Consider the following 61,828-nt stretch of genomic DNA (forward strand, 5'->3'; position numbering starts at 1 on the left):
AACTTCGCCCGCTTGCACCTCCTAACCCTGCTACGCGCTCACGCCAACCTAACTTCGCCGCGCACCTCTAACCCCTAACACCAACTACGCCCGCGCACCTCTGCCCTAACCCTGCCTTTACGCCGCTCACCTCTAACCCTAACTTCGCCACTCACCTCTAACCCTAACCCTACTTCTGCCGCGCACCTCTAACCTAACCTAACTACATGCTCTTCTTTACGCCCTTTATCTGCTTCCTTACAACTTTACGCCGCGCACACTCCTAGCCTATTTCGCCGCTCACCTCTAACCCTAACCTAACTACATAGTTTCTGCCTCTACTTCTTCGCCGCTCTCTAACCTAACCTATTTACGCCGCGCACACTCTAACCTAACCTAACCGCCGCTCACCTCTAACCTAACCTAACTACGCCGCGCTTTTATCTAACCCTAACTAACCTATTACGCCGCGCCTCTGGCCTAACTACGCCGCTCTTTCTTCTTCTTTCGCCGCTCACCTCTAACTAACTACGCCGCTCACCTCTAACCTAACTACGCCGCTCACCTCTAACCTAACTACGCCGCTCACCTCTAACCTAACCTAACTACGCCGCGCACCTCTAACCTAACCTAACTACGCCGCTCATCTCTAACCTAACCTAACTACGCCGCGCACCTCTAACCTAACTACGCCGCGCACTTCTAACCTAACCTGTTATTAAACTCGCTATACGACACAGTGGCGTATTTAGAGCGGTTATGAACACAGACATACGTATATTTAACGCTGGTGTGTGTAATAATAATAATAATAATAATAATAATTAACGGTTTATTGAAAGAGCATGGCAGCCGGAAGGCTGAAAATATACAATTACATAATTGGGGAATGGGTCTCTTGATTTACAAATGATGTACAAGTAACATAAGTGATACAAATATGACGTATAATAATTAGGTGTTGCTAATTTTTACAATGGTTAGGACTGGGCTGTTCTTGTAGCAATCAGTTCGTACTCGTTTGGGCTGGATGCGGTTGGGCAGGTGTGTGGCCAGGACAGTAGCTTGGGGCAATGCAGGTGTGCTCCATCCTTATTCCAGAGCCCAGTATCTAGAGTCCAGAGTCCTTATTCCAGAGTCCAGAGTCCTTATTCCAGAGCCCAGTATCTAGAGTCCAGAGTCCTTATTCCAGAGTCCTTATTCCAGAGTCCTTATTCCAGAGTCCAATATTTAGAGTCTATAGTCCTTATTCCAGAGTCCAGAGTCCTTATTCCAGAGTCCAGTATTTAGAGTCCAGAGTCCTTATCGTAGAGTCTAACTAGATTCCATAGTCTTGAGTCCTGAATCCTAAGTCTCGCTGGAGTCTAGAATCAATAGTACAGTAACAGTCCAGAGTCCAACTAGAGTTCAGAGTCTAACGTCCAGTATTCAGAGTCCAGCTTAGAGTCCATAGCCAGAGTCCAGGTTGTTACAGAGAAATAACTGATCATAAGTTACCTAAAATATTAAGGAAAGATTACAATTATTTTATTACACATACACGCACACGCACACACACACACGCACACACGCACACACGCACACACACACACACACACACACACCTACCTCGTCATAAACAATAAACAAAAGTACATAACTTGAGTGTTTTGTGTTTTTTTTTCCATATTAACGTCGCTGTTTACAAACTTTTACAATTACCCGTAAAAAAAAATACCTTGTTTCTCGTTCGTTCGTAAATAATGTGTGTGTGTGTGTGTGTGTGTGTGTGTGTGTGTGTGTGTGTACTTGTTAAAACATACAGGTACAGGTGAATCAATACATATATGGTACATTTCAGTAAACACAACACACCTTAACACGAAACTTCCTCCTAACACGACCAACACACACACGCGAGAGAGAGAGAGAGAGAGAGAGAGAGAGAGAGATAAAGATAAAACTGTCTTCGCATGTTTGAGTGGACGTGCGTGCATACTCTTGTGATTATCTTGTTTACAACTAATTCCCGGCTTTATTGTCCTCACTACAACTAATTCCCGGCTGTATTATCCTCACTACAGCTAATTCTTCACCTAATTCCCGGCATTATTATCCTAACTACAGATAATTCTTCACCTAATTCCCGGCTTTATTGTCCTAACTACACCTAATTCTTGTCCTAATTCCTATCTACAATTTCACTCTCACATATACCTGTACGTACACTGCTGGTCACCCCAAACAGTGCATTAAAAAAAAAAAACCTTCCTAGCTTAGTTTTCTCTTTTTTTTTTCTACGGTCTATGTTAGTATTTACACCAATAAGCGAGGGCAGCTGCTTCTAATATGTGTGTATGTACCTAGTATATTTATCCAAGTAATATTATATTGGGATATATTGTTTACATTATTAGTGTGCGTGTTAGAGGTTAGATTAAATTAATTTCACTTTGTTTTTTTTTCGACGATTCATTAAAATAATCATAATATTCTTGTACTTTCAGTTTTCTTCTTTAAAAATCGATGGTAAACTTATCTATTTATCTCTCAAATGTCCTGTGAGTTCTTAGTAAACTTGAAGGATTAATATATTTTTTGTTTCTTTCTAAACTTTTATTAATGTCGACTAGTTTTCATATATATTTTTTCGCAAGGTATAATTACTGTCTAGTGAGTGAGGAACCCATTGGTCAGCTCACAAGAGTTAGTTAAGGCGAAAAGTATTGATTTAACATAATTTCATGTGATGTGTTGCTAAATTACAGAGTGTTTTTGTGCGAATATTATTTCTTTTTGGTCCTGCAGCTGCTGTTTTCACACGGTGTTTATATATGGTGTGTTGATTACTTTTTCACCACTCCCTGTGTTTTTCTTCACCCCACTCCCTGTGTTGTCTTTACCATTCCCTGTGTTATCTTCATCGCACTCCGTGTCTTCTTCACCACTCCCTGTGTCATATTCACCACTCCCTGTGTTACATTCACCACTCCTTGTGTCACTTTCACCACTCCCTGTGTCATATTCACCACTCCCTGTGTTAAATTCACCACTCCCTCTGTCACATTCACCACTCCCTGTGTTACTTTCACCATTCCGTTTCACCTTCACCACTCCCTGTGTCACCTTCACCACTCCAGTCACCATCACCACTAAACTCACCTTCAATAACAACACTCATTTTCATGCATCACTCGAGACAATGTTTAGTGAGAATTACACAGGAAGAAAAAACTTATTCTTTCCACCAACTAAATTCCTATAATATTTCAGAGGCTTATAAATCATGGGTTAATTTACCCCGACACAGTGTGAAGCCAACACACACACACACACACACACACACACACACACTGCAGGTAAATAACATAAGACCTTACCTGTACACCTTTACTGAGAATTAATTATAATCAATCTAAATGCTTCTGAATGTATAGATAGATAGATAGATAGATAGATAGAAAAGCAAATTTACAATAGGTTCAGCATGTATATAGGTGACACAGGTATACAAACACTGTACCTGGACAACACAGGTATACAAACACTGTACCTAGACAACACAGGTATACAAACACTGTACCTGGACAACACAGGTATACAAACACTGTACCTAGACAACACAGGTATACAAACACTGTACCTAGACAACACAGGTATACAAACACTGTACCTACACAACACAGGTATACAAACAATGTACCTAGACAACACAGGTATACAAACACTGTACCTAGACAACACAGGTATACAAACAATGTACCTAGACAACACAGGTATACAAACAATGTACCTAGACAACACAGGTATACAAACACTGTACCTAGACAACACAGGTATACAAACACTGTACCTAGACAACACAGGTATACAAACACTGTACCTACACAACACAGGTACCTAGACAACACAGGTATACAAACACTGCACCTAGACAACACAGGTATACAAACACTGTACCTAGACAACACAGGTATACAAACAATGTACCTAGACAACACAGGTATACAAACACTGTACCTAGACAACACAGGTATACAAACACTGTACCTAGACAACACAGATATACAAACAATGTACCTAGACAACACAGGTATACAAACACTGTACCTAGACAACACAGGTATATAAACACTGTACCTCGACAACACAGGTATATAAACACTGTACCTAGACAACACAGGTATACAAACACTGTACCTAGACAACACAGGTATATAAACACTGTACCTAGACAACACAGGTATATTATTCTTGTCAATTATCTCCGAAAAACATGAAGACGAGTTAACAAGTTTTATTTTTATCTCGATGAAAGAAAATACTGAGCCGTGAACTTAGTAAAGGTGACGATGATTAAATAGGTGACCTTTTTCATCTCCTGCTTGTCAAATATCAGTCCCAGTTAATGCTCTGTCTTCCAGTTAATAATTGTTTAACTGTGTGGTACTGTATTGTGTTAATGGTAACCAAGTGTGTCGTTTTGTGTAGGTGACGTCACTTTGTCTATACCCACACATGTGACGTCACTTTGTCTATACCCATACATGTGACGTCACTTTGTCTATACCCACACATGTGACGTCACGTTGTCTATACCCACACATGTGACGTCACTTTGTCTATACCCATACATGTGACGTCACTTTGTCTATACCCATTACCCATACATGTGACGTCACTTTGTCTATACCCATACATGTGACGTCACTTTGTCTATACCCATACATGTGACGTCACTTTGTCTATACCCATACATGTGACGTCACGTTGTCTATACCCACAAACGTGACGTCATTTTGCCTTTACCCACACATGCAGAGGATTGGTGACATGATACTCTACATCACCTCACCATCACCCCTCATCATCTCTCACCACACCTCACCATCACCCCATACCATACATTACCAACATCCCTCACCACACAACATCCCTCACCACACCTCATCCCTCACCACACAACATCCCTCACCACACCTCATCCCCAAAACCACCCACAACCCACCCACGCCCCCACAACCCACCCACACACCTCCACAACCCACCCACACACCTCCACAAATCTAACCACACACCTCCACAACCCACCCACACACCCGCCAACCCACCCACACACCTCCACACCCATCCACGCCCCACAACCCATCCACGCCCCACAACCCACCCACGCCCCTCACAACCCACCTTCACCCCCCACAACCCATCCACGCCTCTACAACCCATCCACGCCCCCCACAACCCATCCACGCCCCCACAACCCATCCACACGCCCCCACAACCCACCCACGCCCCCACAACCCACCTTCACCCCCAAAACCCACCCCCACAACCCACCTATACGCCCTCGCTGTGACTGTCCATAGTGAAATATTAGTTAAGAAGCGAACACACATTCAGATTTCATACCTCAACTGTGTGTATTGTGTTGGTAACGTGGAAACATCATTACCCGCTCTGACACTCACCGAGGGTTCTTATCGATGTTTAAATTACGCTCCTCTTCCTGTGGCTTCTAGGCCAATTTGTGCCGTCAGGGGGCGTCGCGGTAGAGTCGAAAATCTTAATGTAGTGTTTGGCAACGTGAGCTTTAAGTCTGCCTGGCTGCCGGGGTAAAAATGGGTGATCCAGCCCACAAATTACACGATCCATGCTTCCCTCGCAGTGTCTGTATAGATTTAGTCTACTAGATCACACCGTGTCATGTTCTCTACCTCCAACAGAAGGCTATCTATAACGCCACCCGGGGAGCAATAACCACCTCTGTGTCACGAGTAAATAAGGGTTTGATTTTCCCGTGGACAGTCTGCAGGGAAGATAATTTGACACGAAAATTGGCGTGGCACTCGGTAATCACGCAATTCTACTGTCAGCTGTTCACTTCTCACGAGGCGTCGATGGGCGAGAGCCATCCAGCAAGCGACTTCGATTCCAGGTAATGTGCGGGAAATGACATATTACCTGAGTGTATAATGTGGTGCACCTGTGAGCCAACCATTACCTGGGCCACCCTGATGGTCGTATTGCTCATCCTCGAGTTGTAGTGACGGTGAAGTAGTAGTGAGTGAGCGGTGCTTATTGGAGAGTCGTCAGTGTTACCGCCCGACGACTCCGCCATTATGTTATGATAAATTGGAGTTGTTTTTCTTTTGTCACTCGTAGAAATTTCTCCTGTATTTTTTGTTCCCCTTTGCTTAGTGGTCTCGCCTTGTCCCTGTGCTCCCAAGATACTGTACGAGTTTATCCCGTGTTAATCTAAAGTTATCTTCTCGTCTCCACAGAGCGAGTGAAAAATATTTTATTTTATCCAGAGGAAATACACATTAGCCGTGAGTCATCAGCAAGGTACTGACGGTGCAGCCCTTCAGTCACCAGCAGTTATATTACGTTAGAATAAATTAAATTAGGTTACGTTACATTAGGTTAGGTTTCGTTTGATTAGCTTTAAGGTGTTTCATCATCAGAGGAAATAAGCTGACGTTTGTAATGTTAATGAGACGTGTTTATTCCACTGATATGACCAAAGTGCTTTATTTTGTCCTAAGAGTAGTGTTGTTGACAGTGCTGCCCTCACCCGACTACCTCCTGTGGCTTCCTCGTGTTTACTGCGCCTAATAAAACATAATTGTGCTCCGACGTTTACAGTATATATGTGTCTACCTGTCTGTAATTTAATTTGCTGTTTATTAACGTTAAAGACAGCACTTTTATTCCCCGCCATACTAAACACTGGAATCAACTAAAGAATGGCCATAGAAAAATGTGAAAGGTATTTTGTTTTTATTTTCCATTTTTAATTCCATTTGGGACGCAATACTCATCTGAGGCCTCCATTACTAAATACCAAAGGTTCCAATAATTCAAACAAAGACCCTTATTTAACCACTAACACTAAAATATTTCATAAACATTGCAATTATTACTTAAAATCGAGAATAATTTACTCAAAATGCAAGTTAATTTATCCGAGATCACCAAAATTCATTGAGTGACATAATAGAAAACGGAAATATTTATGGGGTAACTTCTCAAATATCAGCATAAATTAATAAACCACGCCTCCCTCTCCCTACCGTGTTTTCCTTTTATTATCACATTTATCTTCAATTTCTTTAGGATTCTTTCTTTCTTTATCATTTTATACTATCGTTCACATAGTTCTTTATCTCACTACTTTTCTACTTTATCTTCATACCCAAGTACTGTTTCTTTTCTTGTCTGGTTCCCCTTCTGTGCTTATCGTTATTTTTCCCTCTTTCTTTGTCTATATTTTTTAGTCTTTTTCCATATATGTATACCTGCACTGTCTACGTCCTCACTGTCTATACACTTTCTGAATTAATGTATGTTTGTATATCTGTCTATCTGTCTATCTGTCTATCTGTCTATCTGTGTGTCTCTGTCTGTCTGTTTTCGTCCCTCCTTCACTCACATCCTCCTTTATCCTTATTCTCCTTTACCAACACACCACAGTTTATTCATTCCTAATCCTCCAACCAACGATTATCACTATACGCAGCACCTACAGTACATGCGTATATGTGCATTACGCATGACCTCAGGTGGTAAAGAAGGGACTGGCCACACTTGACTATCTCTCTCTCTCAGACTTCAGTTTTAGCCAGGGCACAGTACCTTCCTGCTGGTGTTAGGTTCATTCCACTAGTCTTCGTCAGGAGGAGTCACTACACCTCCAGCTCAGACAGACACTCATAAGAATTTCATGAGAGTAATCAGCGTTACGAGCGAGTGTTGAGAGTGTAGGAGTGATGGTGGTAGAGGGAGGGAGTGGTGGTAGGGAGAGAGTGGTGGTGGTGTAGGAGTGATGGTGGTAGAGGGAGGGAGTGGTGGTAGGGAGGGAGTGGTGGTGGTGTAGGAGTAATGGTGGTAGAGTGAGGGAGTGGTGGTAGGGAGGGAGGGAGTGGTGGTGGTGTAGGAGTAATGGTGGTAGAGTGAGGGAGTGGTGGTAGGGAGGGAGGGAGTGGTGGTGGTGGTGGTGGTGGTGACCGACCGCCTAAGCGACTAACGAGCTGATCAGTGGTGAAGAGGATAAAGTAAAGTAATGAGAACAGTGATAGTGCAGGAGGTGATGGTGAGGATGGTCGCAGCTATGGGTCAGGGTAGTGGGTCTGTTTGCCCGTCACCACAATAACTCTAGCGTGGGTTAACGGAATTACATCATTCTTGGCAGGTTTGACCACATCACAATATAAACTTTTACTGCAGCTCCTCCCATCAACATTGACCACCTACCACTGTGTTAACGCTTCGTGCAGTACAGTAATAATAAATTGAATTTTTTTTTTTTTTGGTGTTTAAATAAAATATGAAAAAGTCTCTAGGAATAACTACATTAATTTACAGACAATAGTTACAGATTTCGGGCAAGATTTACATCCACTCGAATGTTATTTAATTTCAGATTTATTTTTCACTTTAGTTGGCATCCTGTCGCAGCTCCTCCCCCCCCTTCCGGTTAAGATGTACTACAGATGACGGTATGTTGTCTTTTAATTAAACTGATGTACTACAGTATGTAAATAACTCTCTTTCACCGGCTTAAGGCTGAAACATTAAGGTAGACGAGTGTGTGAGGTGACGTGAGCAGCTACCCGCACACTTCCACCACAAATCAGGGAGCCTTACAGGACCACTTGTCTGGGTGAATTATGTAGCGTGACTTCTTCCCGTCTTCCTTGCGATCATAACCAATTTTCTCGATAACAGTTTTCACGAAGCTCATGAAATATGAACAACATGGCGGCCCCTACGGCATTGGCCAGTACTCCACCCCTCACCCAGCCCTCCACCCCTCATCCAGCCCTCCACCTCTCATCCAGCCTTCTACCCCTCATCCATTCCCACCTCTCATCCAGCCCTCCACCCGCCATCCAGCCCTCCACCCCTCATCCAGCCCTCCACCCGCCATCCAGCCCTCCACCCCCATCCAGCCCTCCACCATCCAGCCCTCCACCCCTCATCCAGCCCCTCCACCCGCCATCCAGCCCTCCACCCTCATCCAGCCCTCCACCCGCCATCCAGCCCACCCCTCACCCAGCCCTCCACCCCTCATCCAGCCCTCCACCTCTCATCCAGCCTTCTACCCCTCATCCATTCCCACCTCTCATCCAGCCCTCCACCCGCCATCCAGCCCTCCACCCCTCATCCAGCCCTCCACCCCTCATCCAGCCCTCCGGATGTTTCTTACAGGGGTGTGGATAAGGCGAAGAACTACAGGCACTATGATACTAATACTCCAGGTTAACTTACCTGAACAGAAGTTAACCGAATTCGTCACAACATTGAGTTAAGAGGAGTAATTAGTTTTGTTATATTAAGAACATTCTCATCAAAAAGAACAATGGCGTTAATACATCACTGTGTTATACACGCTATCACTACAGGTGTGTTATAAGAACGCCTCGTTGTTATCCCCTCCAAGACGGTAAAATTAATAAATGACTAAATAACGAAAGGAAGAAAGAAACGAATGAATAAATATTAATAAAAAGAAAAGCCTGGAAAAAAGTCTGTAATCTCTAATGGCCGATAACGTAATTTTCAAATAACTGGATTTTTATTCATCCAGATGAGAAATTGTTCCTACAAGTCCTGCCAGCCGCGCTGAGACGAACACTGGTTGGCGGTCTCTGTCTTCATACTTTTACTTTACTTTTATCCTCTTCGCCACTGATCGGCTCGTTAGCAGCTTGGGTGGTCGGTCACGTCTGTGTTTGTCCGTAAAGTTGATTATCGTGTAATTACGTTATTAATACCTTAACCTGTTTGTGTAAATCCCTAACCGGCGGCTCAGGCTTCCCAACGCCGACCCAATATGCGTCAAAATAGAACTCAAGAAACAATGAACGTCCACTGATGATGGTTGCCGTCCCTACAGCTAACATACACTCTTGATGGCCGCCGTGTAAGGGTTTAAGTAAGCTGAAGTAGTCACAAAGCTTTTAAAAGCATAAATCTTTTGAGCGATGTAAGATGTCCAGCGCCCAGCCTCCGTCTCTCTCACACCCCGCCACTACCGCCCCTCACCGCGTTCTCTCCGTCTCTCCCCGCTGTCGTCTTCCCCGAGGGTCCACAACCATTTACAGTGTGTCTTCAATAACTAATTTGTGAGGTGTAATAAAGTGAGAGAAAATGTAGTGTTTTTAAGAGAGATTAATTGTAGGAAGACAATTGTAAGAAGCGCTATGAGTAACTCCGCGCGTGTTCCATCTCACAGGCAGGAAAATAACGAAATATTTTGTTTTCCTTTTAATCGATTTTACTCTTTTTAAATTAAAATTTCTTTAAAACTCACCCGATTAATTTAAAAGTGATAAAACTAAAAAAAAAAAATACTACCGTTATCCATCACCTACGCGACAATTGACTGTTAGTGACCACACGTGACAAGTCCTCAGTAACACTTAACTCTCGTATAACACATCAAGCCCCGATAAACCGGCGGCCTCTGCTAAGCTAATATATACAGTGACGTCATCAGCCTCTCAGGTATGTCAGATACTTTAAGCAACAGTTTCTATTTTCTCATCAAATTTAAAGATGAAATAAAGAACAGTTATGCTAGATCAGGCATTAAGATATATCCTAAACCTCACACTAGAGAAATATACTTATAATCTGGTTGAAGTTTGTCCCATAGTGGCCACTAAGGCGAGTGTGGGTACAGCACATTGAATTCTAAGCCTTCGGTACACAAGGAGACAGCATGGCCGGCACTGCACTCGACCGCATTCACCTCTTGTAGTTCTAGATCCAAACTTAGGTACCCATTTACAGCTGGGTAAACTAGGAGCACCCGGGAATCGAATCACCAATCCCTGGTCGAGCGCTGGATCCGCTAGACCGCCGCGCTCACATAATGGTGATTCTTGATCAAATCACACAGGAAAAAGGGAACAATGGAGCACCTTAGCTTTCGTCTTTATTCAAGACATCTTCAGCGGCAAGGCAACTGAAGTTGCCTCTGAAGATGTCTTGAATAAAGACGAAAGCTAAGGTGCTCCATTGTTTCATTTTTCCTGTGAGATTTTATCAAGATTTATCTTATCCATGTTTTCATTGTGGATCTACATGAAATATTGGTGATGTAAATAAGACGAGGATAATGTTGTCTGGATGACGACAAGAAGCTCCCAATGTTCCTGGAATACACCCGACCTAATAATAATTAATAATAATAATAATAATAATAATAATAATAATAATAATAATAATAATAATAATAATAATAGAGGAGATATTATAATACTAATAATAAAAATATATAAAATAATAATATATTTGCCAACTAGATATAATCCTGACAGCTCTGTCCCCTTGTTCCACCTTAATACAACCCATGTATTACTGCTTCCCTCCCTTACCATATTTATGTATAACAACACCACTGTAAATTATGTATATACTTATAGTATAAATGTTAACAAATAATAATAATAAATATCGCAGTGATAACCGTGGTAACATTCTGACATGTTGTTATTACCACCAAGCTATGTGTACTATTCCAGATGATGCTACATGTTAGTTAATACTTCCCGAGATAAATGTACAGCAGATATCAGGTGCCTACAAGAGAGCTCAGGCTCTCAACTGGCTCAGCCATGTTAATATTATGATTTTGATCGACTCTGTATCTGTGTTCTTCTGGCTAAATAAAGTGTTTCAATATCAATAAGAATATAATCTACCAAAATATGAATCTAGGAACACACACACACACACACACAACACACACACACACACACACACACACACACACACAACACACACACAACACCTGGAGCGTCTCCCTGACCTTTATTTTTATCGATGTTACATTAGTTTTCTTCTTCTGGCCAAGACGACCCGTAAAAATATTTTTTCTCGGGAACTTCTGTCACGAGATGTGGGGAGTGAGAGGGAGGAGGGGGGAGGGGGAGGGAGAGGGGAGGAGGTGAGGAGACGGAGGATGGGGGGAGGAGAGGGAGGAGGTGGGGAGGAGAGGGAGGAGGTGGGGAGGAGGAGATTGGGAGGATGTGGGGAGGAGAGGGAGGGGGTGGGGAGAGAGGGAGGAGGTGGGGAGGGAGGAGGGAGGAGGTGGGGAGGAGAGGGAGGAGGTGGGGAGGAGAGGGAGGAGTGGGGAGTGAGAGGGAGGAGGTGGGTAGTGAGAGACGGAGGATGGGGAGGAGAGGGAGGAGGTGGGGTAGTGAGAGACGGAGGATGTGGGTAGGAGAGACGGAGGAGGTGGGGAGGAGAGGGGAGGAGGTGGGGGAGGAGAGGGAGGGAGGTGGGTAGGGAGAGACGGGAGGATGGGGAGGAGAGGGGGAGGGGGGTGGGGAGGAGGGAGGAGGGTGGTGGGGAGGAGAGGGAGGAGGTGGGGAGGAGAGGGGAGGAGGTGGGGAGGAGAGAGGAGGAGGGGAGGAGGAGGAGGTGGGGAGGAGAGGGAGGAGGTGGAGGGAGGAGGGGGAGGGGAGGAGGTGGGGAGGAGAGGGAGGAGGGGGGAGGGAGGGGGGAGGTGGGGAGGAGGGGAGGAGGTGGGGAGGAGGAGGGGGGAGGTGGGGAGGAGAGGGAGGAGGGGAGTGAGAGGGAGGAGGTGGGGAGGAGAGACGGAGGAGGGGGTAGAGAGGGGATGGGTGTGTGTGTGGTAGAGGGAGGGGGGAGGGTAGAGGAGGGTAGAGGAGGTGGGAGGGGTGAGGGAGTGGAGTGAGGGGAGGGTGGGAGGGGTAGAGGAGTGGGAGGGTAGAGGGAGTGTGGGGAGGGTAGAGGGAGTGTGTTGAGGGTAGAGGCAGTGTGGGGAGGGTAGAGGCAGTGTGTGGGAGGGTAGAGGGAGTGTGGGAGGGGAGGGAGGTGTGGTGGGTAGAGGGAGGGGGAGGGTAGAGGGAGGTGGGAGGGTGTTGAGGGGTGTAGGGAGGTGGTGTGTGTGGTGAGGGAGAGGGGGTGTGGAGGGTAGAGGATTGTGTGGAGGTAGAGGGAGGGGGAGAGGTAGAGGGAGTGTGTGGAGGGAGTAGAGGGAGTGTGTGGGAGGGTAGAGGCAGGGAGGGTAGAGGCAGTGTGTGGAGGGTAGAGGGAGGTGTGTGGAGGGTAGAGGGAGTGTGTGGAGGGTAGAGGGAGTGTGTGGAGGGTAGAGGGAGTGTGTGAGAGGGAAAGATTGGCTATGAGAGGACAGTATTATCTTGGCTGGGCGGAGGTGTGTGTAGGAGCTTAACATGGTGGACAAGTTTCTCGAGTCTCCTCTAATATTGAACTCCACCTGCCATCACGGGGTCTCAGTGGCCCGTATAGGAGCCAAGATCACTGTGGGCGGTGTGTTAGCTTACCTTAGTTACCACACACATACATACACACGCTGTCTCGGCTTTGTTATTACATTATACTTGGTTTGTTACAGTAACCAATACTTGATAGATCACACAACAGTATTTAACAGTTAACAAGTCGCACAAACAGTACTTAACAACCCACACAACAGTTTACACAAGTCACACAACAGTAAATAACAGTTATTACTTCTCTCAACATAAAAAAAAAACGGACACAAGACAGTGTTATAGCTTGGTGAGGCGCCGAGGTGTCGCTCTCCCGGCGTGCAATATCAAGGCTGGTGGTGGTGGGTCGTGTACCGCGGTTATCATTTCAGCGACAGCAAGGGTCCTCGCACCTCATGATAAATATCCGGGTTGGTCACCCCCCTTCCGTACCTCCCTCAAGGTTGGTGATAAATTTCTGACGGGGCTGGGGTGAGGTGGGATACGGGGTGGAGCACTGAGGGGTGGGGTGGGGTAGGGGGTGGAGCACTGCGGGGCGGGGAGGGGTTTGGAGTCGGGTTTGGATTCTGAACACAGGAAGGGAGACCAGCAGGAACGGGGTGCTGCTTGTCTTCCTGGAGACCTCGACATGGTAGGTGAGAAATAATCATTTTAAGGGGGGATATATTTTTGGAAAATGGGGGGGAGGGGTAATGATGCGTGTGTCGGTGAAATATTGGTGGAGAGTAAGTAAGACTTGCTCTCGGGGATTCCTTCGTCAGAGAACAGGAGGTGAGGGGTGGGGGTAAAGGGTTAATTAGGCTGCGAGTATACGAGCTAGGGTAACCGGTGTGAATGAGAGAGAATTCCGGTATGTTGTCACTGCCACTGAAGATCATCTGTTAAGTTTCCTCTAAAAGAAAATGTGAGACACTCATAGTCTTGTTTGTTCATTAGAGCGGCCGGCCACATAGAGACGGGGCCAAGTTAATGTTGAAATAATGGTCTATTAATACGGCGACATTATGTGCATCGTATTATACAGTATTTAGTGAGATAAATTACCTGGAGCTGTGTTTGTTCTTGTGTTATATATCAAAGTTCTGCTATAGATCAAGAGGCAGTGGTTCATATTGCAAGGCTGTGGTCAATGTTTCCTCCTCCGTTGTGTTCAGGCAGACCTCACCAGCTGCTGGGAATTATTGACACTTTCTTTTTTCTGCTCAACACAGAACATTTCTTAATGCATTTTAAGAAGTTTATGCCCGTAGTTACTTAGTTATTGTGTTCATTACTTTACACATTAGTATTGGAGTATAATATAGTCATGCTTAGCTGTCCTCTACGTCAAGACAACACGGAGTAATGAGAAGCAGCAGCCATTGTTGTGTTGTAACCTAATGAAAATCAGTTTATGTATGGTAAACCTGTGATGTTGTTTCATGAAAGACGTTAATTATGACAACATAGGTCGGTAATGATGATGCTAATGATAGTTTGTATACATGATCGTTCCTATACTGTATATCAAATTTGATTATTGAGATATGTTGAAATTATCGCTGGGATTTCGTATTATAAGTAAAATGCATGACATATACTTCACGATTTAATATAAAGATTTTTGTTTCCTTCACAAGGTTAGGGACACATGTGTATCAACGCAGTGTTCAACAGGCACCCACTCATTTACTCACACACACACACACACACACACACCGGCACGCAATTATATCGAAAGCCACTCATTAGCGTACACTCACGCATATTTACACATACAAACACACTCACGCGCACGCATTTCACACTGATGGCTACTCGCACACGGCGGCCAACACGGACGCGCGCGCAGCCTGACTCTAAGGTGGCCAGGTTAAAAAGCGACACAACAGGATAATGTGTGTGTGATCTGGTATTCAGGGAGGAGACCTGAGACAAGAGCAGACCTGGCCTGCCAGTCCCAGTCCTACTTAACCTTAACATAAGTCACACTCCCCCCCACACACACACACACCACCAGGCGCCACACATTACCTCCCCCACACACACACCACCAGGCGCCACACATTACCTCCCACACACACACACACCAGGCACCACACATTACCTCCCCCCCACACACACACATTTACCTCCCCCACACACACACACACCACCAGGCACCACACATTACCTCCCCCACACACACACACCACCAGGCACCACACATTACCTCCCCACACACACACCACCCACCCTCCCCACACACAGGGCGCCACACACCTCCCCACACACACACCACCAGGCGCCACATTACCTCCCACACACACACACACACCAGGAGCCACATTACCTCCCCACACACACACCACCAGGCACCACACACCTCCCACACACACACACCAGGCGCCACATTACCTCCCCCACACACACACACACCAGGCGCCACACATTACCTCCCACACACACACACACACCAGGAGCCACACATTACCTCCCCACACACACACCACCAGGCGCCACACATTACCTCCCACACACACCACCAGGCACCACACATTACCTCCCACACACACACACCAGGCGCCACACACACTCCCACACACACACACACACCACTAGGCACCACACACCTCCCACACACACACACCACCAGGCGCCACACACACCCCCACACACACACACACCACCAGGAGCCACACATTACCTCCCACACACACACCACCAGGCGCCACACATTACCTCCCCACACACACCAACAGGCACCACATATTACCTCCCCCACACACACACCACCAGGCACCACACATTACCCCACACACAATACCTCCCCCCCCACACATCAAAAACAATATATTGATGTTTAGTGAAATATTGGTTTCCTCAAGCTAAGTCAGAGTTTTATCTTGTAATAAGGCTCGGATATTATAGTATGATTCTCTCTCACAGTTGATGCATATAACAGACACATTTTAAACTACACGTCATTGGTTTCATTCACGATTCTTCTTCAACATTTATAGAAATATAGTAAAAGTGTTATTGATGTTAGTGTCACATAAGGTCAGTTCTTCTTCAGCAAAATGACGGAGATAATAATAGTTCTAGCCCCAAGAATCGGTTTCCCATTTGCCCCAAACTTCCATCAGTGCCTTAAATTGAATCCCCAGACCATCCTAATTGTATAAAAACTCACATTAACGCGACCTGGAAAAAGAAATGGCGGGAAGATATTTGGCGCGAAAGTTAGTATCTCCCACTTATATTGCGGACCCCTGGGGAAGGAAAATGTCTGCAAATTTTATGAGCTGTGAGGATAAGGGAGTCGATCTTCGCTCTCCTCTATCGCCCTAGCCTCACCCGTGTCGGATATTTTCAGAGATTATTTTACCATTTTATTCTAGACCTTTTTTTTCCTGGAATTCTTAGAGAGTAGACAATACTTTCCAAGAGATTTAGGAGAATGAAAAGAAAAGGGACTAAGAATGTAAAAATATAAAGCCTTAAGTCGCCACCTCCTGTCAGCCTAGCACTAAACATCGACGACTTTCTACCTTCCACATTTCCAGACGTTCACAGTAACTGAGAGGACACAACTGACCGGCTTAGTTCATATTTTATTTATCATGTGACCACTATAACAGCTTACTAGCCGTTCTGGACAGCTTACTAGCCGTTCAGGACAGCTTACTAGCCGTTCAGGTAGTCGGTCTGTTCTTTGATACTTTATTTAACTTTCATTGTACCTGGAGAAATGTTTGTTTACCGATCTACTTATTCATCTCACTATCTACCTTTTTATCTGTCTATCTATTTATCTTTCTATCAAGTACAGTTAAGAGATAAGATTCTCATAAGACTATGATTATTATTTTTGGCCTCACTAGGAAAACGATATATAGATATTTTCCACCGCATAAGACACCTTGTATACCTCGCTATCACCTACCATCACCACCATCATCAACACCATCACCACCATCAACACCATCAACACCATAAACACCATCAACACCACCACCATCAACACCACCACCATCAACACCACCACCATCAACACCACCACCATCAACACCACCACCACCATCAACACCACCACCATCAACACCACCACCACCATCAACACCACCACCACCATCAACAACACCACCATCAACACCACCATCACCACAACAGAACAGTGTGTGGTAGAACCAGCGTAAGTGTAATATGTTATATACTTACGAGCGTTTGTGTTCGTGTGTATTTTCGCCTCTATGTATATATGTATGTATTTATGTATATATGTACTGTATGTATGTATGTGTTTTCGTGTGATTGTCATTATATGCATATTTATTTGTGTGACTGTGTGTATTTGTGTGCGTGTTTGCGTTTGTATGTGTTTATGTGTGTTTGTGCTTATGTGTGTGTATCTGTGTGTGTGAGCGTGCTCGCTGGGCACAAGTGACTTGTATCATTCATAGAATGTATAATTACCTTCTGCAGTAATAATTAGTCTAATTTATGTAGTACATATTTAAGTAGGTAATAATGAATACATACCGGTATAACACACACACACACACACACACACACACATATATATATATATATATATATATATATATATATATATATATATATATATATATATATATATATATATATATATATATAACTCTCTTTGTAGAATACATGAACTCCTGACATGGCAGTATTCGCTTCACTTTAGAACAATAGAGCGAAGACCGGTTACTGTATCTCTTTTAAATATTCACATTGAAAAGCCAGGCAATGCCTTTTGCACCTCGGTATAAGAAGAAGACAAACAGGATGATTCACCTGTGTACAGTACAAGGGGGACTTATTCTCCACCAGACTTTGTCAAGCTTCATCTTGCACTACACTGCTTTAACATGAAACAGATCATAATGGCTTCCCTCTAAACTAGTGTATAATATACTGTAAAAGGTATTTTTACAGAGTTCTTATACTATGCCTTCACGTGTAGATATTAACCTTAATATATATGAAAGTGGGCACTAACTCTCGACAGCGCACCTCCATGAAACACTAAAAGTTAAACCTACCCAAATTCTGGATCAGGGTGGTAATATCGACAATATTTACCTAGATTTTGCCAAGGCTTTTGACAATGCGTACCCCATGAAAGGCTGAAAATTAAACTGGAAGGGTGCGGGATTCGGGGAAATATCTTGGCGTGGGTAGAGGACTTTCTACATGACCGCAAGCAGTGTGTGGTGGTTAATGGCACGAAATAATCATCTGAATCCATAACAAGCGGGGTACCACAGGGCAGTGTATTGGGTCCGCTGCTGTTTGTTTGCTTCATAAATGACATGCCTGAAGCTGTACATTCCTCCATACAAATGTTTGCGGACGACGCCAAGTTATTTCGGGAAATTAAGAACCAAGCGGACTGTGAAGAGCTGCAGAAGGATCTCTGTGAGCTTCAAGAATGGTCGAAGAAATGGCTGCTGAGATTCAATGTCACGAAGTGTAAGAGGCTGCACCTGGGACGTACCAACGGTAAGGGGGCGTATCATATGTCCCAACGGGACGAAGAGACTGCATTAAATGAGACAGTGTTGAAAGGACCTAGGTGTGTACGTTGACAATGAGCTGAAGTTCTCGGGCCAGTGTGAGAAGAAGGTAGACCAGGCAACTAAGTTATTAAGTCTTATAAGAAGGTCGTCCAGATATTTAGATGGTCCGTCCCTCGTAACGATCTTCAAGAGTGAAGTGCTTCCCCGCCTGGAGTGCTGTCATCCCGTCTGGTCCCCGAGATATGCTAGGGACTGTCAGCTGATTGAAAATGTCCAAAGGAGGGCCACCAGATTGGTACCTACACTGCGGCACCTCAGTTACCCGGAGAGATTGGGCAAGGGGAGATCTGATTGAGGTGTACAAGCATCTCAGAGGGCACTACTCAGTCGAGTGTCCTTACCTGGAGCTGGCGGACGCTCGTCCCACAAGGGGACACAGCTCAAGGTTAAATGTAGTAGGTATTAGCCAGATACCAAACAGGGAGGTACTACCGCCTGGAAAGATATTGGAAGCATAATGTATTGTCAAATGGTAGACCCTGCTGCCACATGACATTGCTAAAATTGTGACCAAGACCCAGGTTGCTGATCTGACTTTCTGCCTCATTTACACACAATTGCAGGTTCTCAATTGTTTCTCATACTATTGACAACACAACATACATATATTGTTTCTCACTTTTGATCTTTTTTTCAATTTTGTATTTCATCATCATCATCATCATTATCATTTTCATTTCCATTTCTATTTCTATTTCTATTAATTATTATTTATTAATTATTATTTATTAATTATTAATTATTAATTATTATTTATTAATTATTAATTATTAATTATTATTTATTATTCATTATTTATTATTTATTATTTATTAATTATTATTATTATTATTATTATTATTATTATTATTATTATTATTATTATTATTATTATTATTATTATTATTATTATTATTATTATTATTATTATTATTATTATTATTATTATTATTATTATTATTATTATTATTATTATTATTATTATTATTATTATTATTATTATTATTATTATTATTATTATTATTATTATTATTATTATTATTATTATTATTATTATTATTATTATTATTATTATTATATTCCCCAGGCCCCGTTGTGGGTCAGTGACCTGTGCCCGGGTGGGCTAATCCCCGTAAAAAGTCCGGAGAACTGTGAGGGGTAACTTTTTCGGAGTGAGAGTTGTGAACTCGAGGAACAATCTGCCAGTGTGGTGACGGCACCGAGTGTGAGCTCTTTCAAGACCAGACTTGACCAACACTGGAGCAGGTTCAGGTACATTCAGGAGCCAGTGCATGCCCAGTACTTGACAACAGTGCGTAACAGAGACGTGACCGATCACCCAAGCGGCTAACGAGCTGATCAGTGGTGAAGAGGATAAAAGTAAAAGTAAAAAGAAAAGGATTCAGGGGAGTTTTCATGCGTCGACCGGAGACTTTCCTTGTGGCCGCAAGCAGTATTTGTTTTTGTTTGTTAGCTTTTTATATGTAAGAGACGTGACTGACCGCCCAAACGGCTAACAGGCCGATCAGTAGCGTCGAGGATAAAAGTAAAATAAAACCAACTTGAATATGGCGCTCCTGAGTAAAGAAAATGGAGAGCGGTGTTGACTGGTGCACTCTGGTGGTCGTCCTCACAGTTGAGTAAACAAGAACTTAAAGCCCCACTGAGTCAAGAAGAGACAGTCGTGAACTACAGTGCACACACCGTTGTCATGGCGTTGTATTGTGGATTATTATGCAGAACTAGATAATGAATTGGGTTCCTGATGAACGTAAGTCGTAAATTAAGTTTGTCTCAGTTGTCAACGATGATTGCTGATATTACCTTTAAAAGTGAATGGGACAGTGGCGCCCTGTGGGGCCTTGTGTTATGGTGTTTTGTTGTCTTTGGGATTTTAATTGATTAATTTTTCTGTAATTATTGACGACATACCAGTCTTAAACCATTTTTTCTAGTTTGAAGAAAGCAAATTCTAGAAAACACGAGCTTAGATATAAAATTAAGCTGCAGCAAATAGGCTATGGTTTATATAGAGGCTCTTTAACCAGCAATTTTAGAAATTTTGTCTATTATACAGTAGATAAGGTAGAGGTGGAAGAAATGGTTATCGCCAGAAAAAACTTATGGAATTTAATTAAATTTCTAGAGATGTTACTTGCATGGTATTAAGAAAAATGATACAATGCACAGAACTTAACCCAACCTAACCTAACCTAACCATACCATACCATACCTAACCTAACCTGTGGGCAGAGCCCCGACTACCTGCCATATCAAGTTGTTTAGCCATATTAAGTTGCTAATTCACCCTTGACCCCTTAACAGCAGAAGAAACTTTCCTTATTAATGAAGTCGCTTGTTCCACTGAAACAACTAATGTCAGCTGTATGTCACTTCCCTACTGCATTTTGGACTCTTATGTTCTTCCAACAAGTCCATGGTGAAAAGTAAAGTCTTTAACATGGTCTTCATCCTCAGCCAACATAGATGGCTTGTGATAACTAAAGGAGTTTCCAGTAGACAATGCCATAGTTGTGTTCATGAAGCAATACATGTCCTTATTGGTGAATAATGACAATAGGAACATACAGTACAGATGACTTCGAGTCCAATGCAACTCCAAATTAAAACATAAGGCATCTAAACCCCTATTAGGAATTTAATCTGAACCATATGATGCTGATTCTATCTTGTACATGTTGATAAAACCGGATTCACTCCTTTATATCTTAAGAGTGGACCAGGACGATGGTCGTCAAAGGAGAATTGATGCCGCTATGTTTATGGCAAATATTGAGAAATTTCGCCTTACATATCACTTAAAGAGACGTTTTATTACTGCCATATGATCAGTTTTTGCCATATTTTACTCTTAATTTCTTTCTTCTTTCACATCCTGCCCACTACAGGTGATTTATGAACAAAGGGTGGAGGAAATTAAGAAAAATACTTAAAATTTTATGAAAAAGTTGGTTTCGTTTTTATTACTTACTATCATCCAAACATCATCTCTGGAAAATATTACCAATTCTATAAACTACTTCAGGTGATAACAGTCTGCTCCACTATTACCAAAGATAACTTGATTTGTACCCCAATAATACTGTATCCCAAAACTGGTGGAAGAGTTGTTATTCTTGTAATTTTGTTTTACATTAGTTCTTGTTATGAATAAATACAGTACTGTACACTGTCTTCCCAGGACCATGTTCCTGAGGGAACTGGTCGTTTATGCCATGAGACGTTTAGGCCATCAAGGCTATCTAACGGCCAACACCTTGTGGCCTAAGTGCCATACAGTACTGCCAAAACTACCAGTGTACACATAATAATATTAACAATTGTAATTGTGCAAGTCATTGTGGTCATCTATGTGAGTGGCCATACAAGCTAATGAATGGTTCTTTTCTTGCTGACATTGAAAACATGAAAACAAATCATTGGGGGATGTCAGGGTTACATTCATCACTAATGTATCATTATGATGTAGAGGCTCTGGGATGGCATGAAATAATTAACACTCATGGCTGTGCGAATGAACAACCTTATTACACACATAGGCCTCACTGGTACCCCTACAAGTCCAATTAGTGTGAAAGCTTAAGCTAAACCACAACTAAAAGAAACTTTTGAAGAACATGAGACCAATATATTAATAAAGACAAGTCATCCCAGCTCCTGTCTGTCTGCAGCCACCTCACAGCACCATGCTTAGATTAACTTGTACAATATAACTGATTTTAATAAAGTGCATTTTTCTTTTGTTGATATGGCATACATTATACAGTAAATTTATTTTTGTCTTTTAATTCACCATGCTGAGTACCTTGCATGGCCTGTGAGTTGTACTTGTTGGAAAAGGGAATAACATGCCTGATTATTTTATGAGGGATCAGGGAGTCATTATCAGTGTTCATCAAGTGATATAAGAGAAGGATCTGAAAGTGGTAACCCCAGGCACTGTACACTGTAGCCACCACATTAATATTTGTGTTAACAAGACAAATTTATTTTGAACAGTCTGATAGTGAAAGTAGAGTAGTCATGTAAGGTGTTAATGTCAGTTGCAGCAATACTGTGGACAGTAGCATTGTGACTTTAGTAAACATCTGTAGGTGAATGTTTGTAAGAAAGGTTAATTTGTCTCCTTTAATAAACATAGACTATCTTTGAAGTGTAAATACCCATCATTTATCAGAGTTTAACAAAACAAACATGTCAACAACATAGTTTTGTATTACCATTTCTTGTTACAATATTAAGTTGACATATTTCTTGAATAATATTATTTCTTTTTTCTTATTTCCAGAGACGATGAACCCATACCAGTACCGGGCACCTCCAGTAGGCATTGAGCTTGTTCCCCGACCTTTAAAGATGAGACTGACAGTACGAGCTCTGAGCGGTAATTCGGGATCACACGGAAGACACGGAACTCTCGGTCAATTACTCGGTGTTACTACGGGAATAGTTTTAGGGGTTATACTAACGGCATCTATCAGACACTTGATGCTTCAGCCACACCTGTGTATATCAGTGAGAAATTTGCCTATCTACGATGATATGAACGATGCTTTTAGAACAATAGGACTTGATAAGAATACAGATGTTCATAATAATCCTAAAAATTTACTCTTCGTTGGTGTTATGACGGCCAACAAGTACCTAGATAGTCGTGCTAAAGCTGTGTATGAAACCTGGGGCAAACAACTGCCAGGAAAAATTGCCTTTTTTTCCTCTGAGGCATCAACAACTGATGTTGATATTCCCCTAATCAGGTTAAGAGGTGTTGATGATTCTTATCCACCTCAGAAGAAGTCTTTTATGATGATTAAATATATGGCAGAACACTTTTCAGAACACTTTGAATTCTTTATGCGTGCTGATGATGATATTTATGTTCGACCAGAGAAATTAGAACTTTTCTTGCGATCAGTGAATAGCACCAAGGCTCACTTCATTGGTCAAGCTGGTAAAGGCAACCAGGAGGAATTTGGTCATCTTGCCTTAAAAAATGATGAAAATTTCTGCATGGGAGGTCCAGGTGTCATCATGAGTCGTAGCACTTTATTACAAGTTGCTCCTCATGTTCGAGATTGCCTCAAAAACTTGCGATCAACCCACGAAGATGTTGAAATAGGTCGTTGTGTGAGAAAATATGCAAGAGTCCCGTGTACCTGGTCTTATGAGGTGAGTACTTAGCTAGTTGTATATTAATCTCTTATAAATGCCTTAGGTATGAGAAGTATATTATGTTACCGATATACAGTACAGGGTGTCTCATGTATGAAAATTAAAATGGTGCTTTTTTTTATGCAGGTGAGAGAATCATAACAAATCAAGAGAGATGGTAGATTAACTCTGCAGGAAAATTTTAGTGTAATATTAACAATGGAAAGGCAGTTGCTATATACAGTACATACAAAAGAATAATTGATAACGCTTGTATTTCTGACACATTCATCTCATATTAATTTCTCTGCCATCTTCATTATTATTATTATTACTGTAGATTAGTTTTAAACAACCTTTATCCTAATGTATAATGGTGATTAATGGAGAAATACAATTCAACACAATGATTCCACCTGTTGCCAAGGAAACTATGCCTTACCAAATCCTGGCCACACCCTTGGTACAGCTTATAACAGGTGGGCAGGCGGGGGCACCCACAAACTTCAGTACAGTATCACTAATGTTAGGCTGCAGATTTTTTTCATACCATTAATGTGACACATATTGTTTGAAGAAAAGACTGTAGATAAGCTTTATTTATTTAATTATTTTTACTTACTGGTAATTTGATGACATTTACTCTGACTTTACTGTATTTATTGTTATTATTATTACAGTATTATTATCGTCATCATCATCTTTGCTATTAATTCCTTTTTATTATGTATTGCAGTAATAGATTAGTTTTTATCCCAATTACAGAAGACAAGTTGAGTAAGAGTGTTGAATGTTACATGTTGACTAGAAAGGCAGAAGAATAGAACAAAGTGGTAAGAATTATTATTTTAGTTACCAAGAGGAAAGTTTTATACTGTATGTACTTGGCAAGACACTCAAAAAGAACCTGAATTAGAAATGAAAGTATTAAATGGTGAGCTGGGAACTATAGTTTGGTAAAATATTGAATGTCTGGAGAGAGAAAAAGCAGGTGGGAATGTGTAAAAGGTAGGAACAATGAATGGAAGAGACTTAACAAATGTTCAGGGGGGAATGTTTATAATGATCCATCCCTTAATTATTTGTCCTGGGTTCAATCCCTGGCCTGGGTCAGATATGGGAAGGGTATTATGCAGTGTGACCTTAGCAAACATGGCAGGTTTCATCTGGGTATGTACAGGGGTACTCTGGGTTCTTCCTGTACTAACACTGGACAATAAAGGTCTTAACAAATTAACAAAGAACAGACCTACTGCCCAGGCTGCTAGTAAGCTGATGAGTGAGGAAGTGTGAAATAAAAAATAATTAGTGAGTTACTGAACTGTCTGGGTGTTGCCTCACCACCAAACTGCTCATATTACAGTGAACCTGAAGAAGTTGAACATTTCACTCTCAGGTGACCAGAGAGTGACATTACTACCTACTCTTATCATCGCAGGGGATCACACCTCTTAATGCTCAAAACTCCAGTTGAAGGAGGCTACTCACAAACGTCCAGATAAATAGATAGGTACATAGATTTGCAGTAGATTTGGCATATAAGCTTACAATTGATTCAGTATATGTATTAACAATGCAGTATACAGTTCAGCATGCATATAGACACTTCAGTTATACAATGTATATTGGTATACAAACCGTGTATCTAGACCATGCAGGTATACAAATAGTGTACATAAATTGTGCAGGTATATATACAGTGTTCTATACCTAGACAATGCAGGCATACTGTACATACAATGGTAAACAGTTAGGCAATTCAACCATGGATAGCCAAGAAAGCTATCAATAAGATTGTTTAATCCTTAATTCATTTTCCTGTAATGTGATGATAAATATTAAACTTTCAGTTAGTAAGTATTTAGCAGTTGCACTTGACAATATAATTATATAGTTTGCCGTTGACTCTGTCACTGTAAAGTATCCTCCGCAATATGGTTGACATTGATGTTTGGTAAAATCCTGTGCAAATTGAAGAAATATGAGTGAGTGGTGGGTGAAGACAAGAGGGAGGGAGTGTGGGAGCCAGCCAACACTCCCACAACATGACACCACATCAGGCATGTGTAAGTTGATCTGGGAACCTGTTGGCCCACTCTCCCTCCATCCCACCATACCCCTTGACCTCTCCTTTCTATGCCCTCTCCCACCTCCTTCTCCCCGAGCCAGTGACAGCACCATCTTGGGGAAACTAACTTAACCAACAGTACATTACCTCTACACACCCCGAGTAACACCCAGAACCAAACTCGGAGATTGGTCACAGGTGAAAGATACCATTACAATAGAACCACAGCTGAAGTTCACAGACTTAAGAGAGATTGAGAGAGATAAGTAGATAGAAGAGAGAGAGATAAATAGGTAGGTAGAAGAGAGGGAAATAGGTCGGTAAGTGGAAGAGATAGGTGAATAGGTGTTTATTCAGTAAAATTGTCTTACAAGTTAATAGTTGGTTCACCATTTATATAGACACTATAGGTATACAATTTTCAGTGTACCTGAAGTGTGCAGGTACCCTGTACGTACTGTACTATACAGACAATGGTAAACAGTAAAGCATTTCGACCAAGGATAACCAACACAGCCATCAGATGCTTATATCCATAGGGTCATTTTCTTGGGCTTGGTTATTAATTATTAATAGTAAGCAATAAAAGTAAATGTAAATAATGAACACTTCCAGGTGGACAGTGTGGGTTGAGTGATAAGACGGAGGATGGGCAATGTGGGCTGGTGGGTAGAGCAGAAGGTGGGCAGTGTGCGTTGGTGGGTAGGGCAGAAGGTGGGCAGTGTGGGCTGGTGGATAGGGCAGGAGATGGGCATTGTGGGCTGGTGGGTAGGGCAGTTGGGCATTGTGGGTAGGGTAGAAGGTGGGCTGGTGGATAGGGCAGGAGATGGGCAATGTGGGCTGGTGGGTAGGGCAGTGTGGGTAGGGCAGAAGGTGGGTAGTGTGGTCTGGTGGATAGGGCAGGAGATGGGCAATGTGGGCTGGTGGGTAGGGCAGTGTGGGTAGGGCAGTTGGGCAGAAGGTGGGCTGGTGGATAGGCAGGAGATGGGCAATGTGGGCTGGTGGGTAGGGCAGTTGGGCAGAAGGTGGGCTGGTTGATAGGGCAGGAGATGGGCAATGTGGGCTGGTGGGTAGGGCAGTTGGGCAGTGTGGGTAGGGCAGAAGGTGGGCTGGTGGATAGGGCAGGAGATGAGCAAAGGGGGTTGGTGGGTAGGGCAGGAGATGGGCAAAGTGGGTTGGTGGGTAGGGCAGATGGGCAATGTGGATTGGTGGGTAAAGCAGGAGGTAGGTAGTGTGAGTTATGGGTAAGACAAGAAGTGAGCATGTAAAGAAACAATTTATATAGATGGTGCAGATATAGAAACTGTTTACACGGCCACCATGTAGCCAGAGATGTAACTATATACTGCACTTTACGTACTGACAGGCTCAATACAGCAGGAAGTGAGGACCGCTGTAGCACACACACCTTAGTCTGGTCACAGTCAAGTAGTGACATGGGTGTGATGATGCGGTACTTGGCGTGTCAGCATTTTCAAAACTTGTAAGACCCAGTAACAGGGCAAATATAATTGGTGGGACTGGCAAGTTGATAAAAAGCAACACGGGACAGGGAGATGATGACCTTGGGAGAGCAGTGTGGGATGTGGTGAAGAAGTACTGGGAGAAGATGTGGAACTGTACTTTTACTCAGCGTTCTACCATTTTAGGAATTCACAGCTCATGAAATTGACAGACACAATGACACTGCCTTTTTTCGGGGGAGGGGGGGGGGTGTTTTCTGACATAGTGACTTTAATTAAATCCTGGCTGTGAAGGTTGATGAGGTAAATACCAAACCTCTCACCGCTCCTAGTGACACATACACATCATCACTGTTACTTTCTACTACGCGGGAAGCATCATCTGTTGGCATAATTGTTTGTTTATTGTAGTTTATTTTCCTTTAATTAATTTAATTTTGTTCAACGGTGAGATGTGCGATTGTACTAGATGGATAAAGTGAAGCTCACCAGAGTGGAAAATGTCCTCCTTGTTACCCAAGACTGTAAACTTAGGAGTTTTATACTTAGACTTAACACACTGGTGAGACACTTAACAAAGTGGTCGGAGCACAACACTGACATAATCTCAAGTTTCCTTCGTGTAGTGGTGACAGCTTGGCCTGCCTTGACTTACCTGGTATTGCCTTCACTTCATTCATTTTTTCATTCGTGATTGTTGTTGATAGTTAATTATGTGTTGTTTTATTATTTGTCTCTTTTTAATGTGTCGAGCCATCCCTCCACCTGACACTCTTATGCTTCGTTGCCTTGGACTTATCTGGTAACGTTTCAACCACCACCAGCCACGGCGGCAGGTGGTAACAGCGTGATCTTACAGCTTCACTAAGAAAATTTCCTCGTGTAATATATTGACTTTGTTGTTAAAGATATCATTACTGTTGATTTGTACTGCTGTCCTTGTTACCACTATCGTAGTTGTCATTGTCCTAGTTGCCACTCGTTGTTGTCATTGTTTTTAACCAGCGTCATTATTACCACTGTCATTGGTGGTACCTATATGCACTGTAGTATTTGGAGATGCTCGTGAAAAAAGGCGGGTTTATATTAGTACGTGCAAGTGTGCAGGTGTCTAAACTTGACGTTGTCTGGAGCATAATTCTTGTATCGGTAAATATATTGTTGTGAAAGTATTCATTGGATAAATATCAAGACTAGAACAAGTAGCTACACGCCACTAAGAGGTAAGTATATATGTAATGTCAAAGGTGAGTGAGTGAATAATAAAGGTCAAACTGGCAAGTAAGTCACACATCTATATATCCGGTTAATACAAAATGATCTTATGGAAAAAATAAATAACAAACCTCAAGCTAAAAGATAGACATAATGATAAAATAGAACTCAAAGGGTTTTATTATCAAGCTATAGGTCAATATGAGGTCCTTTTATAACTACAGACTTCAGTGATATTCTCTCCCTCGATACTTTGTTTTGACACATAGTCTATACGGTACTGAACGTTTCCAACAACTAAACGTATCCCTATCTTCAAACTTTCCATAGTTACTGATCATTGGTACCAACCAGTTACACCATCCCACCAGTAACAACCAGTTAACCACACACACCAGTAACAACCTGTTAACCACAGCACTTGTAGCAACCAGTTAACCACACACACCAGTAACTACCAGTTAACCACACCCACCAGTAACTACCAGTTAACCACACACACCAGTAACAACCTGTTAACCACAGCACCTGTAGCAACCAGTTAACCACACACAACAGTAACTACTAGTTAACCACACCCACCAGTAACTACCAGTTAACCACACACACCAGTAACAACCTGTTAACCACAGCACCTGTAGCAACCAGTTAACCACACACACCAGTAACTACCAGTTAATCACACCCACCAGTAACTATCAGTTAACCACACCACCAGTAACAACCAGTTAACCACACCCACCAGTAACAACCAGTTAACCACACCACCAGTCTACTGCAACCAGAGACTCGGAGGGTTGAATTCTCACGCCTGTCTTGTCATTTGAGCTGTGATGATAATATTGAGTACTGTGTGTGTGTGTGTGTTACTGTGTGTGTGTTTATGTGTGTGTGTGTGTGTGTTGTGTGTGTGTGTGTGTGTGTGTGTGTGTTTGTGTGTGTGTGTGTGTGTGGGTGGTTACTTTCTCTTAATATGACAAACAAAGTTAAGTTTGCCTGTGGTGAGTGAGGCAGTTGGCCCCACCTGACATTACGTGTTGGGTCACTGGTTCACTGGCTGTGGCTTTCAACATCAATGGCGTATTTCCTCACTCTCTCTCACCCTGCCAGCCTTGTGCCTCCACCAAGTAAATACAACTAATGGACTAAACCTTAAAACTTGCGAAGAACACTAGAAAATATAAAAGAAGTTTATTTACAACTTGATTCTGAATTGCCACACTCAGCATTTGTGGAGGTACGAGGGCGTCTGTTGTTATCACCTGGGGATTTTTGTCCAGGATCTTGTTGTTCTTTGGGTTTTTTCGGAGCGGTGGCGTCTTTACTATTGTTTATTGTCCAATCGAAAGTAGTCTTCCAACCCTACCTGAAGTTCAGTTGTAAAATAGTTTTCTTGATTGTTTATTTTGAAGCTTCTGGGGTAAATATGTTTGTGTAATAATAATATATAACAGTTTATTGAAATAGCGTGGCATCATTGATAAGGATGAGGAATCAGCGATCCCATCTTGGTGCCTTGGGAGACGCCACAGGTGAGTGACAGCCCCTTGAAAGCGCACAGCTTGGCATTCGTCACATAGGACGTCTGTAAGCCATGGTATAAGATTTCTTCGAAACCCAGTGTCGATGGCATTGTTGATAATTAAATTGTGGTTGACTAAAGCGAATGCTTTGGCGAAGTTAATGAAGACGACAGCTTCCTATAACTTGTGGGTGTGTGTGGTGACTACAGGTTCTCCCACCTCAGGTATCCCGTCTGACGTTATTTGACCCCATTGTTAATGGTTCCTGGGTCACTGTATACAATTGTTCCCATTATAAAGGTAACATATTTGTGTCAGCTCTTATCACCCTGGTCGAGAAACTTACAGTAACGATATTACCTGTACCTAACCTAACTTGACTTAACTTACCCTAACCTAACATACCCTAAGTTCACTTACCCTAACATATAACCTTACCCTACCCTAACCCTACCCCTACCCTACCCTAACCCTACCCCTACCCTACCCTACCTTACCCTAACCCCTACCCTACCCCTAACCCCTACCCCTACCCCTACCCCTAACTACCCTACCCTACCTAACCTACCCTACTACCTAACCCCTAACCCCTACCCCTACCCCTACCCCTACCCCCCAACCCCTACCCCTACCCCTACCCCTAACCTACCCCTACCCCTAACCTACCCCCACTACCCCCACCCCCTACCCCTACCCCTACCCCTACCCTAACCCTACCCTACCCTAACCCTACCCTAATCCTACCCTACCCTAACCTACCCTAACCCTACCCTACCCTAACCCTACCCTAATCCTACCCTACCCTAACCTACCCTAACCCTACCCTAACCCTACATAATATAACCATGTATCTCACTGTTGAAATCATAAAAGTAGATCTTGGTATCACTATCAGTCAGCTTGTATAATGTACTTAAATTCTTTATGATCAATCATTGTTTTGGTCAAGTTGAAGAGACATTTCTGATGTATGATAATAATGTGGGAGCATCAAGGCGTCCCAGCTGCACCTAACACCCATCATGAGTGTCTACGGGTATGGATGACGCCTGTTTAGTACATCAGGAACACTCTCGTCTTGGTCCCCTCACTCACACGCCTGGTTTCCGCCTCCCTTCTTATCTTGTGATGCTCTCCCCCTCTACAGGCTCGGTAAAGTTAGGTTGTACAGTAATGAAGGCTCTGAAATCAGTAAATAACATGTATATGTTACTGGGGCTGTACTACCCTAAGCATACCAAATTAGGTTAGGTTAGTTGCCTCGTCTTACAACTGTTGACTGTAGCCTGTCTACCAGAGCAGGTTAGGTTAGGTTAGGTTAGTTGCCTCGTCTTACAACTGTTGACTGTAGCCTGTCTACCAGAGCAGGTTAGGTTAGGTTAGGTTAGGTTAGTTGCCTCGTCTTACAACTGTTGACTGTAGCCTGTCTACCAGAGCAGGTTAGGTTAGGTTAGTTGCCTCGTCTTACAACTGTTGACTGTAGCCTGTCTACCAGAGCAGGTTATGGTTGACTTATTATTTAGTTAAGCATCTTGACCTGCAACTGATATTACTTTATCAGTTTGTTTACCATGTTTGGTCAGGTCACACACACACACACACTCTCTCTCTCTCTCTCTCTCTCTCTCTCTCTCTCTCTCTCTCTCTCTCTCTCTCTCTCTCTCTCTCTCTCTCTCTCTCTCTCTCTCTCTCTCTCTCTCTCTCTCTCTCTCTCTCTCTCTCTCTCTCTCTCTCTCTCTCTCTCTCTCTCTCTCTCTCTCTCTCTCTCTTGTCCTCCCATCACCACCAGGCCACATGTGGGACACGCACGGGCTCCTTCACTCGCTCACAAAACATCGTTAAACTTAGTCCCTTAAGCAGCCAGCTATTGAGGACACTGTGGTCAGCAGCCTGGTAGGTTATGTAGGGTGATGTGGGTCATGTGGTAGGTTATGTAGGGTGGTCCAGCGTGATGTGGGTCATGTGGTAGGTTATGTAGGATAGTCCAGTGTGATGCGGGTCATGTGGTAGGTTATGTAGGGTGGTCCAGTGTGATGTGGGTCATGTGGTAGGTTATGTAGGGTGGTCCAGTGTGATGTGGGTCATGTGGTAGGTTATGTAGGATAGTCCAGTGTGATGTGGGGCATGTGGATGTAGTTGGCTAAGTTGCTCAAATAACTAACAATAAACAGTAAGATGGTATAAAGAGGTCAGGTCAAGGCTGGTGAGGTGTGAGCCACGTGGTAGTTGCAGTGTGAGGTTATAGGAGCCAACACTTGACCCCTGCCAGCTAGAGTTTGTTTAGTCGTGCTTGTGTAACATGACCCAGCAGTGAGTGTCGTGGCAGTGGCTGGGTGTTAAATTGGTGTGTGATAGTAGATTGTTTTTGTTTTTTTCGACGTTCTATATGTTTTTTCTAATATCTTGGCACTGTGTTCTCCTTCTTCTTCATCATCCCCTCCTGATTCTGCTGAGCTGCCAAGCGTACGCCCAGTTCTATATGTTTTTTCTAATATCTTGGCACTGTGTTCTCCTTCTTCTTCATCATCCCCTCCTGATTCTGCTGAGCTGCCAAGCGTACGCCCAGCCTGACACTCAATTCAGCTATGATATCACTACAGTATTTAGGTTGTGTTTTTTCCCCGTCAACCCACACACCCTCCGTGAGAGTAAGGGTGCAGGGAGATAGCGGACCCCTCGTATATTTATTTACAAAATCATTAGACATGGGAGTTTTGCCAGAATTGTGGAAACAGGCAAATGTAGTACCCATATTCAAAAAGGGAGACAGAGCATCAGCGTCAAATTACCGGCCGATCAGTTTGACGTCAGTAGTGGGGAAATTTCTTGAATCAATTATAGCAGATAGCATCCGATCGCATCTAGAGAAAACCAAATTAATCTACGACTCTCAACATGGGTTTATATAGGGAAAATCTTGTCTTAACAAATCTGCTGACGTTTTTTAGGAAAGTCTTCGAGGTAGTAGATAATGACGAAAATTACGATGTTATTTACTTAGACTTTAGCAAAGCATTTGACAGAGTACCGCATCAGAGGCTTCTGAGAAAAATTAAGGCTCATGGTATCGAGGGGAAAGTTTTAAATTGGATAAAATCATGGCTCACCGATAGAACGCAGAGGGTCAGCGTAGATGGTTATAAATCTGAGTGGGGCTGTGTAACCAGTGGGGTTCTCCAGGGGTCAGTACTAGGCCCACTCTTGTTCATAATCTACATAAACGATCTAGATACTGGGATCAGCAGTGACATAAGCAAGTTTGCAGATGACACGAAAATAGGGCGGCAGATTAATTCAGGGCAGGATGCAAATGCATTACAGGAGGATCTAAATAAACTGCAGGGGTGGTCTGAAAAATGGCAAATGAAATTCAACACCAGCAAGTGCAGCGTACTTAATATTGGAAGAACAAATACTGTCAATGTATACAGCCTTAATAACATCAACCTAGAGAAGTCGACTTGTGAAAGAGACCTAGGGGTACTTGTAAGCCCGGACCTACGGCCTAGAAAACAGTGCGTTAATGTTCGAAATAAGGCAAACAGAGTATTGGGTTTTATATCTAGAAGTGTAAGTAATAAGAGTGCAGAGGTCTTATTGCAACTATATCTTGCGCTAGTCAGGCCGCACCTCGATTATGCGGTTCAGTTCTGGTGCCCCTATTATAGAATGGATATCAGTTCACTAGAGTTGGTGCAGCGAAGAATGACGAAAATGATTCCGGGACTTAGAAACCTTCCATATCAGGATAGGTTAAAGAAACTTAACTTGCATTCCCTAGAAAGACGAAGAGTGCGGGGAGATATGATAGAAGTATTTAAGTGGGTGAAAGGAATCAATAAAGGGATATAGATAAAGTTCTTATAATATCCGAGCAGGATAGGACTCGGAGCAACGGATTCAAGTTGGATAAGTTTAGGTTTAGGAGGGAGATAGGAAGGAACTGGTTCACAAATAGGGTGGTGGACGAGTGGAGCAAGCTTAGCAACTTTGTGGTAAGTGCTGGAACGCTGGAAAGTTTCAAAAGGAGGCTGGATAGATTCATGGATGATGGATAGTGGTAGTAACTCTCGACAGGAGCTGCCATGCACAGGCCAACCGGCCTATTGCAGACTCCTTATGTTCTTATGAGATAGTGAGGGGCATTCTACGTAATCAGTGTGTGTGTGTGTGTGTCACTTTGTCTTCACTGTGTCAAAGTGCGGTTGGGGGGGGGGGTTTGTGTCCATTATTTATGTACGGTGTTACCCATTATTTTCTTGTTCTATATGCCAAGACCTTTGAAAAAGTGTGGGTGTCAAATATGCTTTATATATGGCCCTCTGGAAACATGATCTTCAAGTCTGAATTAGGATTCTTGACCATGGAAAATCTATCATATCATCAAACTGTGGTGTGGCCATGTGAAGACGCCCCACTGGTTGTGTTAACAGTAGTTCTGTAAACCTTGTACTGTATGTGCTTATTTATTGGTCTCTTGAAATACTTAACATTATTATTAATAGGGAGAGTGAGGCATGATATACTGTACTGGGTGATATATGTAGGGAGAGTGAGACATGATATACTGTACTGGCAGGTGTTAGAAAGTGACAGAAAGGAGTAAACTGGTTCTTAGTGAATGTTATGCAGCGTCAAGGATGTATGATTTCTGGATCTTTTCAATTTGATGAACTTCAAAATTACTCCATTCTTCCCAGCACAAAATGTTCATTCACGCTTTTTAACAATTAATGCTCCTCCACGACCCCGCCCAGTCATCCTCCCGTCTGCATAACAACAAACACAGCTTCTTGTAATAAACACACGAGAAAAAGTGGGTAGTAAATGACGTAATTAAAAAGGGTATAAATCATAGAGGAATACTCATAATACCAATATAACTCTTAAGATCATTCGACCTTAACCTCTTTTGTGAATGTGGGAGCCATCTTACCTAATTTGGACTTACGAACAGTGTGGAGACTGTACCCTTGACTTTCACTACACAAGGAGGCACTGCAGTTGAGCATGTTCACTTCTACATCTGTTTTAATTGGTTACACTAGAGGTATCTGTCTGTCTGTTTAGTGGTCATCCATCCATCATGGCAATAGCCTGTAAGGTCATCACAGGATAGGCGGCAGGTCAGGTCAGGTCAGGTCAGCATTGTCCTAGGTTGAGTCACGAGTGAACTGGCTGGTCACACACACGCCTCTTCTCTCCTTGCCCTCCCCCCCCACACACACTGAGTCACACATAACATAAGGAACGTACACACACTATCTCAGCCCTTTGTTTTGAGCAGAGAGAGAGAGAGAGAGATGGTGTTGTTATCCAGGTGTTACTTTGAGAGAGTGAGTAAGTGAGAGTGAATGAGTGCGTGAGAAAGAGTGAGTGAGTGAGAGTGAATGAGTGAGTGAGAGTGAGTGAGTGAGTGAGAGTGAATGAGTGAGTGAGAGTGAATGAGTGAGTGAGTGAGTGAGAGAGAGTGAATGAGTGCGTGAGAGTGAATGAGTGCGTGAGAAAGAGTGAGTGAGTGAGAGTGAATGAGTGAGTGAGTGAGTGAGAGTGAATGAGTGAGTGAGAGTGAATGAGTGAGTGAGAGTGAGTGAGTGCGTGAGAGTGAATGAGTGAGTGAGAGTGAATGAGTGAGTGAGAATGAATGAGTGCGTGAGAAAGAGTGAGTGAGTGAGAGTGAATGAGTGAGTGAGAGTGAGTGAGTGAATGAAAGTGAGTGAGTGAATGAGAGTGAGTGAGGGTGAGTGAGTGAGGGTGAGTGAGTGAGGGTGGGTGAGTGAGTGAGTGCGTGAGTGAGTGAGTGAGTGAGTGAGTGAGAGAGAGTGAGAGAGAGATTATATAAGGACAGTATTTATAATATATAAACATGCAAAAATCCCGAGCTAACCCGTGTTGCTTGGTGTTTACAGTATTAGGATGATGTTTGTATATGAGGGGGTGGGGGGGTGTTTGTGTGTGGGAGGAAGTGGGTATGTTTGTGTGTGGGAGGGGGAAGTGTTTGTGTGTAGGAAAGGGAGGGTGTGTCCCAGCAAGCCAGGAACCTCATTGATGCTTCCAATGTATTTGTTAGTGGTGTTTCAGGAAGCATATTACACACAGTATAGTTATTGATGATGAGGCTGCGCTGGGGATCCTCTTGGGCCAATTAAAACTTCCTTGATAATTATAATGGGTATTTGGTCCTGAAAACTCGTGTTATAACAGAGCCAAGGAGTGGCCAGGATTCCACCCACCTCCCTGGGATATCCTTAGAGGTTGGAAGGTGTGACACTGTTGTCCAAAAATAATGTGTTATACCTGTATTTGTAATGTTGAAAGAGGAATCGGACATTATGTTTTTGTCGTGACATCAAAAGCGTGCTCCATGTGACCACTATCTGAAAATAACCTTCAGCCACAATAGACCTTCATACAACAGTCACCCATCACCCTAGCTCCCCAGGTTCACCAGCTCCTGATCCCACCAACAACATAAGCTCCATCCTTACCCACGGTTTAAGTCAGCTGATGCTCTGGGTAGGAAAAACTTAGAGAATTTAGGAGCAATATACTGTAATTGTTTAGTCTACTTTGTGGGGTTGACTTGTTTCCCCATTGCTAATTCTTCCCTACAAGTTGGTTATTATTACTTTCAGATGCAGAGTATTTTGTACCACAACAGCAGTGGCACGGAAGCCTTCACAGGACCTCTTAAACAACGGGAGGTTCATCGCGCCATTACTCTCCATCCAATAAAAAATCACACGCATCTTTATCGTCTCCATTCTTACATTCAGGTCAGTGACTGTACAGCGTGTCTGATATACAGTAGCAGTGCTTATATTAGCCCACTTTTATAGGCATCAAGTTGTCATTTACAGTACAGTACTTTATATGCTATTGTTGTCTCCTGATTGTTCAATAATGTATAAGTGTATCATATAATAGAGGTGATCTGCACTCTATCTTATACACTGGTTAGGGCTCCCTTTACTATTATTGTACAGTAGTTATATAGTAGCTTGTTTCAGTAGCTGCCCTGTATTCTATAATGGTGGCTGGAGAGTCACCATAACATGAACAAAAGTGTTTGAGAAGAAACTCACAATGGTCTTATGAAAATTGTTCTGTGATTTTTTAACCCCAGTAATTACATCGTGAATATCCCATAGTTTGACCATAGTTAAAGGACGACAAAAGGGGCTCGTCTTTCGGCCACAAAGATGGACTCTAAGAGTCTAAAAAGAAGAGAATTTCCAAAGTTAAAACTATCCCTGAATTGTGATGCTTACCCTACAATTATCTGTTCTGCCTCACATTTCACCATCTTTTTTTTCTTTTTTTCTTTTTTTGTGTCATATGGTTCTCACTTTTGTTGCTCTCCCTTGGCAACCAGACTGACTAACAGTACAGTAGTTTACCAGTAAGTAGTTTCAGTAACCTTCAATACAATAGCTACACATTTTGTAGTTTGGGAGTGAGATTTAAATTTCTAAAGTCTGGCAGAGGAAAGACTGGAAGGGGAAACCATCATAATCTAGTGATCTGTTTATCTTGAATAACAACAAATTTATCATCCTGAAACCTATTTATGTTCACCATTGGAGTCCATCTACCGTATGTGTTATAAACATAAGATACTTTTGTAGTCTCCCAGCACTAACATGATGGGGTGAACATCATGGACTTGGTTGAGTTAATAACCTGTACTGTACTGTACAGGATGAGATTTCAGGATCAGTACCTGTATATCTTTTGTCCTAACACCTTGTCCTTCTTATTATCAGCAGATTATTATCTAAGCTATCCAGTCAAATAACTTGAAGCTTTACTCCACATAACAGGGTTTAAATATACGATCAAGTGAAGGAGAGTTGGTGCACCTTATTCGTGAATTGGCGAAAACAAGTGAAGAGGCAGGACTCCCGTTGCCCCATCTTGATGAGCCATCATCTGGGATCTTCCTTGATCAATTGGGTAATTTTGTTGCTATGTTTTCCCCAGAAAACTGTCTATTTTAAACCATTATCATCACACATCTTTCACCAATCCAGGTTTGCATCAGCATAACTACAGTACTCTTTGTCCATGAAAATAGGCTTTGATGTTTCTGCCTTCCAACCTGTGTGGCTGCTTGTAGATGAATCATATAGCTGCAGCTACCAAGTCTTGTTTGATTAAATAAATAAAACCTTGACTTCATATCCGTATCTTATAACTCTTAGACTACCAATACTGCTTCATTGTCATCCTCTTAGTAATGGAGAATACATGTGCATTTAACTTTTATTTCCCTCAGGCAAAATACAGTACAGGTATTTACATCCTAATTATATCTATTTAAAACAAAGTGCAAACATAACATATATATTCACAATCTATTGTAGTCAACCTTTGTAATTTCTATAGGGTGTCTCTCATACACACTATTTATGAAATGGCAACTTCTCTGGTTTCACAACAATTATCTTGCCCTGTTGATATTTATTCATACACTACACATGAATGCTTAATATCATTCAAAATATTATTTGCAGTATTTTTATTTATTTTTACTATTATCACAGAACATTGTAAGAAAAAGGATTTTTTACGGTCGTAGGCACCAACCTATCCGATACTGTCGATACATCTGAAGCTATTGCTCTTTCCATTCCTCTAGGAGTCTAGACCATAGGGTCTAGATATAGTACTAATTTTGCTAACTGTGCAAGAAATAATTTATATACTAAACCTAATAGGATCATAACTGATGACCCAAGACAGTGGAAACTGGCTGGTTCATGAGAATTTCTAATGGAAAAAAAAATTCTTGGTTCAACAGCAGGGTATATCCCCACATTTGCTTTATAGAACTCTGTTGGGATCAAGGAAGTTTGTACAGTATAGCCAGCAAGTTTCTTGATCATAATCCCACACTCAGAGCCCCAACTTGTGGTTGGGATCTAAAATTCAAATAGATGTGATAATTAGAATACAGTACTGTACCTGTATTCTTCAACATCATACAGCGCAGTACAACCAAGAGATAGCCATTTGGTGTTAGCATTCCATCTTTTGTATCAACCTCATATTTCAGTTACTTCTCACACAGTGTGTAAGTTCTACTACTCCTCTCACCAGATGAACAGTTAAGAGGTGTTCTCTGTCGTTTTAGTCAACAGGGTGACATTGAATGATTATACATAATAGCCATTGATCATTACATTTTATTACATATAGGAAGCCATTACCATCACCTGATTTACCTAAAAAATAACACACATATTGTAAACATATGAGAATTATCACTCAACAGGCAACCACAATGGCAAAGATATGAGAGGTGCTATAATTAAGTTCTGATGTAATATTTTGTGCGCTCATGAGGGAAGTTGTGAGAGATGAGTCTTACTGAGGAGTCACTGCAGTGCACTTTACTTACATATTGTTTTTGATTAGGCACAGATGTGACCTTACAAAAGTGGATGGCAAGTACTGAGGAGGAAGTTTTGTACTGGGACTTTCTGAGCAGAGCGGCGTACCAGCCAGGGAACAACAACCCTCGTCACAAACCAACGTCTGGCATGGCAGAGGGACTCAACGATGTAATACGTGATGTCATGGAAATAATAAACAGGTAAACATTTTAGAGCTACTAGATGTTCTTTTACAGCCTTTCAGTTACAAATTTAACCCAAAATAATTTAATATATTGTAGACAATAAGTTTATGATAGTATTACAGGTAGTATACATTTTTGTGTTTATTTTTAAATATTATCAATACTGTACTTTATTAAAAAAATTATTTAGTTATAGTATTGTTATAATTAGAAACAAATTCCACTTGATTATGGTTTAGGTGATAGAAAATAAATTTAAAGTGCATAAATATTTTCCTAGCCAGTCATAGAGAAAATATGCACATATTTATTTATTTATCATGTCTCTAGTTTTCTACCTACCGGTATATTAGATTCCTGGAACACGACCCAGTCACAAAAGTGGAGGGTTTCTGGTAACACTGAGGTCAAACCTGCAATATCTTTGATGCAATACATAGGTTGTTTTGCCAATTTTCATTATAAAATTACATTTCAAGACCAACCTCACATTCTTAGGTGTGGATTTACTGTACTGAAAACTGCATGTAAATTATACACCTTTTAAGGGAAATTGTTCATCAATTTGACCTACCCCCTCTGTATAGTTCAAAACAGTGTGTATAAACATTACATTTCCTTGACTAATCCTCCATATTTTATCTTGGAAATAATGTGTACTGATAGACAGATAGTCCATAGAATACCCACTTGTCTTGTGTGTATAAACATGGTATACTGTAGTTCTCTCTTATTGCTCTCACTCTCAGAGTATCAAAAGAACGAGGACGTGTGATAGACTTTAAAGAGGTGTTGTATGGATATATTAGATGGCACCCAACCCTGGCCTTGGAGTACATCCTGGATATGTTGCTCCTCTACAAGAAATACCGCGGCAAAAAGATGACAGTGCCAGTCCGTAGGCACGCTTACCTGCAGGTAAGTTTATGTTGTACTGTATTGATGTCTTTGTGCCATTTGTAAACTTCTTATTATGCTTTTTTCCAGAATCATCTGTCATGTGTCAAATATTTGTTTATTTGATGAGAGATCATCTACTGGCTGCTTCTTAAGTCATAGATTTTAAACACCTGAACGCAAGGTATATCATCAAGTTCACATTCATCCGTCACACAGCCTTGCAGGACATCCTTATGGGGGAAATTAATACCATAGTAAACTAGCTTTCTTGTGATAAATGGACCAGGTACAGTAAACTATTATACTACACACAGATTAACAGGCTTGAAGCAACCATAGTTTTTGGCCATTCTTGTACAGTACTACACATTTGTCTCACTTAACCTGAGTTCAAGACAGACAGTACATGATATTCACATTTTGAACCCTGAAAAATAAAAAGAAAATCAAACATAACCAAAACAGTGAAGTGAAGAGTCACATATGGGCTGTGTTCCTTGATTTGGGCAATATATCCTTATGAGTTAACACCTTTTTGTTACACTCTCCCAACAGTTGCAGCGAGCTTTACACAGTGATCACTTCTCTGGCTGAAGCTCTAGTGATAGGTTCAGTAAATATTGTGGAGATTTTTGGTAATTTACATAGCCAATTTTTTCACCTTATATGCTGGTGTTATTGTATAAGGGGCAACTTCCCTCCTCACTAAATATTAGCATCAACTTTACCTTGAATGAAGCCTCAGCCCATGTATGGAAAAGAATTTATTTGTGACGAGGAATTCCTTATACAGGTTGTACCTCTCTAGTCCAGCATTCTGTGGTCCGGAAACTCCCGTGGTCCGGAACGATTTTAGTTTGTCCAATTGGTAGATAGGCATTTTTTTTTTTTTTTTTTTTTATCTGAATTATTATTATTATTACAGGAGTATTAAATTTTTGCCCCTCAGGCCCCAATGTGGGTCAGTGACCTATGCCCGGGTGGGCTAATCCCTTTAAAAAAAAAAAAAGCCACGGGAAATTAAGGTTTGTTTACATCCGGCAGTTCGGCTGCTCTCTCTCTCTCTCTGCTTGTCTATACAGAGTACAACATTTAACCCTTCAATATATATGAGCAGTAAATAAGTGTTGCTTTCATATTCTTATGTAGAGTAATGACAATATGTTTTCACATGTGTGCACTTACATACGCGCAGTCTCACTTTTTTTTTTACCATTAATGGTTAGCTACTTATATTGTTCCATTTATTAACATTAAATAACATTACAGGTACTTCAAACAACCATATTAATTTTTTTACATTAATTTTACTACAGCTAAAATCAGGGTCTTATTTTCTTCAGTTTTATATGTAGAACCAATCAGTCACTGGTTTTGTAAGCTTTAACATAAACAATGCCGGCAGCCGTCTCGTCTCCTCTAATATTCCACGTATTATTAATAAATTATATTGTTAATTTTGCACACGCAAACATTAATTCAATAAAAACAAATTCAGAAACATTAATTAAAATATATATGAACAGCAAATAAGTGTTGCTTTCATATTCTTATGTAAAGTAATGACGATATGTTTTCACGCGTGCTCATGCGCACTTACATACGCGATCTCTCTTTTTTCTTTACCATTATCGTTAGCTACTTCTATTGTTCCATTTATTAACATTAAATAACTTTACTTAAAACAACCATATTGATTTTACTACAGCTACAGCCAAGGTCTTATTTTCTTCAGTTTTATATGTAGAACCAGTCAGTCACTGGTTTTGTAATCAACGAAAACAATGCTGGGTCATTTCCTCGTGTGTTCTAATATTCTACGTACTATTAATGAATTGTATTGCTCATTTTGCACACATAAACATTAATTCAATAAAAAAGACATTCAGAAATAAACAAAAATGAATCTTTTGTACATAAGAGAAATGACGCTGTTTACACGATTATGCACGTCGTCTGCACGTTGGCGGGCCGTTCAAACCCGTCGAAATTCAAGTTTCCGCCGTCAAAATTTTTATTTATATATTTTTTTGTGTGTTTCAATAAAATACGTTAAGAATTAAAAACTCGCGAAATTTGAGAAGCTACTATACGACATTTAACCCTTCAATATGTCTTCAAAGAGACCATGATGCAGAGAAAGTGGTGCTAGTGCTTCCAAGCATAGCACAAGTCACTATCTATCCAGGAAAAGGGTGAATTTCCATGGTCCGGCACCGGTCAGGTCCAGGTTGCCAGACTAGGCGAGGTACAACCTGTACTGTACAGTATTCCAAAACAGCTTTTTATTATTTTTTATGAATGTTGACAGGAAAATAATTTTAAGGTTCCAACATTAAGAAGATTTATATTGTAGTCCCTCTTATGTTACAAAAGATACATCATTCACTATAGAGGTTACAATGAGTCAACACATATTCAAATAATTTTTACACTTCAGGTTCCATTTGGTCCTCTACATGTTCGTGAATATGAAAGTGGAGTTTTTGAAGAAGCTTTAGAGCCAACTTCTGGGATCCAAGAATTAGTGGAAGTCGTTGTAAAAAGCAGCCTCAGTGACCTCTCAAAGCTCCATTATCAAGTAAGATATTTAAAATTACACTGCCTGAATATTCTCGGCTTAAAAAACTGTTCTGTTATTTACAACTGTGTCTAATACAGTGGAGTCGCAATAATTCATCGGGTTAGCTACCAGAAAACATCGTGAATTATCAGATCATCAATTATAGTATGATTGATTTAAATGGAAATAATTAGTTAGGCTCCAGAGGCCAAAAAATACACATAAACTGTTCCAAAACTGTTTTAATAAACACTAAAAATGGGAGTTCAGGATCAATCTCTTTTTTTTATATATATATTAGTGTGTGTGGGTTGGTGTTCCGAAGAAACATAATGCTAAAGGAGCTTTACTACACTCGGCAAAAGGTATCTCAAAACAGCTAAGAAATCATTAAATTACTCAACTAACTGCACTATAATGAAGCACATAATTTAGGAGATTTTTGCCTCCTTCACATGTTGATTTAGAATACACTTCCATCAATATTGGGACAAGATTAAAAAAAAAATTAAAATAGAAGAGCTGAATGTACAGGTTTTTGGATATAGGTAACATAAAAGTCCTAAAGTATTTAACCTGATGTACAGATTCTTCTTATTTGAGTTAGCATTAGGTTCTCTTGATCTTCTCTGTCGCTCTCCTTATCTGAAATAAAGGAATGAACTATGAAATCTCATGGATTAAATAAGTGACTTGGATTCTCTCACTTTCCTTCATCATCATCATCCTTCCTACGTGGGGTTATTTAGGAACTTTGCAGATTGAATTTTTATTTTATTTTATGGCTAAAGTGGCTAAAGGTGGTTCAGAATGTGTAAGTATGTCTTAAGAATTTTCAATTCTCACCCCAAATCCTCAAAAATGTTCAAGCCAACCACTGGATCAGAGGTTAGAAAGCCTGATTCAACTGAATAAAGATAGTTTATAGCATAACCACTGTAGAGGCTCTTCCAGGGTGGTAGATATAACAGGTCACTCCTCTCATCCCCTTACCCATAAAATGATACAGTGTTCATTAGATGTCTTTAATTTTAGTATCTTGCACAATTGGAGGTTGTTTCTTATGAGAATATAAGATGCGAGTCTCCCTTTCTAGTTTCATGTTGTTACACTAAATTAGTGTCGAGTCTAAAATTTTTAATTTCATATTTTAGGTTCCACCTGCAGGGCCTCCTCGAACTCAGCTGAATCCAAAGAAAATCCATTTCATTCTACCTCTGGCTGGGAGGTTTAAAACCTTTCAGCGTTTTATGGGTACGTCAAAGTTCAATTATTTGTCTGTTAAAAGTGATTTAAATTTATTTGAAGTATTGATTATATATAGGTTCTGTGTAGAGTGAATATACTGTTCTGTAAACTATATATATATATTGGAAACATTATGTTATATCCTTTGGATTACTTTATGAATAAAGCATATTATGGTGTATGAAGTCTCACAGTGACCTGTAAAAGACAGACCTGGGCAGAGCCTGTCAGTGATGGCAGGAGACACTACACATACAGTCTCACTGCAATCATGTAGTAGATTCAGAGACCTGTGAGGAATCCAGGTCTGGAGTCTTGAGCTAAATCACCACTAAACCCACCCACTTTGGGAGATCATAACCCAGAACTTATTGATAGTCATACTGTGAAGACTTTCATCCTCAAGACAAACTTAGAAAGGATAAATGTTACTTTTACCCATTTTTATTTTTTATTTATACAATATTACACTACAGTTTTGGTTTATGCCATAGTAGAAATGTAATAACTCATAATAATGGTGTGTGAGGCAGCACCAAAACACTCACTTCTGTTTCCTCCAACCACTGAGACATAACTAACCAGAGATATCATGTTACCAGGTTGTTACCACATTTTGTGGGAACACTAAATTTGAACATATTTTTACCAGATAACTGAACAAAATTGTGTGTTGAAAAAGTGGACATAACAAGTGGTAAACAGTTTAAGCACCAGGGGAATGTTTACCTGGCCACGTCCAAGCTCTTGGTATTTGTATTTGTATTTTAGTCATTCCACCAGTTATCACCTTACTAGTCATTCAGGCAGGTGGTCTGTTCTTTGTTACTTTCTTATGACCTTAATTGTCCAGTGAGAGAGATACACATTATCATTGTACCACCAACACATTTACCAGGCCAAGCCTACAGTGGAAGATTTAAATCCCAGATTTATAGTACAGTACTGTATACAGTATAAATCTTCACAAGAAATTTGAGTTTATGTATAGGTATCATATTCTCACAGATTTCAGTGTACCAATGATTTAAGTAGGAAAATGTTTACTGAATTTCAGTAAAAAGTATCTATCTTGAATGCTTTTATATAATTTTTAATTAGGTACAACCCGTATGACGGCTATTTAACTGTACTTGTATACATGTGTCTTCATGTGTTTCTCTCGTATAATTATGTAGTCCAGCTAATTGGATGGTGAAGACAGTCGGTATGATTATGCTTTATTGCAGTTTGTACTTTAACCTAACAATACACTACTGTATCCCCAGTGGGGACTCTTGGGGTCAGTAGTACTTTGTTTTTATTGTACAGTGTTTTATATATGTGTTAATAAGTCATTATTTCCCACCATATGAGTTGTCACCATACCATCAACAAACTCACCATACCCTTAACTTTCCATTTTCTATATCAGAAGAATTATCTAGCCTTAACCAATAGAATGACTAGGTACTCAGTTGGTTAGTCCATCAGTCGTAGCGTGAACCATATGTTCAGCCACAGCCCATTACCGCGTTGTTTTAGCATCTTTTATCTTGCATGGAGAGACAATCAAATTAAATACAACCTTTATGTTGTAGTATTTTGAGGATATACTTTATGTAATTTACCCAGTGAGTCATGTTAACCCTTAGGCCCCGGGTGACGTTCCGGAATGTCCACCTATTCCCACCAATTTTTATTTTATTTATTTATTTTATTTTATTTTTTTAAGTTGATTTTTTATCGATTTATCCAGGGGGAGGGAGGGGGGGCTGTACTGCCAGCAGCACCCCTAACCCTTTAGGGTTAAACAGAGGAAAAGTGAAGATTGCAGGCATCAACACAACTTGGGTGTGGCACGTACCAGCAATCCGTGTGTAAGAGTAGTGTTGCTGTCTTGATTGGTTGGTATGGACTAAACAAAAGTGAGATTTGAAAAAATTTGGGAAGATTGGTGACTGAAACAGAATGCATATATTTCAAGGCTTGAAACCATGTTTTCTTTCCAACATAATCTTTTATGTCAATAATATGAATAGTTTGAGTGGTAAGGCATCTTATAACATAATTGGTATCACAGGATGGCATGTACGGTTACTTAATAGTTGGTGTCAATCTCTCACACTTACTTTCTTACTACAGGTATTTGTAGACACCATTTTACTTACCAATTTAAGGCTTTTGAGAAAAAAATAGGTTTTTGTAAAATTATTTTTTTTTTGTTACAAAAACAACTTTTAATGTTATAAAATAAATTTCCTTGATTGGCAAATATAATATTTTGTTTTATAGATGATTTCCGGCGTGTGTGTCTTGAAGGTGAAGAAAATGTGCAGCTGGTGGTGGTGTCCTTCCGGCCATCGCCCGGGAAGGATGACACGACAGAGGATGTTGAGGCTCTTATCTCCAGCCTTCAGTTAGATTATCCTCAAATTCTCATGACAGTTCTGCAGGTGCCCAGTAAACCTCTTACACATTATTATGTATTACGGGAGTATTGTCATACTGTGTAATAATAATTTAAATATCATTTCACCTTGTAATGAGTCTTAACAAAATTTGGCCCTCTTAACGTGTACTGTACTTGGAATAGTGTTCTTGAGGTGAATTCTAGTTAAAGAGAATCAATTTCCCATAACATTCCAGATTAAAAAGTGTGATTCATTCTAGCCCAATAATTTTCAACTGAAAACCCCAAGTTATAATCTGAGATGTGCTCCAGTCCAAAGAACTTCAAACCCAAAACATAACCTAACAAAATTTAAACTGTTGTGATTGTAGATTACATGTCTGGGTGAATTGTTCTTTTTACAACAATTGTATTATTCAAAAAGGTAATGTTATATGCCACAATGTTTTGTACCCTGATATGGTAGGTGCTGTCGAAGAATTCAGTGTGCTTAAAAATTATAGGACATTCTCCTCTGCCATCATTGAGTAAACATAGTGTTGTACATATAAAAAAGGGAAGTGTAACAAAATAGCTAATATTAATTGTGTACCTGAACAAAAAATTTATTCATTATTCTAGGCCAACACAAGTTTTGCTCGAGCATTAGCCCTGGAACTGGGTGCTGGCCAGTGTCAAGACAGTGACTTGATGTTCTTCGTGGATGTGGACATGACTTTCACCTCCTCTACTTTAGATAGAATTCGTCTCCATACCATAAGAGGATCTCAGGTAAGTTCATAGGGGGTTGTACAGTATTTCTCCTCGGCTGAAGAACTTACGGAGTTTTTTTTATCAAAAGTTACCATCCAGTATTTCAACTGAATTTTTATTGTGCACAAGATGACCTTATTCTCTTTTGTTTTAGTAAAACTAAAATGCAGGAGTGTTTGTCAATCCTATTTTATACTATATATTGGTTGTCTGGATGAGATATGCTAAACCTTTAACAATAAAGGAAAATTGCTTCTTTCCTTCTTTGTTTAAAAGGAAATAGTTCTTTTTTTTTTAGTTATTTTCTTACTAAATCTATGGGGTCAGGATCCAAAGTATCGCTGCCATTAGTGGCTGGGACATAATTAGGAAGGCAGGTGACCTTTGATTACCAAGTGTAGTTGTGACTGTCTTGCCAGCTATTCCCACCTTTTGGGTTGGTGATAGGAATGGCATCTACCCTTAAGAATTTGCTTCAACATACCTGATGGCAACCAGGTCACCAGAACTGTATCCATCCTCTCGTCTCTACAACATTTTCTGGGCTGGCACTCTTAAGGTAGTATGCCAGTATTTGGGTTTTCCAGTGGTAAATTGGGGGGAGAGTAACCTATTCTGGTTCTACCTAATACCTGCCATCAGTTGTAGAGAATTGCTGTAAAACATTGATGATGATGTTTGAAATAATCATCGCCCATAAAAAGGGATATCTGCACTCCTCACTCGAGACAGTTATGAATTTTGTCCAATTCATAATGTTTGTTTACAGATGATAAAATATTTAGTGGCATTTTACATAGTAAACAACTTGAACTAGTCTTTTGCATCTTGTAATCAACCTGTTGCATAATCTTCTCACATGAAACATACAAAACAAAGTTAATGTCTTCAAAACCTAGATTGCTCAGTAAGAGAGTATCTCTTCATGACTGTAATAGAAGCAGTCTTTCATAAGAGAGAGTATAAAAATAGCCAAGTCTACTGTACCAAAATTTGAAGGAGTTTCTCTGTAAATCTCTGTTTTGAATGTGTTAAACATAAGTCACAATTTAGATGGAAATATTTAGGAAAATAGCTAATGGTCGTTTGTGTGTTTGAGCTTTCATATCAAATGACAGTGTGACTTTTTACAGATCTACTACCCTATCGTGTTTAGTGAGTTTGATCCAAAATTTACAAGAAAAGGAAGTCATGCAGAACAGTATGACCACAGCTTGGTAAGTTTCATCTTTTTGTTATTTGCATCTAGTTAGTTATTGGTAGAATCCTAAGTATTTCCCAATATTAAAAGTTAAAATAATCTGGTCCTCATCTTTAAAACCATTTTCTACCCAGTTAGAGAATTAATGTGTATCCATTAACACTCACTGTACATTACATGTTGTAAGTAATGTTTCATTCTCCTGGGTAGAGTAAAGTAGTTGTTGTTCTTAGACAACTATGCAAGTGATTATATAATCATATGTAAAGGTGTTACTCTATTAATCTATTCCTGAGCAATGTAATGAGTTACATCACAGTCCAGTCCCCTATTTCCTTATTTATTTAGTTTTCCTAAATTATGCTTATTGCTGGTACTTTTTTTCTTCTCCCTTGTTAGGTTTACAAAATTCTCTCTCTCTTTATCAGATTAATGAGGATGTTGGCTACTGGCGAGCTTTTGGTTTTGGGATTGTGGCCTTGTACAAATCTGAACTGCTTCAAGCAGGTGGCTTGGATACTTCCATTCTTGGCTGGGGTGGTGAGGATGTTGATCTTTTTGAAAAGGTACTACATGAAGGTTATGTTGTAATTTAAACTTTTTGTTTATCACGAAAGTTGAAATGTGCAAATTGTACCTTCGGTGAATATATATGCTTATAATTTCTGGAGAAGATACTGTGTTTAAATGAAGTTCGGTTCACTTCACTTTCTTTAGGTCCTAAGAAGTGGGATCCACATCTTCCGTGCTGCTGACCCGGGTTTAGTCCACGTCTTCCATCACGTTGATTGTGATCGTAATTTAGAATCTTCACAATATGAGATGTGTCAAGGAACGCGTTACAGTACATATGGTTCTGCACCTGCTCTTGTTAAAACTATTATAGAAAATCCAGAAATATTAGCATATAGAAGAGCTAATCCTTAGTCAATATATAGTTCTTTGTAATTTTAGAAATATATTTTTATAACTCATGTAGTGGATCTAGTGACTCAAGTTCTTTGTCAACAACTCTCTGGGTTGACATCCCTGGGTTTCCAGAACACTCACTTTTGATAAGTGAGACCAAGTTCCAGATATTCAATAAAACTGGTAATCTAATAATATTAGTCTCTCAACTCAACCATCTTTCTAAAGGGAGGGGGGAAATTTGGAGAAGTTTTTCACCAGTTTGGTGGGGAGCAAAGATTCCTCCCACCACCACACAGACACTCAGGTATTCCACAACTTATATTAAGTCAGAAAATGAGTACAGTAAAGCCTCGAATAATTACGTTAATGTGTCCTCCAATATTGCAGTGTAAGGTGAATCGTCTTATCGCGAATCATTAATTACCATTAAAATAAAGCAATAATAATGAGATGCGTTCCCAAATGTGAACTTTTAATATTTTTTGTGTGGCTTTTTACCCTCTTTTTCCCCCCAAAACAATACAATTAATGAAAATTGCAAACTATATTCTTTAAATAATGTTTCTGAATGCACCTTATACAATATAAATGAATAATAATATGGTCACACAAGAGGAGATGGGACGTCATTGTTTTCGTTTGTGTTTACAGCCAGGAGTCCGGGACATTACCCGGTAGTTCGACACGAAAAAATGAAGAAAATAAGACCCTGGTTGTAATTGTAGTAAAATTAATGTAAAAAAATGAATATATATGTTTTAACTAATGTTATTTAATGTAATAGAAGTAGCTAACCAGTAATGGCAAAGAAAAAAAATGAGATGGATTGGGAACGCCAACATATACGTGCACATTTAAGGATACAGGTTGTACCTCTCTAGTCCGGCATTCTGTGGTCCGGAACGATTTTAGTTTGTCCAATAGGTAGATAGGCAGCTTTTTTTTTTTTTTTTTTTTTTTATTTCTCTGAATTATTATTATTATTACAGGAGTATTAAATTTTTGCCCCTCAGGCCCCAATGTGGGTCAGTGACCTATGCCCGGGTGGGCTAATCCCCTTAAAAAAAAAAACAAAGCCGCGGGAAATTAAGGTTTGTTTACATCCGGCAGTTCGGCTGCTCTCTCTCTCTGCTTGTCTATACAGAGTACAACATTTAACCCTTCAATATATATGAGCAGTAAATAAGTGTTGCTTTCATATTCTTATGTAGAGTAATGACGATATGTTTTCACATGTGCGCACTTACATACGCGCAGTCTCACTTTTTTTTTACCATTAATGGTTAGCTACTTATATTGTTCCATTTATTAACATTAAATAACATTACAGGTACTTCAAACAACCATATTAATTTTTTTACATTAATTTTACTACAGCTAAAATCAGGGTCTTATTTTCTTCAGTTTTATATGTAGAACCAATCAGTCACTGGTTTTGTAAGCTTTAACATAAACAATGCCGGCAGCCGTCTCGTCTCCTCTAATATTCCACGTATTATTAATAAATTGTATTGTTAATTTTGCACACACAAACATAAATTCAATAAAAACAAATTCAGAAACATTAATTAAAATATATATGAACAGTAAATAAGTGTTGCTCTCATATTCTTATGTAAAGTAATGACGATATGTTTTCACGTGTGCGCACTTACATACGCGATCTCTCTTTTTTCTTTACCATTATCGTTAGCTACTTCTATTGTTCCATTTATTAACATTAAATAAAATTTCTTAAAACAACCATATTAATTTTACTACAGCTACAACCAAGGTCTTATTTTCTTCAGTTTTATATGTAGAACCAGTCAGTCACTGGTTTTGTAATCAACGAAAACAATGCTGTGTCATTTCCTCGTGTGTTTTAATATTCTACGTATTATTAATGAATTGTATTGCTCATTTTGCACACATAAACATTAATTCAACAGAAAAGACATTCAGTAATAAAAAATAATGAATCTTTTGTACATAAGAGAAATGATGCTGTTTACATGATTATGCACGTCGTCTGCACGTTGGCGGGCCGTTCAAACCCGTCGAAATTCAAGTTTCCGCCGTCAAAATTTTTATATATTTATTTTTTTGTGTGTTCCAATAAAATACGTTAAGAATTAAAAACTCGCGAAATTTGAGAAGCTACTATATGACATTTAACCCTTCAATATGTCTTCAAAGAGACCATGATGCAGAGAAATTGGTGCTAGTGCTTCCAAGCAGAAGCACAAGTCACTATCTATCCAGGAAAAGGGTGAATTTCCATGGTCCGGCAATTTCCATGGTCTGGCAATTTCCATGGTCCGGCACCGGTCAGGTCCCGAGGTTGCCGGACTAGAGAGGTACAACCTGTACCTCGTCATTTATCTTTTTAAGAAATGTACAAAAAGATTCATTATTGTTTATTACTGAATATGTATTTGATTGAATTAATCTTTATATTGTACATGCGAAATGAACAATACAGTGGTCCCTCGGTTAACGAACGCCTCTGTTAACGAAATTTCGGTTTATGAATTACCTTCCATAAGAATCTTCATTTCGGTTAGCGAACAAAAATTTGGTTAACGAAATTCTTACGAAAATGTGTCAACATATTTTGGCTTGCTCACCAGCTGGAAGATTAGTCCGCCAATACAGTAATCGGTTCTAGGGCTTATATTCGTTTCCATTGGAGTAAATATCAAGAAGGTTGTGTCATTCAATATTTTTCCAAGTTTTATATTACAAAATTATTAGTCATTTTAACACTTATTTAACAAAATTGCAGTACAGGGAACTAGTTTTTGGTGAGCCCATCAGCCACTTCACTCACCCACCAAGGCTTCAGTTTGTGTCTCTGTTCAGTGGAGGAAGCATCTTGCTTGTGGGTCTCTTGAACACAGAGTATCTTTACTTTTTTGCAGTACAATTATTGGTCATTCTGAAATTTATTTAACATATTGACAAAATATAGCACAGTGCAGTGTTGATTTAAAGAAAATAATCTTGAATTACACCTAGTGAACTTAAAATTTTATTGGTGAAATGACGGCATCCAGCATGGGTCCCCTGAAAGGTGATTTCTCCTCCATCCCCACTTCCTTCTCTTCTCCCTTCTCTTCCACCCCCACTTCTAATTCCCATCATCATCATCAACCAGGAACCTTCTACATACTCACCTCAAAGTAAGTGTACTGTACTGCATTTTTTTTTTTACTTTGTATGTACTTTTCTGTGAGCTGGAACCAATTACCCAATATCCCATATAAACAATGGATTCGGTTAACGAAATTTTCGGTTAACGAACGACCTTCTGGAACGAATTGTGTTCGTTAACCGAGGGACCACTGTACAATTCATTAACCCTTAGGCCCCGGGTGACGTTCCAGAACGTCCGACTAGCGCACCCCGGGTGACGTTTCAGAACGTCCGCCTATTTTCCCTCCTTTTTTTTTTCTTCCTTGATTTAACCCCACAGGGGGGATACTGCCAGCAGCACCCTAACCCGGGGCTTAAGGGTTAATAATGCGTAGAATATTAAAACACACAAGAGGATAAGAGACGGCATTGTTGTCAGTGTTTACACCCTTAATGTCAGTTATCCACCTGAAACAGAAGAAAATTAGACCCTGGTTGTTGTAAAAGTTAATGTAAAAAATTTGTATGTTTTAATTAATGTTATTTAATGTACAGTAGAAGTAACCACTGATATTAAAGAAAAGGTGACTGATAGTGGAACGCCAACGTATACTTGCGCACTCAAGGAAACATAGTCATTTATCTTAAGAATATGTACAAAAGATTCATTATTGTTTATTACTGAATATGTATTTGATTGAATTAATCTTTATATATGTGAAATGAACAATGCAATTCATTAATAATACGTAGAATATTAAAACACAATAGGAGACAAGACGGCATTGTTTTCGTGAGTGACGATGGTTCTACATAAGAAACTGAAGAAAATAAGACCCTGGTTGTAGCTGTAGTGAACTTAATTTAAAAAAAATTTAATACCTGTATGAATGTTTTAAGTTATGTTATTTAATGTTAATAAATGGAACACTGGAAGTAGCTAACCACTAATGGTAAAGAAATAAAGCGAGACGATTGGGAACACCAACGTATGAACAGTTAAGTCGTACATGTGAAAACATATCGTCATTTCTCTACATATGAATGTGAAAGCAACACTTATTTACTGTTCATATATGTTTTAAATAATATTTACGAATGTAAAACAAAGATTCTACTCACCAATGGTGGTAAGTCTAAAACATAAGGACAGCCAATAAATATTGTGCGAGTTTTTACTCATATTACGAAGTCATCAGGTTCAACTCTGGCTAAAGCTGCAGGTTCAACTCTGGCTGAAGCTATAGCTTTCTATAAAACTGTTACTGAATGTGAAGTTGATATTGAAGCTGCTTATGATGCTGAATTTGATGGTGTAGCTGAAGTTGATGATTTAGGCCTTTGAATAATAAAGCTGTCGAAAGAACCTTGCACAGCTGCTTTCTTTTCTCATTATACATTTTTATGTAGAGGTCATTTGCTTTTATTTAAATTTTAATGCTTTCTTTTGTTAATGGATCCACTTCAGAAAATATGTTCATTGCTTGCTCCATATAATATCCACAGACCTCTCGCCTTTTTCATATCGTTTTAACACATCTAGTTTCTCGTCTCAGCTCATACACTTTCTATTAGCTTTTGAAACAACACTATGATCACTTACTCTCTTGCTCATGCTGAATAGGGATGCAAAAATGCTGTAAGATACGTGCTGTAAGATACGTGAAAACAAAAGGCCCGCCACACTCCGACTGTTGTTTACCACTCATTAGCAAGGCAGCTTCTTTGCGCAAGGCGCTCTTAATTTTTTTTACATTATTTTTTTTTTATAATACATATCAGGATTTAGTTATTATTTATATGAAAATTTTATTTTATTTTATTTTATTTTTATTATATTTTGGTTGTAAATACAAATGAACTAAGGACGTAAATTGAATTGAGCCCTAAATTAACTAGGGTTTTAAATATGAAAAGTTGTTGGTCGAACATTTGTTATCTGAGGCTTTACTGTAGCACACTCAAACCATCTTCAGTTCCCAGTCACCTCTCAGTGGAGTCATGATAATTAACAGGTTAGGTGCCAGAAGACATTATGAACTATCAAATCACAAGTTATAGTTTAATTGGTTATTTAAATAATTTAAATTCTAATTAGTTAAGTTCCAGAGGCCAAAAAGGTACACACATACTGTTCCAAAACTGCTTTAATAAATACTAAATATCATACATAATACAGTACATAAAAAAATACAGTAACACATAGATATTGTACAAAAAGTAGTTCTGTATTGCATTCTATGGGTGACGCCAATACGTCAACATCGAAACAGGCACAGGCTCGGTCTGGCTGGCTGGTCAGCTGTGTGTGATATGTTAACAAAGGCACCAGGAATTTAATACCACACAATAACTCATCTGGGGTTAAGTGTGAGATTATTTCAAGAAAATATATGATTTTACGATAATGTTTTATTAACCTGGCAACAAATGACCCGAAATAATTTGCGAATTATGGTGAAATTGTATATTGTACTGTTATTGTAATGGGGTTGTGGGGGTGACGGAGCTGCCCTGAGTGAAGTCGAGATTTTCCACTCAGTCCAGCCACACCCAGCCACCTTACCTCTCATCTCTCCTACACAGAATTCACTTCCTACTCTTTATTTTTCTTATTTTATAGTTCTACGTCACATAGACAATTGAAGTGACATTTCCACAACTTTTATGGATTATTATGTAAATAAACACTGAGGCAGATTGCTGCTAGGTTGTGAATTATGAATTATGTGACCACAAATTAAAAAGAAAAAAGAAAAGAAAAAAAAGGGTGCAGTTGTCGTAGAGGTACCTGAGAATTGAAGAACGTTAATTGTCGTGACTCCACTGTATTTTGGGATCTTTACATTAAGATAGTTGACTGATACACTGGTCGCCCTCTGGCAGGGTTGCCAAAACATTGGGTTACCAAACCGTTCTGGGCTATGGACAGCCCTCAAAAGGCACGGTAAGACCTTAAATATAGCCCAAATATTATGACTTACAGCCTGCCATTTCACATTCCTATAACAATTAATACAAAATATTACCATCACTAAGGAATTTAGATTTAATTCTGTGGATTAGTGACATGGTTTATCAAGAGAAAAGACGAAATACAAAGAATGAGCACTACTTTACTTACTTTTATCCTCTTCACCACTGATCGGCTCGTTAGCCGCTTGGGCGATCGGTCACGTCTGTTACTCACTATTGGTAAGTACTGGGCATGCACCGGCTCCTGAATGTACCTAAACCTGCTCCAGTGTTGGTCAAGTCTTGTCTTGAAAGAGCTCACACTCACTGCCGTCACAACACTTTCTGGTAGATTGTTCCAAGAGTTCACAACTCTCACTATGAAAAAAATTGCCCTCACAGTTTTCTGGACTTGCGGCTTCTTCAGCCTTGAGCTGTGACCCTTTGTGGGGCAAGCGTCTGCCAGCCCCAGGTAAGGACACTCCGACTTATCATTCTGTCACTTTATGTAACGTGCTGACAAAACCCATGACCCTTCAGGCTTTTACGCTCTTAATGCATTTGTCATAAAGGCAAGGCATGAACTACGCATGCTTCCCAGAAAATGGCTGCTTTGGATCGTTGTGTCGTGGGGGAAGAGGAGGGGAGTGTGGGGAAAGACGACCTCCTTGCCACTCTGTTAAGGCAGCTGGGGCAGTTGAGGAGTGAGGTTGACACTCTAAAGGGGGAAAATGAAGCCCTCAGGACGGAACTCCTTCAGGTAGGTGTCCTGCCTAGCAGGACACCTGCGAAGGAGGAGCAGGCGTGGAGAGTGGTTGTCTCCAAGGGGACTAGGGTCAGGCTCAGGAAAGCTGACCAGGGTGTGGAGTGTAGTAACCCTTACCAGGTGCTACAGGAAGCTGGCGAGGAAGAGAGGAGGCAGGACGGTATGGATCAAGGAGAGGAAATGGCAGTTGTACAAACCCTGCCCACAGGTAAGGTCGTGGTAGTTGGTGACAGCCAGGTGAGGTTTATGGATAGGGCTTTTTGTGTGAGAGATAGGAAACGTAGGACTAGGGTGTGTTTTCCTGGGGCTGGGATAGGGCATGTAGCCGAGAGGTTAGACAGGGTTTTGTCAGGGGAGGGTACCAATCCAGTAGTGTGTCTTAGTGTGGGAGGAAACGACATAGGTAAGGTTAGGAGTGAGGAACTTTTCAAGAGGTATAGGGAGGCGCTGAGGAAGATTAGAGATAGGGGAGGGATCCCGATAGTATGTGGTGTCTTGCCTAGAAGAGGGGTTGGTCGTGAATGGCTGTCCAGGGCAATTGCTATAAATTGCCGACTGGAAAAACATTGTGCAAACAATGGTTGGGCTTTCATTGATAACTAGCGATTCTGTGACTATACTGTCGCCAATTACTGATTAAGAGGACAAGGGCAAAAAACAGGACAGAAAGTAGGTTTAAATGTATATTATACAAGCAATGAGGCAGTTCAAAAAAGATATAAAGTCTTTAAACTGCTAAGGAACCTTATAGATGCGGTGGAGACTGCGTGGGGCGGAGTAAACAAAGTGAAAGAACTACAGAATAGTGTTAGGAATGATGACAAAACTAGAATTAGACGAGGTTTAAAAACTAAACTACATTGAGGAGGACTCAAAAACCACATTAGCAAATGTCATGCTCACAGCGAACAGTAGAAGTATGAGAAACAAAATGGATGTTGGGCCTTGGTATGTACCGAAAAATCGATATAATTGCATTCTACTGAAACATGGATCAACCTAGACACCGTGAGTTACCAGTGAATGCCGTGCAGGTTACAAACTGTTCCATGCGATAGGCAGACCAGGAAGGAGGCGGAGTAGCAATCTATGTAAAGGATATCTGGTATGAAATAAATAAGGAAAATAAAAACTAGAAGATAAGAAACAATTTGGATAGAGATTAGCGACGATGGAAAATTAATCACAGGAAGTAATATAGACCCCCCAATCTTGATAAGCGTCAATGAAGCGACTTATCTGGGATGAAATCTTGGGCTTCCATACACAATAAAGTCTGTATAATTAGGCTTTAACCTTGGCAGATCGTTGGACTGACATACGGGTAATAACTCAGAATCACAAGTTTTCTCCGAGACTGATCAGGACTGTTCCTAAGTCAGCAATATAACCAGACCCCTGCGGGTAATAATATACTGGACTTAGTTCTGTCGGTAAACCTCATTAACAATGTCGGGGTGGGGAGCAGACTTGCAAACTAGCGATCCTAAAGAATTCGATTCAGTTAGATTTTCAGGGCGGAGCGTGAAAATTCCACTAAAGTGCCAATTTCGAAGGAGCAAACTTTGAAAAGGCAGTTTAAAACTGGCTGAGAAGGGTATACAGCAACTGTGAACCTGACAGATGACACCGACCTGATAACAAGATCTGAGATTGCCGAGTTCCACGACAATTTAAATAGTGAGGTTACTTAATGCAAAAGGCAGAACATACCATACAAAAAACTCCAGATCAGACAACAATGACCTAAATGGGTAGAAATAATTATTTAAAAGAACATCATTGGCCAAAGGAAGGCTATAGGTAGAAGGATAAATGGTGAAATTCATAAGACTATTATAAGGGTATTGGCGGTAGGGGTTAAAACCGAGATAAGGAAAGCAAAAGAGGAATAATGAGGTAAGGATAGCAAGGAGGCGAAGACAAACCCCAAAGGATTCTAAATGTATCAAACTAAAACACGAGAAAAGATTGGACCAATACGGTCAGACTCCGGCGAGCTCACTGATAACGACGGAGAAATGAGCAATAATTTGAATAAATATTTTTCAACAGTTTTCACCACCGAAAATTTAAACATGATACCCGAGGCACCAACTCTATTCAGAGATAGTGAAGAAAACAAATTAAGTGAGATAGTAGTGACTAGTAACGATGTTAGTAAGCAAATAGACAAACTAAAGCCTAATAAGTCACCTGGTCCCGATGAGATATTTGCCAGAGTATTAAAGGAATGTATGGAAGAGCTTAGTATGCCCTTAGCAAAGTTGTTTAACATGTCCTTAAAAACAGGTGTAGTACCAGAATCCTGGAGGATAGCAATGTAATACCGATTTTCAAGAAGGGGGATAGATCACTATCCTCTAACTACCGCCCAATCAGTCTAACATCAATAGTAGGCAAATTACTGGAAGCAATCATTTCAAACTCTATTCGAAATCACCTGGAGAAGCACCGATTGATCAATGATTCCCAGCATGGCTTCACAAGTGGACGTTCTTGCCTAACTAATCTATTAACATTCTTTTCATCAGTTTTCGAATCGGTGGACGAGGGGCACAATTATGATGTGGTATATCTCGACTTTAGCAAAGCCTTCGACAGAGTCCCCACGAAAGACTAATTAGAAAGGTAGAAGCTCATGGCATCAAAGGTACATCCTTAAATGGATTAGGGCATGGTTACAGGACAGGAAACAGCGAGTGAGCATTAACGGCACTAAGTCCCATTGGAGCAACGTCACAAGTGGAGTTCCCCAAGGCTCAGTACTTGGACCATTATTATTTATTATATACATAAACGACATAGATATCGGCATTGACAGCAACATAAGTAAATTTGCTGATGACACTAAAATAGGACGTGTTATCAAATCTGACGAGGACTCGGCAAAACTAAGGAAGATCTAAACAAATTTTTCCAATGGTCTGAAAAATGGCAGATGAAATTCAACGTCGACAAATGTAAAGTACTCAGTATAGGAGATGTAAACAGGGAACCAGGTACCAGATGAACAACGATGCCATAGAGAAATCCGACTGCGAGAGAGTTAGGAGTAATGATAAGTAGGAACCTTAAGCCAAGTAAACAATGTGTTTTTGCTCGTAACAAGACTAATAAAGTACTTGGGTTCATACAAAGGAGTGTTAGTTACAAGACTAGCGAGGTCATCCTAAAACTGTATCTTGCTCTTGTGAGACCACACCTGGATTACGCAGTTCAGTTCTGGTCACCGTATTACAGACTGGATATAGAATCCTTGGAAAGAATTCAGAGGAGAATGACAAGACTAATCCCGGGCATTAGGAACCTTGAGTATAGAGACAGGTTAAAGCATCTTAATTTGCACTCCCTTGAGAGACGTAGAGCGAGGGGCGACCTGATAGAGGTGTATAAGTGGAAGGCAGGGCTAAACAAAGGGGACATTACAAAGGTACTCAAACTATCCAACCAGGAGCGAACTCGTAACAATGGTTTTAAATTAGACAAGTTTAGATTTAGGCGTGAAATAGGTAAACACTGGTTTGGAAACAGAGTAGTGGATGAATGGAACAAGTTACCAAATATCATCATTAACTCGAATATGCTGAATTGCTTCAAACATAGGTTGGATGCTCATATGAGCAATAGGGGTTGGGTGTAAACGGGACTGCCCAGTATGGGCCAACAGGCCCGCTGCAGTTTCCTCCATTCTTATGTTCTTATGGGCGCTGTAAACGCTTTTGTGCTTCACCTTGCACAGGATGTAAGGGGTTGCCCAATAAACTAGCCCCCTTGGGGGCAATTTAAAAAAATCTCGACTGAGTAGTGCCCCTTGAGCTGTTTATACACCTCAATTAGGTCGCCCCTTGCCCGTCTGTAGTATAAGTTAGTCAAGTTCAGGCGCTCCAATTTCTCAGGGTAGTTGAGGTGCCAAAGTGCAGGCACCAGTCTGGTGGCCCTCCTTTGAACATTTTCAACCAACTGACAGTCCCTAGCATATCTTGGGGACCAGACAGGGTATTACTCCAGATGGGAAAGCACTTCACTCTTGAAGATCGTTACGAGGGACGGAACGTCTAGATATCTGAACGACCTTCTTATAAGACCCAATAATTTATTTGCCTAATTTACCTTCTTCTCGCAATGGCCCGAGGACTTCAGCTCATTGTCAACATACACACCTACTGTAGGTCCTTCTCACATTCAGTCTCAAGTAGTGCAGTTTCTTCATCCCGTTGGGACATATGATACGCCTCCTTCCGCCAAAACCAAAATAAACTTCAATTTTCTTTGGAATGTTTATACTAATATGAAATTTTATGTATGGACAGCTAATATCCATTGAATTGGTTTATGTACTTGGTAATATTAATTTATTCAAAATAGTATTACTGTGTTGCTTAGCAAAGCACAATTAATTATCAATTCAATTTCAATTTCAATGGTTTATTCCTTGATAGAGGAAGCGGGATCCTAGTGCTGTCACTAGGTACCCCTGTACAATGACACCAGAAGCATCTGGCAAGCAGGGCCGGCGCTACCCACTAGGCGAACTAGGCGATCGCCTAGGGCGCCAACATCTGGGGGCGCCACAAATTCAGGGCAAACTTGGATAAAATTAAAAATGAAGGGAAAACTGTGGTGGACACTGTGGTGGAGGCGTAGAGGGTCGGAGCAGGATGTTAGAAGGGTGGGGGATCGGAGGGAGGCGAGGGTAGGTAGACGGTAGCCGACTGTGTTTTCTTTTTTAATATTATTCGTTAACCCCCCGGAGGGACTAACCCGGGTCCTTATCTTTGGCGGCCTGGAGAACTGTCGAGCAGTGACCTGAAGGCTGACATCTGAGGAACCCTTCTCCCAACCCCACCATCCCCTCCCCTCCCTTACTGCCAGGGCGGCTGAGCCGCCCCTTCCCTGTCTTTGTCGGGATGAGGCAAGGTTACCTGACCTCTGAAGTTTACGTCAAGAATTTATTGACTTAATGTAATAACAATAATTGGTTATTTGCATGGGTGAAGTAATAAAGCCACAAGATGAAAACAATGTAGTAATGGATTACTGTACCTACATTAGCTTATCAAAACTTTCAAGGGGGCGCACATCTAAAGGCTTGCCTAGGGCGCCAAATCATCTTGCACCGGCCCTGATGGCAAGTGTGACAAGTATATACAGTATAAATATTATAAAGGGGCTTACTAAAGCCTAAGGAAGGAAGGATATTCCTTTAACACATAATTAATATT

General features: G+C 40.7%; 1 protein-coding gene across 1 annotated transcript; it reads left to right on the forward strand.

The window, feature by feature from the left end:
- The first annotated feature begins 20,390 nt into the window (after positions 1-20,390).
- On the forward strand, positions 20,391-49,957 carry LOC121854710 (chondroitin sulfate synthase 1-like). The gene is made up of 13 exons (XM_042349447.1): positions 20,391-20,543; positions 23,082-23,962; positions 36,849-36,989; positions 38,037-38,169; positions 39,634-39,811; positions 40,546-40,714; positions 43,137-43,277; positions 44,414-44,513; positions 46,782-46,942; positions 47,521-47,670; positions 48,786-48,869; positions 49,282-49,419; positions 49,571-49,957. The coding sequence occupies exons 1-13, from the start codon at positions 20,522-20,524 to the stop codon at positions 49,778-49,780; spliced, it is 2,508 nt and encodes an 835-aa protein (XP_042205381.1). The 5' UTR covers positions 20,391-20,521; the 3' UTR covers positions 49,781-49,957.
- The last annotated feature ends 11,871 nt before the right edge of the window (positions 49,958-61,828 follow it).

This window comes from Homarus americanus, unplaced genomic scaffold, assembly GCF_018991925.1.
Source record: "Homarus americanus isolate GMGI-L3 unplaced genomic scaffold, GMGI_Hamer_2.0 scaffold53233, whole genome shotgun sequence".
Lineage (NCBI taxonomy): Eukaryota > Metazoa > Arthropoda > Malacostraca > Decapoda > Nephropidae > Homarus > Homarus americanus.

What these genes read in the sequence shown, in the direction of transcription:
- LOC121854710 (XM_042349447.1), top strand. Translation starts at nt 20,522, where the DNA reads ATGAATTGGGTTCCTGATGAAC. An exon ending in GTAGGCACGCTTACCTGCAG is followed by an intron (nt 40,715 to 43,136) that starts GTAAGTTTATGT and finishes TTTACACTTCAG; the next exon opens with GTTCCATTTGGTCCTCTACA. An exon ending in TCTCAAAGCTCCATTATCAA is followed by an intron (nt 43,278 to 44,413) that starts GTAAGATATTTA and finishes TTCATATTTTAG; the next exon opens with GTTCCACCTGCAGGGCCTCC.